This window comes from Cololabis saira, chromosome 15 (genome assembly GCF_033807715.1).
Source record: "Cololabis saira isolate AMF1-May2022 chromosome 15, fColSai1.1, whole genome shotgun sequence".
Classification (NCBI taxonomy): domain Eukaryota; kingdom Metazoa; phylum Chordata; class Actinopteri; order Beloniformes; family Belonidae; genus Cololabis; species Cololabis saira.
The window spans coordinates 42,006,476-42,070,451 of record NC_084601.1 but is presented as its reverse complement, the minus strand read 5'-3'; the positions used below and the strand labels follow the sequence as shown (position 1 = coordinate 42,070,451).

At 42.6% G+C, this 63,976-nt stretch overlaps 2 protein-coding genes and 5 non-coding genes across 10 annotated transcripts; 5 read left to right on the top strand and 2 right to left on the bottom strand.

The window, feature by feature from the left end:
• Window positions 1–4,666: 4,666 nt before the first annotated feature.
• On the top strand, window positions 4,667–21,519 carry LOC133460951 (zinc finger protein OZF-like). The gene is made up of 3 exons (XM_061741665.1): window positions 4,667–4,714; window positions 6,716–6,862; window positions 20,224–21,519. The coding sequence occupies exons 1-3, from the start codon at window positions 4,667–4,669 to the stop codon at window positions 21,331–21,333; spliced, it is 1,305 nt and encodes a 434-aa protein (XP_061597649.1). The 3' UTR covers window positions 21,334–21,519.
• A 5,793-nt stretch (window positions 21,520–27,312) lies between these two features.
• trnaw-cca (transfer RNA tryptophan (anticodon CCA)) lies at window positions 27,313–27,384 on the top strand. The gene has a single exon. It is a non-coding gene; the product is annotated as a tRNA-Trp (tRNA).
• A 341-nt stretch (window positions 27,385–27,725) lies between these two features.
• Window positions 27,726–27,807, top strand: trnas-cga (transfer RNA serine (anticodon CGA)). Its single transcript has one exon. It is a non-coding gene; the product is annotated as a tRNA-Ser (tRNA).
• Window positions 27,808–28,970: 1,163 nt separating this feature from the next.
• trnat-ugu (transfer RNA threonine (anticodon UGU)) lies at window positions 28,971–29,044 on the top strand. The gene has a single exon. It is a non-coding gene; the product is annotated as a tRNA-Thr (tRNA).
• Window positions 29,045–31,342: 2,298 nt separating this feature from the next.
• trnak-uuu (transfer RNA lysine (anticodon UUU)) lies at window positions 31,343–31,415 on the bottom strand. Its single transcript has one exon. It is a non-coding gene; the product is annotated as a tRNA-Lys (tRNA).
• Window positions 31,416–31,842: 427 nt separating this feature from the next.
• trnai-aau (transfer RNA isoleucine (anticodon AAU)) lies at window positions 31,843–31,916 on the bottom strand. Its single transcript has one exon. It is a non-coding gene; the product is annotated as a tRNA-Ile (tRNA).
• A 22,463-nt stretch (window positions 31,917–54,379) lies between these two features.
• Window positions 54,380–63,292, top strand: LOC133460763 (serine/arginine repetitive matrix protein 2-like). 4 transcript variants are annotated; one of them, XM_061741530.1, is made up of 12 exons: window positions 57,303–57,540; window positions 58,144–58,347; window positions 58,856–58,981; window positions 59,082–59,114; window positions 59,228–59,321; window positions 59,634–60,403; window positions 60,551–60,586; window positions 61,224–61,381; window positions 61,470–61,534; window positions 62,070–62,170; window positions 62,469–62,567; window positions 63,126–63,292. In XM_061741530.1, the coding sequence occupies exons 1-11, from the start codon at window positions 57,429–57,431 to the stop codon at window positions 62,564–62,566; spliced, it is 1,797 nt and encodes a 598-aa protein (XP_061597514.1). In that variant the 5' UTR covers window positions 57,303–57,428; the 3' UTR covers window position 62,567; window positions 63,126–63,292. The 4 variants fall into 4 exon arrangements, with proteins under 4 accessions (XP_061597513.1, XP_061597512.1, XP_061597511.1 ...); XM_061741529.1 differs by lacking the exons at window positions 58,856–58,981; window positions 59,082–59,114; window positions 59,228–59,321; ... (5 more) ...; window positions 62,469–62,567; window positions 63,126–63,292 and adding exons at window positions 54,380–54,456; window positions 54,586–54,646; window positions 54,746–54,827; window positions 55,439–55,469 and having other exon boundaries at window positions 55,550–57,540; window positions 58,144–58,274; XM_061741528.1 differs by lacking the exons at window positions 58,856–58,981; window positions 59,082–59,114; window positions 59,228–59,321; ... (5 more) ...; window positions 62,469–62,567; window positions 63,126–63,292 and adding an exon at window positions 55,480–55,766 and having other exon boundaries at window positions 55,800–57,540; window positions 58,144–58,274.
• The last annotated feature ends 684 nt before the right edge of the window (window positions 63,293–63,976 follow it).

Sequence of the window (63,976 nt, the reverse complement as noted above, 5' to 3'; positions counted from 1 at the left end):
GCTTGTTTGATAGTTGTTTGATGCGTTGAAACACATGATGATGTTCGTATTATGTAGGTACATTGTATTGAATTGAATTGAATTGAATGAATGATTGTTTATTTCGTTCAGCAGCAACATCATAAAAAAAGAACAAACATAAACAAAACAGAAAAAATAAATTAAACTATGGCTGAACGAAAAGGGTTTGGCAGAAGCATAGCTTTTAGGCGCCAAACCCTTGTTTACTATTCAAAATTTGACAAACAAACAAAACATATTCTAGTAATACAGTACTTTATAGTACTACAACAATGTATATTAACATATATATCCAGAACTTTACCAAAACTACAAAGTATATTAACATAGGCTATATATCCAAAACTTTACCAAAATTACACAAGAATACACTACTATGATTGTAAACATAATTATATAAATATATCTGCACATGCATACCTTCTTGCATGCATACATACATACAAGCCATAATCACAAGGATTATGTACCCAAATAATCCAAACTACTATTAACTTAACGAGAAAAAAAAATAAAGTAATAAACTATAACATTTTATACTTTTCAAAAGTGCACCATTTAAACTTTTTTTTCAACTGGACAACACTTTTACTATCTTTTATTTCGTCTGGTAAACTATTCCACATTTTTACTCCATAGACTGAAATACACATTGTTTTTAGCGTGGTACGAGCACTTGGTTGTTTAAATTTCCCCTTCCCTCTGAGGTTATACTTTCCGTCCCTTTCCGCAAACATTTTTTGAAGATTTCCTGGAAGTACGTTATTCCTTACTTTGTACATGATTTGAGCAATTTTGCAGTCAACGATGTCTTTGAATTTCATTGACCTGGATTTAAAGGGAACCCTGCATATTAAGACATGTAGGTCTTAAAAGATAAATGTTGGTATCAATTATAACAATGTGATATAAAAAACCTTGTTGATGTCTTCGTTTTTATAAAATTTGAAAATATAGTTTAACATGTAGGTCGCCATTGTTTTTTACGTTCTGGGTAGTACGTCACACGGTGGCACCTGTTAACCCCCGTCCACTGTTCTGACACCCAGAAACAGATGAAAACACAGCTAAACAGGTGACGGCGCACCAGAAACACAGATGAAAACACAGCTGAACATTAAGGTGACGGCGCACCTACAAAAAAGTAAAATTAAATTTAAAAAAAAGTACTGCACCATACAGCATGAACTATAAAAACACCATAAAACTCAGATAGACTAACAGACCACACGTTTCAACTAGCAGATAACCGATGCTACAATAAAAACCCCAGCCAGATCTGGTGTCATTAAATTAAATAAAGATGTTCTTGCCTATTTGAAGCGAAGTCTGCGCCTCCCGTTTCGTCAAAGTCCGGGGCCAGTCCCCTCCTCTGGTCTGTCATCAAACGGTGGACCCAGCACCCGAAGCCGGTTTTAGGGGGGGGCAGGGGTGGGCTATGCTCACCAGCGTCTCCATCCCGGCCAGAGCGGAGAGCGCAGAGCGGAGAGCGCAGAGCGGAGAGCGCAGAGCGGAGAGCGCAGAGCGGAGAGCGGAGAGCGGAGAGCGGGTGGCGGAGCGCTGCGGGCTGTAGAGCCCCGGCTACGCAGGCTACGGCGTAGCCTACGCAGGCTACGGCGTAGCCTACGCCGTCTACGCCGTAAGCTACGCCGTCTACGCAGGAGCCTAATGCACTGGTAAGATGCGCACAACATTGATCATTTTTGCAGATCTCCCGTGCATCACAGAACTTTGATCCAGTTTGCCTGAACCGAGACGTCTTATGGGCTCCCTCGTCAGCCTCCACGGCCGGGAGATGCTGCTCATCTATGTTTTAGATACCTGTCCCAGTTAAACTAATGGGGCTTATCTTCCCAGAGCCACCGTCGTACGTCATCGCCCCCAGAATACATTGCGCAGGTAAAACATGGCGCCTCCCGCAGGTCAAAATATGTAATAAACATTGTAGATTTTTAAAGCAATTAGATTATTTTATGTGTTTCTAACAACATATTTTAGTATAAGAGAACAATTGTGGCTAATTAGGGACTACATGTCTTAATATGCAGGGTTCCCTTTAAGGAACAGTGGGTTGGTATGTTCATAGTACCCTACTTGGTGGACTATTCTGATAGCTCGCTTTTGCATAAGATATAACATTTGAGTGTTGCTTTTGTATGTACAACCCCAGACTTCTGCACAATAAGACAGATATGGCAACACAAGAGTACAGTACAGTGTGTATAATGAATTGTAGTTAAGTATTTGTTTTGTCCTATATAAAATTCCTATTGTTCTTGCAAGTTTCGATCTAATACAACTAACATGAGGTTTCCAGCTCAAATTATGGTCAATGATAACCCCTAAGAATTTATTCTCATAAACTCTCTCTAAACTTATATTATCAATCCTTACTTCCGTGGATCCCTCCAGCTGTTTATCTGATTTACCAAATATCATAAATTTAGTTTTTTTGATGTTCAATGATAATTTGTTTGTATCAAACCATAATTTGAGCTTTTCCAGTTCTACTGAGATAACCTCCAGTAGCTTCTGAAGGTTTCTCCCAGTACAAAAGGCATTTGTGTCATCAGCAAAAACAATATAATCTAATATATTAGAGACATTACAAATATCATTTATATAGAGAATGAATAATTTTGGACCTAAAACAGAGCCTTGCGGTACACCACATGTGATGTCCGCAAGTGAAGATTTGATGTTACCCATCTGAACATACTGTTGTCTCTTTTCAATATAGCTTTTTAACCATTTCAGCCCAACTCCCCTGATCCCATATCTCTCCATTTTCTGTAATAAAATATCATGATCTATTGTATCAAAAGCTTTCTTGAGATCTATGAACACACCAACTGCATACTCCCTATTGTCTATTGCATTTGTTAATTTTTCAACCAATTCCATCAAAGCCATTGATGTTGAATGGTTTGCTCTAAAACCATACTGGCTCTCCATAAGCAACATGTGTTTTTTCTCTAATATTTTTGAGAATTGGGAAAGCAATGATACAGGTCTGTAATTGGTGAAGAGATTTTTTTCACCAGACTTGTAAAGTGGGATAACTTTGGCTAACTTCATTTTTGTGGGAAAGCAGCCCGTTTTGAGAGAAAGATTAAAGATATATGTTAAAGGGTCTGCAATAGTATATATAACTTGTTTAACTAGGGTCATGTCAATTCCATTCCAATCTAATGAAGTTTTGTTCTTGAAATTACTAACAATGTCCATAATTTCGTTACTATCTGTGTCTCTGAGAAAAATTGTTGCTGGGGTTCTTTCATTGAAAAACTGGTCAATGCCCCCCCCCTTGTGGAGGTTTTATATCCCTTGCCAGGTTGGGCCCCACGTTCACAAAGAAGTCGTTAAAGCCTTCCACCACCTCATCATCATTTACAATTTTATCATTATCAATGAAACATTGAGAGACACTCATATTGTGTTTCTTTTTTCTGATAATTGAGTTTAATATGTTCCATGTTCCTCTAATATTATTCTTATTATTTTCAAGCACCTTATTATAATAATCCTTTTTACATTTCCTTATAATATCAGTAAGTTTATTTTTATATTTTTTATATTTAATTTCATTTTCTGAGGTTCTATTCTTAATAAATTGTTTATACAATGTATTCTTTTTACTACAGGCATTCGACAACCCCTTTGTGATCCAGGGCCTCTCCTATAAATATTTATATTGGCATGTGTGTACAAATATATAGAAATACTCAACTGCTACTCAAAATGTATTAACACGTTAATAAATTATTAGTGAATGGGGGTATAGAATTAAATATGTAACACTTCTTCCTACTGCTTTTTGCACATGTAAATTAAGATAGTAAGTGTTAAAAGTATCTTTGTTTTGTTATCTTATTTTCTCTTTAATTGTTGTTTTTTACATGTACAAAATAAAAATAAAACACAAAAATAAATAAAAGTTCTCTAGCTCTTGGTGATGAATATGGTTTGGGTTACAAAATAATCCTGAAGGAAGAAGATGGCATAAAAATAACTGTAGATTAAGTTTTCAAAAACTACGTATGAGTGATGCTGGTGCTCTGTTTGAAACCAGACGGGTCATTGTCTCGGTTTCTTTGTTTCGGGCCATGTGGTCAACTGGAAGACAAAGTGGTCTTACAGTTGATGTTAGACCTCAGAGTTGAAGTTACACCTTTACCATGTTCAACACGTGGCTGCGGCTCAACACTTGCAACATTGTTAGACTCACTAAATAAACTTTAAAGGTTTCAAACAAAAACTTACCTGGTCCTGGTCCTGGTCCTCGTCTTTCTCCTTCTCCATTTGCATTCTTCCAAAATGTTCCAATCTTCAATGTAACGGGAGTTTCTCTGGTCTGAACCAGAGCAGTGGATAAAACAGAGGCGACGCTTCCATAGGACTCCGTTGGAAATCATGGCGGCAGCACTTCCGGGTTATGGAGCCTTTATTTAAAAAACTTTATTAGCAAATGTTGCTCTACAAACCATAGACATATAAACTAGGACGCCCCGTGGAGCTGCTGCGATACATAGATATAAATATATAAAGATATAGATATAAAGACCACCATGTATCGTTAAAAGCTGCTGTTTGACCCGCTCAGGTTTGATATTCCGGGGCTCGAACCCCCGACACACCGAGGATCATGGCGTCCACCGCGGCAGGGAAGCAGCGGATCCCCGAGGTGGCGAAGGTACGAAACCCGGAGCTTAGGGAAGCTAAGCTAAGCTAAGCTAAGCTAAGCTAAGCAGGGTTTGGACAGGGCACGGGTTTTAGTCATGAAGTCTTAGCGTTTTAAACTGTTTCTGTGTCAAACTGGGGCTGGTGTCGGGCTCACATTCATATGAATTGGTGGAATAAGTTCTTATTGATGGATTAATTCAGTTTAATTAGTTTAATCCACACTAGGGTTTCCACCTTTCACAAATAGAAATAAGGGACGCCCTGATTTCAGCAGCGCAGGAGCAAAAAAAAAAGCCCCAAAACTTCTAAACTGCATAAAAATGTGTTTATTTTATATGAAAAAACGAAATGCTTTGATTTAAAGTTCAAAGTGCTTTAATAGCGTTGAACTTTCATGACTGTAGAGACAGAAAAACCATATAGTAACTGAAATATCCTCCTATGTATGTATGTATGTATGTATGTATGTATGTATGTATGTATGTATGTATGTATGTATGTATGTATGTATGTATGTATGTATGTATGTATGTATGTATGTATGTCCACATCAGCCCAGATGTAGAATATACAGGTGAAGAATATGGTGTAAAAGTTAATTTATTTCAATAATTCAACTAGAATATGGTGTAAAAGTTAATTTATTTCAATAATTCAACTAGAATATGGTGTAAAAGTTAATTTATGTCAAACCTTTATTTGTTATAATTTTGATGATGGAATTGTTTATTGATTTCATAAAATATTCTCTAATTTATTTTTTATTTGGGGTTTTCATAAACTGAGCCATAATCACCAAAATTATAACAAATAAAGGCTTGAAATATCTCACTTTGAATGTAGTGGGAAATAATATATTTGTTTCTCCTTTTAGTTAAATTTACTATGAACAACGTTTTGCAATATATTCAAATGTTCCAACCTTCATCTGTATATTATGACATCAATAAATAAGAGCATAATAAATGTCCGTATTGGTTCAATACGGAACGCAACTTTTAATTCCCAACCCCGACCTGGAGGTGAAGCCCGAGTCCTCCCGCTGTCTGGCACACACACGTATATAATAATAATAATAATAATAATACTAATAATAATATATAAAGATCTGGCACAGACGCAGCAGGTCCTGTTGTCCCGCCACAAAGATTTTGCTGGCCTTAATGTTTCCTGTGTTTTATTTAGTTGATTATTGTTAAATTTAGTGTTGATGTGTGTGTGACAGACGGGGCGTTAATGAAAATACGGGACGAATCGCGTCCCGTATTAGTTCAATACGGGACGCAACACTTTTTTCTCTCAAATAAAGGACAATTCCGTATTTTACGGGGCGGGTGGTGACCCTAATCCAGACTTCTGGCAGAGTTTAGTTTAGTTTGGTTAGTTTTTGTTTCAGCAGAACTTTGATCACATCCGGGTTCTTCTGCCTGAAATCTGGAGAAAACATGTTTCAAAGTTGGTGGGGGGGGCACTAATGTGCAGTCAACAGCATAGAAAACATATCAGTCGTCGGTAAACTTGGAGTCAAGACCCCCTAAACCCAGACCAGGACCAGAGAGTTTACTTACTTACTTAAATCTTATTTGAGAGGGACCATGTGCAATTAAAAACATAAATGTAAACATGTGATGCATTGCACCAGAGTTAGCCTTAGGATAATTTGCATCTGCAGTCCCTTGGCACAAATAAATACAGCACAGATAAAAAACCTAAACTTTATTCAAGGATATTATCAAACATCACCCATCAAACATTATTCAAGGACATATAACACATACTGAGGTTGGAGCTGCAGAGATAGCAATAACAATAGCAATAACTGCAGAGATATTTCAGGGTGTTTGTGGTGTTTCAGGTGAAGAACAAAGCTCCTGCAGAGATATTTCAGGGTGTTTGTGGTGTTTCAGGTGAAGAACAAAGCTCCTGCAGAGATATTTCGGGGTGTTTGTGGTGTTTCAGGTGAAGAACAAAGCTCCTGCAGAGATATTTCAGGGTGTTTGTGGTGTTTCAGGTGAAGAACGAAGCTCCTGCCGAGGTGCAGATCACCGCCGAGCAGCTGCTGAGAGAAGCCGAGGAGAGGGAGCTGGAACTTCTGCCGCCCAAGCAGGAGATTACCGTCAAGGAGGAGCTCAACGACTCCAAGCTGAGGAGGAGGAAGGTAAACCTGCTTCCAGGCTCCGTTATCTTGAAACAAACACCACAGTTTAGTGTCTTGACTTCACGCTGAGCTGCTTTCTTGAAGGCCTTTGAGGACCAACATCAGGAAGAATCCAACCGTCATCAGTTAGGGCTCAGTTCTACGTGCAGTTCAGAACGCGTACGCATCGTTGTCGTCACGCGTATCCTGCGTTCATTTGGCGCGTGGACGTGCACGTTCTCAAAAAGACAGTGAACGCGTACGCGACCTGCAGTTCTGGCTGTGGCCGCGAGTGGCGCTGTTCCCGGTCTGATACCAGCTGGACACAAGTGACGACGGAGGTCGCTGGCACCGTTTCCTTTGCCCAGATTCTGCTGCTCTCTGCTGGAGAAAGGTCCCCATGCAGGTTAACTTGCCCAAACTTTCTATCTGAAAACATATTCTCATCTTGATGTTTCCTGCTAATTCATACACAATCTTCACTTTAATCCTTAACTTAGTTTTACACCAGAATGTTTTTTTTTTATTGAAACATAGATACAAACAAACAAGGCACATATCAGAATTACAAACTTTTGCCTTGAGTTGAGCAACATCAGTATTACAAAATATACACTGAGAATCTAATTATTGTACAACATAAAATAAAAATTAAATTAAAAAAAATAAAATAAAAAATAACTCAAGGGCCATCTCATATTAAATCATATCTTTCAAGTAAAGAAAACAGTTTAAGGGCTTTGTTGTCTTTAACAAGACTCAAGGACTTACTCAAGAGCTGAAATTATTATTGTGTGTGTGTGTGTGTGTGTGTGTGTGTGTGTGTGTGTGTGTGTGTGTGTGTGTGTGTGTGTGTGTGTGTGTGTGTGTGTGTGTGTGTGTGTGTGTGTGTGTGTGTGTGTGTGTGTGTGTGTGTGTGTGTGTGTGTGTGTGCTATGGCTTTTATAACTCTATTATAATTAGGGCTGCAACAACAAATCGATAAAATCAATAAAATCGATTATTAAAAGCTTTGGCAATGAATTCCATTATCGATTTGTTGTGTCGCGCGATTATTACGTAACTCACTAAGTCGCAGAGCTGAAGTTGAGTTGAGCGCGGGGCGGAAGTAGAGGAGCTTGTGCTTTGCAGCTCAAAGCAGGTATTTACCCGGACTACATTTAATGCGGCACAGTGCGCTGAAGGAAGAAGAAAGAGGGCGATGATTTGTTTGGTTTTAGTAACATGCCATGCTCAGTCTACAATGGCCCAGATTAGGGCTGCACGATTAATCGTTAAAAAATCGCGATCTCGATTCATGCTTGAACGCGATCTCATTTCCAAATGACGACGATTTAAAAATAAAAAAAAAATTTTTTTTTCGAGTGCTTGTCTATATTCTGTGTCCCCTTCATTAGCTTGGGCTGGGGTGTGACCTGGAGGCGAGAGGGCGCAGGTGCGTCTGTTCTAATATAACCAGTACCAGGATGCGACCCTGAATGTACCAACCATTATTGCACACGGGGGGGTACATTCGCCTTACTTTAATGAGGATCTAAATGTGTGTGTGTGTGTGTGTGTGTGTGTGTGTGTGTGTGTGTGTGTGTTTCTTCTTCCTCTTTCCTCTGTCTTTTCTGCAAAATACTGCTATTGACCTTTTCTATTGTACAGATATATATTCCTTAATGATAATAAAGAAATGATTATTCTGACTAGGGCTGGGCGATATGGCCTTTTATTAATATCTCGATATTTTTAGGCCAGGTCACGATACACGATATATATCTCGATATTTTGCCTTAGCCTTGAATTAACACTTTGATACTACAATCACACTACAATGATAATTCTATATGTCTACATTAAAACATTCTCGTTCATACTGCATTAATATATGCTCATTTTAAACTTTCATGCAACAAGGGGGAATAAGTCAAATTTACCAAAACTGTATTTATTAAACAGTTACTAAGCAGTGAGTGGCAAAAACATAAAAAGTGTCATTTCAAAATAGAAAGTGCACGTTGCATCTCTCTGATTCCCGGTCAAAGAACATCTGCTAAGAACATGTTCTGGTCCCGGTTTTACCAGGATGACCAGGTTTCACCTGGTTTTACCAGGTTTTACCAGGATGAGCTGCTCTGAGCAGGAGGGCCTTTAGAGCAGTGATTCTTAACCATAGGGCCGCGGCCCACACTTGGGCCGCGAGCGCCATCTAGTGGGCAGCGAAAAGAAATCAGTTTTGTACATGTGGGCCGCGGGGGCCGCGGGACTGCATAGCAACTCCCGACCAAATGAGGAGAAGAAGACCCTCAGCTAGCTCTAGGTGTAATAGTAAGAGAAATGGTGTGTATTTATAGAGAAAATCCTTCATTTTGCACAGAGTAGGTTTAGATCCGCCAGGATCAGGGATCGATTACTTGGGTCTGCGCCCAGAGCGAGCGAGCGCGGCGTGATCATTTATCCTGACTCGTCCGCGCGGCCGGGGAGGTCGGTGCCGCTCGGGCAGTGGGCTCCGTCGTTACTGCTGAAGGATTGTACATGTAGATGTGTCTGCTGGACTGGACTGTTGTTCGGGCTCGCAAAAGCATCGGAAAGTGACTCTGCTGCAGCGGCCAGAGAGCTGCGGGTTCTGCCGTCTCAGATGATCAGGCTCGGATGAAATCCGACACGCGCAGTCCTGACAACTTATTAATGTAAATAAAACTTAGTAAGTTACTTAGTAAGTAATTAGCTTGACTCTTACAGAGATGAAAAGCCTAACAGGTGGAAAGGGAAGTTCAACCCGGAATGGACAGATTCATCCTGTTCAGTCTTCACACTGGGACAAAACCAGTGTCTCATACGTTCAGAGAACGTGGCGTTCAAAGTGCAAAAGTGAAACTCCACTGAAACAAAACACAAAGTTTTTCATCAAACATTTTCACTCAAGTCTGAACTGAAGTCACAGAAAATAAGCTGACCATCTTAAACATGTTTGGGTCCACATTTCAGCTGTGAAGCAGCTTTCTCCACAATGAACATAATTAAAACTAAATATCGTTCCAGGTTCATCAATGAGCACCTTCTCATGTGCATGAGAACCTGACACCATCCAGCCCAGATTTAAAGTCCTGGCAGGAGAAGTTAGAGCTCAGTTCTCTCACTGAATGACAGAAAGTGAGGGCATAAGATTATAAGAGGGGAAGAAAGAAAAACTGCAAAACTTTTAAATTGTTAAGATGTGTTTATATTAATTTATTATAAAAATGTGTTGAGACAATTAACAAAGAAAAGGGGAAATTCAAACTGCTGGTAAAGAAATAAAATAAGATAGCATTTGAAAAATAAAATAAAATCTTATTTATTTATTTTATTTTTAAGAGAAAAAAATGTGTAATTGAAGTTACACATGTTAATGGGCAAATATGTACTTTTTTAATATAACAGTCAGATGCAGATGTTGATACAACTATGAGGCTACTTGAATATATATATATATATATATATATATATATATATATATATATATATATATATATATTTATTATGATGTTCTGGACCTTTGCTGCTATACAGTGTTAATATTTAACGGGCCTCGGGCCACTCTGTACTGAAATAATTGGGCCCCAAGGTCAGAAAGGTTAAGAACCCCTGCTTTAGAGCACCTTTATATTAAATTGTAGGTGCAGGGACTGCAATGTTTCATCCTCTCCTCCTTTACTTTGCATCACTTTCACTTATTGTTAGAAATATTACCTCATATAGTCTTGTTTGACTTTGTTTCAATGATAGTGATTGATTTCATGTGGCCACATTTAAGTTTAAGTTTTATGTCTCAGAGAAGGAGAGACGAGACGAGAGAGCGAGAAAAGTCTGTCATTTAACGCCCGCGGCTAAATGCAAAATGCCTGAAAATTTATACTCGAATATGCACGATAGAGTCATTTTGTACATCGCACAGAGTAGAAGCCGAGATACATCGGCTATACTCGATATATCGCCCAGCCCTAATTCTGACAGTCCTAAGGCTAATTTAGGGTGGGGGGGGGGAAAGATAAAATATAATAATAAAATAATAATAACAATAAAAAAGTAATAATAGTGATAATAATATGTCTTCTCTTTTGAATTCCTTGCGCTCTCTCCGCTCTCCTCCTACCTCTATTCCCTTCATTATATGTATCCCCTTTTACTCCAGTTGTTTTTTACTTACGAGATTGGCTTTAAGTGCATTTATATGTAGAATAGTACATTCACAACCTTCATTTTAGCTTCATTAGTACCTTTTTATTTTTTCAACCACTTCCTGCTCTGTGGGATCATCCATAGCTCTTTGTTCTAACCCTTGGGTTTCGTGAAACCCGTCGAACTTCGTTTTCTGGCATTTGTTTTCTTTTCGTTATGTCTTTGAGTGTTCTGTCCCCCATATTTTGAAATATTTTCGGCAACAGCAACTTCATGCATTTTATTTCATACTTTTTTTATGAAGATTTCTCTAATTTCAATACGCGAATACTTCTTCAACAACTCAGCTGTATTATCACTACTACAACTATGCTACTGTTTCCATTACTATATCTTAGCATGCCCTATGTTTGCTAATAATCTTTTGGTGCTTCTCTTCTCTCCAACCACAGTCATTTATATCATCAAACCTCCAATACTAGTATTATACCCAAACGCAGTCCTTCCCGTGTGTGCCTCACTTGCATCCCGCTCCCCTCTACAGAGGCTCCCAACGATATCAATATTGAATATGGGAAAAAATGCCTTAGATATCCAACCTAACATGACGATAGATGGGTTCGCTGAGGGTTTTGAGCTACAACGTCAAGGGTTTACATAACCCAGTGAAAAGGAAGAGAATCCTTAACCAGTAAAAGCAATATAAATGTCAGGTAGCACCCGTTTTTCTCGTCTCATAAATCTGGAAAGAAAAGAGGAGTTAGCAATTCTTATACATAGACTGGTCAACTTTAAACTAGATTCACTTCATAAGGATTCAGAGGGAAGGTATATTTTAATAAATGGCTCCATTGATGGCACAAAAACTTCACTTATGAATGTATACGACCCTGAATTTATTAAGACAATTTTTGATATAACATTGCAATATAGCTCCAGCGTACTTTTGAAAGGGGGTGATTATAATTGTGTGATGTCACAATTTAGGGATAAACAACCCATACCCAAATCCCCTCCCTCTAGAATGAACAAAATCTTAAAACATCTGTCTACAGAGACAGGGATAACAGACGTTTGGAGAAGTAAATATCCTGGCGCTAAAGACTTTACTTTTTTTTCTAATAAACGTCTGTCCTATTCTCGATTAGATTATTTCTTCACCCCTAAAGCTGAAATGCATAGGATAATGGATACAACCATATACCCGATCACTATTTCAGACCACGCACCAATTTCAGTAGATTGGGATATAGGACACAGATTCACAACCAAACAATGGAGGCTAAACGCTTCCCTCCTGAATGACAAGGATTTTGTTACGTTTGTGAATTCTGAGTTAAAAGAATACCTTGAAATAAACACATCACCTGAAACGTCACCTCTTATACTATGGGATTGTGCTAAAGCGTACATGAGGGGCTGTATTATTTCATATGCCAGTGCGAGAAAGAAGAAGACAGAAGCAAAGCGCCAGGAACTAGAGGGAAAAATACGAGGTTTGGAAAGACAGCATAAAAGCACACCCAATTTGGATGTATTAAATACTCTCAGACAAGCAAGAAGAGACCTCAACAACCACCCCTCTGAAAAGATTGAGGGCAACCTGAGGTTCACTAACCAAAAATACTACCAGTCTGGAAACAGAGCCAGTAGATTATTGGCCCTGAGGCTGGGAAAACAACAATCTTCTACTAGACAAAATTCCCGGGAAATTTTGAAGTGCCACGGACTACTGCCGGATGATCGCGGGGCTTATTTGCACCCATGAAGGTCAAGGACTCGATACAGATTCCAATGACACCACCCATGACTCTCTATGTCAAACCATTCAAAAGTTATTACAGAAAATATGTAATAAGCTAATAGAACCGCTAACGGAACCTCTAACGGGATCGCTAACGGGATCGCTAACGGGATCGCTAACGGGATCGCTAACGGGATCGCTAACGGGACCGCTAACCGAGCCGCTAACAACCGCTAACAGAACCGCTAACGGGACCGCTAACGGGATCGCTAACGGGACCGCTAACGGGATCGCTAACGGGACCGCTAACCAAGCCGCTAATGGGATCGCTAACGGGACCGCTAACAACCGCTAACGGAATCGCTAACGGGACCGCTAACAGAACCGCTAACGGGATCGCTAACAACCGCTAATGGGATTGCTAACGGGACCGCTAATGGGATTGCTAACGGGACCGCTAACGGGACCGCTAACGGGGTCGCTAACGGGACCGCTAACTGGACCGCTAACGGGATCGCTAACTGGACCGCTAACGGGATCGCTAACTGGACTGCTAACGGGACCGCTAACGGAATCGCTAACTGAACCGCTAACGGGACCGCTAACGGGGCCGCTAACCGAGCCGCTAACGGGACCGCTAACCGAGCCGCTAACGGGATCGCTAACCGAGCCGCTAACGGGACCGCTAAAGGGATCGCTAACGGGATCGCTAACGGGACCGCTAACGGGGCCGCTAACACCGATAACACTTCCATCCCATAATAAACACCTACCATCCCATAATAACACTTCCATCCCATAATAACACTAACATCCTATAAAAACACCTGACATCCCATAATAACACTAACATCCTATAAAAACACCTGCCATCCCATAATAACACTAACATCCTATAAAAACACCTGCCATCCCATAATAACACTAACATCCTATAAAAACACCTGCCATCCCATAATAACACTAACATCCTATAAAAACACCTGACATCCCATAATAACACTAACATCCTATAAAAACACCTGCCATCCCATAATAACACTAACATCCTATAAAAACACCTGCCATCCCATAATAACACCTATCGTGTGTGTGTGTGTGTGTGTGTGTTCATCTAAGGTCAAAAGGTCAGGGTTCAGATTTCTCCATTTTCCAAGTTAGAGGTCGTTTTCGAATTCGCATACTGTACTACAAGTATACACTGATTTGGGCAAAGTGTAGTAAGTAGTATGCTGTATGTGAACAGAAGGAAATCTGCAGTGTGCGAAAAATACCCGGATGTTGTACTGATCTGGAAAAAAATCCGCAGCATGCTTCAAACCAGCTACCTCGCTTACTTTATCCCAGAATGCAATGCGGCCTCGGCCGGGCAGCGCTTTTTTCTTTTTTTTCTCAAAGCTTTATTGAGAAAACAGCTGCAATCGGACAGTGATGTGATGTGAAGGCAGAAAGGACTAATTGCACCGTGGAGAGGGAGAGGAGGAATATAAATGTAAGTAACTTTAATATATAACCTTTTTAATTCAATTTAGTGTAAGGACAACGATTAAAAATTGTGGGTTTTTAATAGTATGTTAGGTTTTTGTTAGTTATCTTAGCGTGCTTGCTACGTAAATAAAAGTGAACTAAGTGTTATGACAACGTTATATATCGGTAGTTCGTTGTCTTTTCATGAAATAACTACTTTTCGTTGCTGTGTTTTGACAGAGAATTTGTCTGGGAGCTGAAATAAATAGATGCAGAGAGAGGGTTTGGACAAGGAGGAGAAGATGGAGAGGGAAGAATTTTGTTAATAATAAAATGAGATTCAATAGACTGATATGTTCATTTCAATACATTTATTAAAATCCCTTTCCATCCATTATGTCTTTTCATCAATAAATGTGGTTTTACTGCTATTTCAACATTTAAAATAAGATAATCCTTTACTAATCCCACATCGGGGAAATTTGCAAAATATGTCCCGACTGTAATCGAACACGCGTTCGCTGTGCGAAAGTCGCCTACGCACCCGTTGCGCTATAGCTTTGTTTTATCTGCAGATTGTGGTTTTGTCTGAATATAAAGTAAAGCTATCTATTAAAACACGAAGCTTCACTTTATACAAACTAACGTGACAGCTACGACTGTTAGATTTCATCTATTAAACCAACATTTATTTTCCTAAATGATTTATTTCAGCCGGCGACAATTCTCCACAGAGCTGCAGGTTTCTCCCCGGGACGACAGCGTAGTTTGACCCGGCGATCGCGTCTGTTCTCCGGCCGTGAGCTGCTGATGCGGCCGGACCGGCGGCTCTTCTGATCCCCGACACATCGGATCAAATTTCTTAACAGGCGTTATTTGGATAAACTGAGCCCAGGGTGGGGATTTAACGGTTACATTTACTCCTGAAAAGATGTTAAAACGTAATAAAGTGGCATATTAACAGCGCTACAGCTGGAATTACAACAGCTTCTAGTCCAGTGTTTCTCAATCCTGGTCCGCCTGCATGTTTTAAATGCTACTCTGCTTAAGCGCACCGTGATAAAAGTACCTGTGTCATCAACAGAGTTGTGCAGACCTTGGTGACAGCTAATTAGGACCTTTAATTAGAATCAGGTGTGTTGATGCAGGGAAACATCTAAAACATGCAGGACAGTGGTACTCGAGGACCAGGATTGAGAAACACTCTAGTCTGCTTTTAAATCTCATCTTTCGCTGACGTTTTGGTGCGAGATGCATTGTGGGATACACTGTAGCACACTGCTGTGTGAACGGTCTGCTGGAGCAGCGTACTGAATCCTTCATTCAGTAGGCAGTATTCAGTGCATACGTTGCAGTATGTAGCATGTAGTGCGGTAGTGTCTGAATTCGAAAACGGCCATACTATGAAGTCTGTACTGAGTGAGTCATGTGACCAGTTCTGGGTCAGCCTAATCAGTCAACAGCTGAGCTCTGGTTGCTAGGGGCAACAAGAACCTGATACAGAGGGAGCGGGAATGACTCAGCTGGATTTTCGGTTGTGACAAACCTGAAATCACTCCACTTTGCGCTCAAACCGTAGCTCTTAGCAGAAAAACGAAAACATTTTGAGAAACAGAGAACCTACCAGATTATCTAAATGTTATTTTCATACAGATATTCCTTAAAATGTGTTAGTAACGGCAATTCGAAAACAAAAATGAGATTTTTTTTTTAAGAAAATGTTTTTTAACATAAGAGTCAATGAAGAGCGAGACAGGAATATGCGTGTCTGTTGGCTCCCCCGTTAAAATTTTGTGCACACCACGCCTGTCAAAGTCACATTTTATGAATCACAACACCTATGTCTATATTCTGACCAAAAATTATCTGTCTACCTTTTACGGTTTGGCCGTGAGGTCGAGTTACAAATAAAAATTATGATCATTTTTTGAACGTTTCCACACTCTAATGAATTAGAACCGCACTGTAGATTTGACAAAAAAAGTGATTTCCAGTCCTCGCTTGAGGGCTCATATCTTGAAAAGTGTACATCTTAGGAAAAAACAGTTCGGGGTTTGGAGAGAGGGGAGAAGTTTTCCTCCGTTTTGAAGTTTGAATGACGTTTCTACGTGCAAGTATGAGAAAGATATGTGACTCTGAAAAAAGGTGAATTTGGCTTTTTTTTTACCTCCTCCCATCCACAGTGTTACATTCTGCCCCATTCACATACATGGGAAAATCTCCCCATTAGTTTGGAAATTTGGAAATGTTTTTGCACTTCGTGCAAAAACTATTTGTGCCATCGCTCTGAAAATCCACAGGACTGTAGTTAAATTCAGGGCCTACAACTTTCTAAATTGGTTCAGAATTTTTCGAGTAACGGTGTGCGAGTGGTGAGGCCCCAAAGTTCTCGCAATGCGTTCCGGATGGGGCAAAAAGCGCACGTTTGTGCACGTTGCGCAAAAACGTGCACGCCAATCGCTAATAAAAGTCATACCCATCGATTCCCGCTTAAGGCGCACGTTTCTACGTTTTTACTTTTCGCGTTTTCTCAAAGCTGCGGGACTAGTTACGCGCCAAAGTTTTTACGGAAGAATATGAAATAAGCCTGAGCAATATTAAGAGTGCCTCGTGCGCAGCACGAGGCACTCCTCCTCCATTGCGAAGCTCAATGGAGGAGGAGTGCCACGTGGCGCAGCCGTGGCACTAAATATAGTACAAAAACTAAAATCAGTTGAGTTGATATTAACGAAACCAGACGAGATGTCAAACTCTCTCACTCATTTGCAGAATTTTATAAAACTTTGTATAAAAACACAGATACGTTCACAGACAACGACGAACTAAAACGTTTCCTGGAAAACATCAAATTTCCAGAGTTATCAGAAGACTCTGTGAAAGAGTTAGATCGCCCAATTACGGCAGAGGAGCTGCTGCAAGTAATCTCCATACTGAAAAATAATAAAACCCCGAGCCCGGACGGATTCATTAATGAGTTTCATAAGACTTTCAAGGACGTTTTTTCTCCCCTACTACTTAATGCCTATCATCACGCATTACAATGTGGCAGCATGGCCCCTTCTTGGAGAGAAGCAACAATAGTAGTGATACACAAAGAGGGTAAGGACCCGACTAAATGCCAGTCATATAGACCAATGTCACTCTTGAATACAGATATGCATATGTTGACAGCCATCCTAGCTAAACGGGTAAACAACATCATCATTAGTATTATCCACCCTGATCAGACAGGCTTCATTACGGGGAGATGATATGGGGACAACATCCGCAGAAACATAATGACCCACCCGTCGGTGAGGAGACAGGAATTGATGTTGCTATCTCTCAACGCCCAGAAAGCATTCGACCGCGTTTCTTCATTTGGTACAAACTCTGGAGAAATTTAAATTTGGCCCCAATTTCATAAAATGGGTACAAACGTTATATAATGGTCCGCAGGCGGCGGTTAAGGCCAATGGTTTTCTTTCTGATGGATTTACTTTAGAACGGGGCTGCAGACAAGGATGCTCGCTATCGCCACTACTGTTTGCAATCAGCATTTAGCCGCTTGCACAGTTGATCATGGATGACGTCAATATAAAGGGCATTACAATTGCTGAGGAATTTACCAAACCATTTCAGAAGTCCGCTTTGTGGTATATGGGTTTTTATTCAGCCGGCGGTGGGCAGCTCTACACAGACCAAAGTCTGGTTGATATGCCGACCTCGAGTGATGTTGTAACCAGGTTTTTATACAAAAGTTTAACAACAAAAGACAGGAATACACAAATCAGGCGAGAGACAAAAGTAATTTACAGTCGGATGTCATATGTGGCTAAATGTCATTATCAGACATTTGGCATGACTGTCACAGACTTCTAAATTACCCCATAGGGTGTTCTTGTGATTCAAGTCTGTTTGAACCAACTTCCAGGTGTCGGGATCTGCACGGGGGTAGGAAGCTGGAGCTGCCTCAAAGGTGTTGAGTCCAGTTGTCTGTTTGAACCAACTTCCGAGGTGTCGGGATCTGCACGGGGGTAGGAAGCTGGAGCTACCTCAAAGGTCTTGAGTCCAGTTCAAAGCCCTGCAGGGGGCCACGTGTTACAATGCTTCATCACAATCGATGGTGAACAACACAAACTTTCTTTATATGCCGATGATGTGTTACTATATTTGCGAGAACCGGCAACGACCATCCCATATCTAAAATCTCTAATTACGGGTATTTTTCGGGCTATAAAATTAACGTGGACAAAACGATGGCGTTAGACATCAGTAGCAAAATCCCACAGACAGTTAAGACTCAGAGTGAATTTAGATGGCCTGATAATGGCATCAAATATCTTGGGATTTGTATTCCTCTATGCCTGGACAAATTATATGAGACCAACTACAAGAAATTAATACAAACTATTAGTGATGATGACTTACACCGGTGGTCAGCACTCCCTCTTTCTCTCCTGGGTTGAATAGAGGGTATACATTTTTTTTGTGGGGGGGGGGGGGTGTCATTCACTGCCAATCCAGGAAGCAGGAGCACACGGAGACGCACGTCAAGCACTGGAAATCTGCCACAAAAACTACAAACAAAACACAAATCCAACAAAACTGACACGGACCTGACCAAAACACAAGCAGCAATCAACTCGAATCACAATCTGAGCTAAGCTACCGCTAACTAACCCCAAAAACTACTGTGTGTGTGTGTGTGTGTGTGTGTGTGTGTGTGTGTGTGTGTGTGTGTGTGTGTGTGTGTGTGTGTGTGTGTGTGTGTGTGTGTGTGTGTGTGTGTGTGTGTGTGTGTGTGTGTGTGTGTGTGTGTGTGTGTGTGTGTGTGTGTGTGTGTGTGTGTGTCTAAATGTGACCAAATAATAAACCAAACAAAGCTCCACCTCTATCTATCTATCTATCATATAATAGAAAATGGGAGGCTGAGTTAGGCATAGAAGTAACACCGGACTCGTGGTTGGATATTTGTATTGAAGCACACCTGGTAACCAACTCCAATACCTGGAGGGAATTTAAGTGGAAAGTAATATCCAGATTCTTTAGGACACGTCATAGTGGCCAAAATGGGTCAAAAATATTCAAATGTATGTTGGAGGGAATGTGGGGCACACATCGGGAACCACTCTCATATATTCTGGACATGTACCAAATTAAAACCCTTCTGGGTGGAGGTATCTGAAGCATTGAAACGAGTTTTTGATCAGCCTGTCACAGTCGAACCTGTGGTGATGCTGCTGGGAGCTATACCGGAGGGTTTGGGGAGCAGAGCCAAAACATATCTATTGCATATATTACTTACAGCGGCTATAAAATGCATTACTATAAATTGGCTTAAACCAGATCCGCCCACGTATAATTTGTGGGTGGAGAAGGTAAAGGACATCTACCAAATGGAGCAAATTACTTATTCTTTGAGACTGCAATTGGATATATTTTGTTTGAGATGGAGCCCTGCAATTAATGGAGCAGTAGACTCAAACCATTATAATTCGGTAATTCCTGGATTTGCTGTCCTACACTTCCAACCAGACCCACTGGCGGGTTCGGGTTTGCCTTGTCCCTTAATGTAGTTTCTGTCGATGTCCTGTTGTACGTGTGTTTTTGTTTGTATTGTCCGACGCTGCCTTCATGCTGCTACTGTGGGTACTTATGTGTATGGGGATGTGTGTAGGGATTTACTGTGTTTTATTTTTTTATGTATGGAACAGCTGAGTATGTTTTAAAAAAAACAAAAAAAGGAAATAGTTGTGATACGTGGCTATTGTATTTTATATGAAGTTGCATGATAAAAACAGTTTAGTTTAAAAAAAAACAAACATTTGTGTATCTTGTCCTACGCACGTGTGAATTATTCTGTGCATTTGTGAATTGTTCTGTGCATTTGTGGATCGGCGTGTGCATTTGTGAATTTGTCCTATGCATTTGTGAATCGGTCTGTGCATTTGCGAATTATGAGACTGTTCTAGCTCCATACTTGAAACTGAAAAGGCTTTTGATAATGCAGCCAAGATAATGTAAGTCATCTTCTCTGTTACAGAATCATAAAGGAAGACCCAAAAGATACTGCTGTGATGATTGCGAGCAAGTCTTCACTACTTCATCAAACTTGAAGATCCATAAAAAAACTCACAATGGTGATAGACCATACAGCTGTGATCAGTGTGGTGCAGCTTTTACCAAGCGAGGTGATTTGACGAGTCACCGACGTATTCATACTGGAGACAAGCCTTACAGATGCGATCAGTGTGGAGTGGCTTTTGCCCAGCAAGGTGCTCTAACAAGTCACCAACGTATTCACACTGGAGACAAGCCTTACAGGTGTGATCAGTGTGGAGTGGCTTTTGCCCGGCAAGATCATTTGACGAGTCACCAACGTATTCACACTGGAGACAAGCCTTACAGGTGTGATCAGTGTAGAGCGGCTTTTGCCCAGCAAGGTGCCTTAACAAGTCACCAACGTATTCACACTGGAGACAAGCCTTACAGATGCGATCAGTGTGGATCGGCTTTTGCCCGGCTAGGTGATTTGAAGGGTCACCAACGTATTCACACTGGAGACAAGCCCTACAGATGTGATCAGTGTGGAGTGGCTTTTGCTGAGCAAGGTAATTTGACGAGACATCAACGTATTCACACTGGAAACAAGCCTTACAGATGCGATCAGTGTGGAGCGGCTTTTGCCCAGCGAGGTCATTTGACGAGTCACCAACGTATTCACACTGGAGACAAGCCTCACAGATGCGATCAGTGTGGAGTGGCTTTTGCCAAGCAAGGTCATTTGACAAGTCACCAACGTATTCACACTGGAGACAAGCCTTACAGGTGTGATCAGTGTGGAGCGGCTTTTGCCCAACAAGGTGATCTAACGAAACACCGACGGATTCACACTGGAGACAAGCCTTACAGATGCAATCAGTGTGGAAAGGCTTTTGCTGAGCAAGGTAATTTGACAAAACATCAACGTATTCACACTGGAGACAAGCCTTACAGGTGTGATCAGTGTGGAGTGGCTTTTGCCCGTCAAGGTCATTTGACGAGACACCAACGTATTCACACTGGATTCAAGCCTTACAGGTGTGATCAGTGTGGAGCGGCTTTTGCCCGGCAAGGTACTCTAACGAGTCATCAACGTATTCACACTGAATAAAAAGTGTACATTTGTGATATCATTTATTTATTTTTTTTTTAAATATTTTTATCCCATTTTTACCACCCCGTGCTCCTACGTAAGTGACAGTCCTGGGCATTGCCATCCTCTACCAACCCCGGGAGGGCCCTGCACTGAGCTCAGGTCTCCTCCTTAACCTGAGGAGTGAGCAGGCCGCATCTTTTCACCAGACAGGGTGGGGCTTCTCCGGCCGGACGTAGCGCGTGGAAGGATCACGTTATTCCGGCCGGATCCTCCCCCCCATCTGGCGCCATGCAAACTCCACACAGAAAGATCCTTTCGCCAACCCCACTCATGGTGTGGGCACTGAAGTCATGGGAGAACTAACACGCACTTCAGCGCCCACAGCTTCCCCCGGCGGGAATCGAACCCAGGACCTTCTTGTTGTGAGACGGCTGCACTACCAGCTACGTCACCGTGCCCCTAATGATATCATTTATTTTGAGAGTTCAGTTAAAAGGCACCAATTTAGTTATTTTAGTTTGAAAGAAATAATTCTGGTGGTTCGATTGTGGGAAAGATTTTAAATATTTTATTTAAAAAGCAGCAGATTCTTACAGCTGTAAGAGCTGTTCAGTTATAACCAGATTTAGAAAATGAAGTAAAAGAATTCAATTAAAAAGTCTTTATTTTGAACATGATGGTAGTGTAAGTCACAGACATGCTCGAGCATACTTGAACAATGACTGCAACAGATTTTTTTTTGAAGCAGCAGCAGTTTTGACATGTTCAAAAAGAAGTAAGAAGTAAAAAAATGTCTCCTTCCCCTTGAACTCAATACCATGTTTTCACATAGACCCTTGTTGTTAGATGTCAAAAATCTTGATGTATTGAAGTTACACAAATTAATATTAACCATTTGACACAGTGTAAACCTATTGTGGTATACGTGAGTATAAATTTGCGGATACCTGGGTGATCATTGCCATTTGCAGTTACATTTCCCTCTATATAAACACTATTTAAAGTTGTAATATGCAACTTCTGAGAGCTAGCAAGATTTGAAATTGGCGCCTTCTCTAAGCCCCGCCCCCTCCTCCCCCTCCCGTCAGCGCTCCGTCCAAAGCCACGCCCCCACAAACTTTGGGGAACGCGCATTTGGCTGAGACCAGCCTCGAGTTTATGATACCTGACCGCATGGTTTGGAACAAAGGAAACCCCATGGACGCAAAGCTCAACCAGGATTTGCATCTAAGGCCCTGCAGTGATAAGGAACGGCCCCTGATTGGACACAGACCCCAAGCCACAGGGGGGGCCTTGACTTCCTGGGCCAGCTATAAAAGGAAAAGCTCTCTTCTCCTCTGCTCTGTCCGTTTCGCAGCGAGTAGCCGCAAGTTTTCTGAGCCCAAAGAGGAGCTGAACCAGGGACCCTGCAGGTCTCGATGTGAACGCCTTTGGACCGACCTGGAGCTGAAGGAGGCCCAGCTGCTGTGCCCATGTATTCCCCTCATCCACACTGGTCCTCATCTGGACCAGGAGAGAGAGAGAGAGAGAGCAGCTCTTTATCAGGATCCCCTGCTGAGCGTAACTACCCTTTGTTTCATCAAGAAACACTGACCGGCCGGATCAAACCACTTTCTCTTCATTTACAAAGATTCACGTAAGAGGCTGTTCTGTGTCTGGGCAGAGAAACTTAGTAACACATTTTAAAAGTTAGTTTTACGTTGTGAGCCGGACTGGTGATCCCGTCACAACTGTGCTCATTAGTTGAGTGTGTTTGTTTATCTTATTGTTTTCTCCCCTAATTCTGCTCCTACTACCACCCACACCCCCCTTCAGGTAATCTGAAGTTTTGTGTACATGTTTAGTTAGTTGTTGTTTTTGGGTAGTTTAGCCATCAGAATTTATCCGAAGTGTTGTTTTACCATCTTCTGACACTTGTGTAAATAAATTCTGATTAATTTGAATGAGAGAAGTTGTTCGTACTTATTTTAAGCTTATTTGTCACAACTGTTGTTGCAAGGCCGTTGTTCAAACTCCTCCCTTCACTATTATTCTGAAGAATAATCTACCTTGAGACTAATTTTTGCAGTTTAGTTATCTTTTTCCTGATTAAATCAGGTGGTGCCCCATTTTGATTAAGTCATTTTGATAATTCAATTTGATAATCTACTTTATAACTATTAAGGATTGTCCTTCGACATTCATTAATGACTCTTTGATAACTGAACCAGCACCTCCCCTGTGGCACAACATCAATGATATTAGAAATAAATGTATGGCTTTATATAAGTTGTCCTATTGTGGTAGAATAAAATATCATCCAGCACAGAGATGTCGTAGGTGTGAAAAAAAAACCTTGAGAAAAAACAATTTTCCCCTCTTTTTATAGCAGGCAGTTAATGTTTCTTTTTTCCTGTAAAGTTGGACAAGTGTAGGTGAATGACTTTCTTTTTGACAGTTGTGGAACTGCAAAAAAATAAATTTCTGCATGAGAGCCAATGCAAGAAAGAGATGGTCGGCCTTCCTGTCCTGAGCACCAAGAAGAGGACTGGAGTGGTTTTTCAAGTCCAAATAATAACACTGTAAAGTCTCACGTTTCCGTCTAACGTGATAACCGCTACACTAAAGAAACTGACATGCTTTGACCTGCAAAGTCGGCGGGCATAACAAAAAAAATTCTGCTACAAGTCTTGACAGCATGATGGATACTGCACGTTTTCTCCTGGCTGCTCTGAAAGACTCATTCTCTGAGAAATATTTTATCTCTTCCTTTACTTCGAGTGATTTTCCAAGTCCAAATAATGTTATTGCAAAGTCATACATGTTTCTGCCCAGTTTTGAACAGGGGCCCTTTTGCTTGTTAGGAGAACGTGATAACCACTACACTACGGACACTGCCATTCGCTGAAATCAGTGGGCCAAGAGACTCTGATTGCTAAAATGCCCACAGCAAGATGGATACTGCAGGTTTTCTCCTGCATGCTCTGAGAGGCTCATGCTGAGGGACATATTTTATCTCTTGCTTCTCTCTGAACTACGGAAACTGACATTCTTTGAAATCAGTGCGCAAAATTTAAAATTCCATGCAAATAATCTCTGGTTGCCACATTTTCCCGACAGCAAGATGGATGCTGCAGGTTTTCAACTGCCTGCTTTGAAAGACTCATGTTGCGGGACATACCGTGGGGCTAAACAGTATTTAAGTTCTCCCACTTAAAAAGATGAGAGAGGCCTTCAACTATGAGACACAGAATGGGGGGAAAGAATCCAAGAAATCACATTGTAGGATTTTTATTGATTGAATTAATAAATTCCTGGGTAAAACAAATATTTGGTCACCTACAAACAAGCAAGATTTCTGCCTTTCAAAGACCGGTAACTTCTTCTTCAAGAGGCTCCTCTGTCCTCCACTAGTTACCTGCATTAATGGCCCCTGCTTTAACTGGTTATCAGTATTGATAACCAGTAACTAAAGTATTGAAATTTACTTTTGTTATTGATCAAATACTTATTTTAAACTATAAATTGCAAATACATTCTTTAAAAATCAGCCAATGTGATTTTCTGATTTTTTTTTTTTTTTCATTTTGTCTCTCATGGTTGAGATATACCTGTGATGAAAATTACAGATATATCGGTAACCCTTTCTTTTACAGTACAGTAATAACCAGGTAATACCATGGTAATTACACTGTAATTACCTAGTAGTACCTTCTATTTACAAGGTAATTACATGGTAACTACCGGGTAATTTACCCAGTAAGTACTAGGTGATTATTACGTATTTTCTTGTACCATGTAATTATGTGTATTTACTATGTAATTACATGGTAAATACCTGGTTGTTTAAACTAAACATTACTAGGTAATTACAAAGACATTAGATGGGAACTATGAGGGAAATTACAGGTATTTACTAGGTTAATATTGGTAACTACCAGTCAATTTACCATGTATTACTCTGAAATTACATGAATTATTTCTAAGTAAGTAACAGGTAATTACTAAGTATTTTTCTGCAAACTACCAGGGAATTATAACCTATATTTGAGGTAGTTACCAGCTAATTACACTTCAATGACCATGTAGTTACCTTGTATTTACTATACATTTCATGGATAACTACCGGGTATTTACCCATTCATTATTGATTTATGTATTATCAATGGATTGGTGCAGGTACCCCCGAGGGTGTAAATGACTCTATTGACCTTGTAATTAACCTGATAGTTACCATGTTTTACCTGGCAATTGGCAGGTACTTACCTTGTAGTTACTTGCCCAGTAATTCTATTTCCTAAGTATTTACCCAATAAGTACAGAAATTTTTACCTGGCTTTTACTCAGTAATTAAAGTGAAACTGGACTGTAAAAGAAAGCGTGTGTTGTTTCCATAATATTACCTGGTACTTCCTCATTAAGTACAGAAATAATTACCTGATATTTACCCATTAATTAAAGTGAAACTGGACTGTAAAAGAAAGCGTATGTTGTTTCCATAATATTACCTGGTAATTGTAGATTATAATTATACTTATATATTATACCCGGGGGGTAAAAATGATCACAAGAACGGTGAGTAAAGATCCCAGAACCACACGGGGACCTAGTGAATGACCTGCAGAGAGCTGGGACCAGAGTAACAAAGGAACCGTCAGTAACAAATACGCCGCCAGCGACTCAGATCCTGCAGGGCCAGACGTTCCCCCTGCTGAAGCCAGTACAAGTCCAGGCCCGTCTGAAGTTTGCTAGAGAGCATTTGGATGATCCAGAAGAGGATTGGGAGAATGTTATATGGTCAAATGAAACCAAAATAGAACTTTTTGGTGGAAACACAACTTGTCGTGTTTGGAGGAGAAAGAAAGCTGAGTTGCATCCAAAGAACACCAAACCTACCGTGAAGCATGGTGGTGGAAACTGTGAGATTAATCCAAGTTTGTCATTATGAAACTGCCAGAATCAGAATTAGAAAACTGCCTGTTTATCCTCATGACATGCTTTGGAGGTTAAAACTGAAGGTTGCCCTGCTGACTTCTCAGTCTGTCAATGAACCATTGTCAGATGGACACATCTGTCCGAGATTTCCTGTTTTCAAATGCGGCCCAAATTGACCTTTGCTCTGAAAACGATCATATGCTCTGAATAGATGGCAAGTTAGCCACTACCTGAGAGATACCCAGGGGTTTGAACTGTCCTGGGACAACTGTCCCATTGTATTTTTAAGTTTAGCCTGCACACATCTGTTCAAGATCTCAGAGTTCTTGTTTGTCCAGAAGGGGCTCATTTATTGACCCTTCATGTTGTTTCAAGACTTTAAGCTGACTGTTGGTTATCACATGTTAACAGATGACAGCGAAGCCCTTCCTGAGTTTGAGTTGTCCAACAAATACCCCATTGTCAGTTTGAACCATCTGTTCAAATACTCCAACAGAGGTTCTGTTTTTAGTTGACCCCTTGACCCTTTGTGTTTTAAGGATGTCTGTTTGTTTCTTCATACCAAGCCTCTTCAACTGAAAAGTCATGTGTGTGACCATCTGTCTTTTGTCCATTCACTGTTCCAAATATGGTCATTCCTGTCATCCTTGCTGAATAAAAGCGCCAGCTCTGCAGAGAGCCAGTTGTGAGAAGACCTGACGAGTTCTCAGGGGAGGGCCGTGTTGCCCTAAAAGCTCCTCAGGACTTCTCTCCAACCTTCTGCAGAAGGCCTTGAAAATCATTTCTAACAGTCTCTGTGTCTTTTCCTAAGTTATTAATGTAGGGTGATGATTTAGGACAGAACAACAGAAACATCATGTTTTGGGGAGGTTTTTCTGCAAAGGGACCAGGACGACTGATCCGTTATTTGCAAATACATTATTTTAAAATCAGCCAATGTGATTTTCAGATTTTTTTTTTTTCATTTTGTCTCTCATATATACACACACTTACTTTGATCTACTTCAAATCATGTTTCTCTAGTTTTCCCTCTATGATTAGATTTGTGTTAATTAAACAACCTCAGACCGTGTCAGAAAAGGCTCTGTGGCGCAATGGTAGCGCGTCTGACTCCAGATCAGAAGGTCATGTGTTCAACTCACATCAGGGTCATAATGAACTTTCAGTTTTTTTATTTATCCATCCTCACGAGTTCACCAACCAGACAAACTTTAGCTGCAACAGAAAACTTTGATATGAACCTGGAATTGTTCAAGTCTGCATAATCACCTGACTTGATGAAAGGAGGAACAAAAGATAATCTTTCAAAAAAACGAATTTCATTTGTTTATCAGGAGACACAAGGCGAGTTTATTTGTATACCACATTTCATGTACAATTTAAAGTGATTTAATAGCAACATTTAAGATAAAAATATGTGTCAAAGTGAAAATCATCCAGTTTTAAAAAGTCTCTAAATTGTCTGATTCTGCAGATTCACACATATAGGAGTGGTTGTTGTGGCCGAGTGGTTAAGGCGGTGGACTCGAAATCCATTGGGGATTCCCCGCGCAGGTTCAAATCCTGCCAACAACAATTAATATTTGAATGGGGAAAAAAAGCTTGTTAAATCTTGGATGTCTTAACCTCAGACAAAACTGATTTAAAACTCATCCATCAGGGGCCTCATGTACAAAGAGCGCCACTTAGTACGCTTACCACCACTAAAACACGGGTTATCTTTGAAAGTTTCAAATTCAGGTTCTGCCTCTCACCTGGAAATTAGCTGGGATAAGCTCCAGGAGACCCATGTGACCCCTCCAAAGAATATAGTGGTTATAGAGAAAGGACGGATGTTCCATCAAGTCATTTCTGTGAGGTTCTGCTATGAAGGGCATTTCTGAGTTGTTCTGAGTTGTTCAGGTCGTAGTATGGGGGAACATATTTTGGTGCATAAAAGTGGGTTTTACTACTTTATAGTTAGAAACTGTAAAATGATAGTTTGTGTACCCAAATTAGATTAGATTAGATTAGATTAGATTAGATTCAACTTTATTGTCATTGCACATGTCAAAAGTACAGGGCAATGAAATGCAGTTAGCATCCAACCAGACGTGCTTATGCAGTGAAATAAACACAATGCACAGTATATATATATATATATATATATATATATATATATATATATATATATATATATATATATATATATATATATATATATATATATATATATGTATGTGTGTGTATGTGTGTGTATGTGTGTGTATGTACATAGTGCAGATGGATAAATATTGTTATAAGGTGCAGGTCAGACATGAATGAATGATAATATATATTATGAACAGATGAGATGTGACCATATGATTTACACAGATTTCAATTATAGTGTATACATGGGTGATTGCAGTATTTACATGAGAGTAGAAGTATTTACAGCAGTGTGAGGAGGTAGTTGGCAAAAAGTCCAGTGCAATTATATCACGTACCGTTGTGCAGAATAGTGCAAAGAGTCAGTGGGTGCTGGAACACACAAGACCTGCTTTAACTGAACCCATTTCAGGGCAGGTAACCATATATGGTAACTATAAAAGCGTTGTTTCACCTCCTTCATAGCTCTGTTACTTCACATAAAGCCAGGACAGTAGTGGAACAGGTTTGTGAACTAAATATATCCCAGTGAGGTGGAATCAAGCTGCTCCAGAGGAACAACTTTTGTGTCAACAGGGTTTGTATAACAAGCTGAAGACATCGTTGGAGGTTCTGTGGCTTAGTTGGTCAAAGCACCTGTCTTGTAAACAGGAGATCCTGGGTTCAAATCCCAGCAGAGCCTTTAAACTAACAATTAAGTATAACACTCCTGTAATGATAAAAACCACAGACTTTGTGGAAAAATGTATCCAATTTCTGTGTTTTCCACATGGTTGGATAAAGTCTTCACCTTCTCCTCTGTTTGGGAGGAAACTGTTTGTCGACACAAACACTTACAATGTTTCTCAGTGTAGCAAGTGCTTCTTCTAACATTTCCTAAGCAGTAAAAGCAGACTGAACTCTCATGATATTTTAACAGGCCTCATTCATATTGAGATGATAATTGTTGCTCATAAGGGAACAGTCGTTGGCTGACCGTCACTGCCAGGGTTCTTGAGAAAGCTGTAATCCAGTCAGGAGTAGGTACGAAGAGAGAGCTGTTCATTCAAATGTCAATGACAGTTGTCCTTATCAAACCTCTCCAAGTCTATGGTCTCTTTCTAAGAGGATGTTGTAAAGCAATGGATGACATACAACACGTGTCTAACTGAATATACATGCAAACATTCAACCGTTAATGTAGAAGTTGTTGTATAAGGTGAAGGACAAATGGAGGTAAGTAGCTTGGGATTTTGAAGAAAGCATCAACAAACAGTTACTTTCCTGACATCATGACTGCTCACCTGCTCATGTGGCTGGTAAACTGTGACGTCTCCTGCAGCGTTGGTGGTTTAGTGGTCAGCATATCTGCTAGCAGTTGACCTCGGTTCAATTCCAGCCCATGCAGCAAACATGAGAGGGAGTTAAGAGTGAAGTTCTCTCTTTTGGGGGAAACTCAGCAGTCATTATGAACATGAGTTCTAACAGTCAACACCTATGTCTACATGGACAACAATACTCTGATCATAATCAGATAAAAGATGTTTCTCTTTAGCTTGGAGTGGAGATAGCAGCTGGGTTTCAGCTAAACATGCGGTGAAGTAGCAGGAGAATGCTAGAGACAGACAGGTGGGAGGTGGACGGGTCCAGCATCTCCTGGTGCCGGAGGAGACGATGATGGAGCAGTAGAAAAACCATGAATGAGCTGGAAGATGAGACCTCCATCTATCTGGTTCTCCTTCTGCCTGAAGCCTGTTCTTCTTCATCCCTGATCACACATCTCTCACATTGTTCTGCTGCAGCTTGTTCTCCGGCTTCCTCCTCCTTATCTTTAGTCTGGACTTTCACTAGTTTTTGTCCTGACCTCAATAATCTTCTGTCTCCCTCCCTGAAGGCTCTTTTCTTCTGTTTGAGGATTTCCTTCAGGTCACTGGTGATCCAGGGTTTATTGTCGGTAAACACCTTTGTGTTGTGGTGGAGATGATGTTTTCCACACAGAAGGTGATGTAGTCACTCACACACTCAGTCCTGGCACTGATATCATCTACATGTGGCTCAGAGTGAACAAGTCCCACTTTGCTGCCATTAACATTGTTCCGTTATTGTTGTGTCAAATACCAAGTTTCATACTCCAAACCAGCAGAGGGCGACCACACACAGTACTGCTGCTCCCAGGAAGTCACTAATTGGGGCCATGTTCACCTGTGCACAGGAAGGCATGGCAGGAAATGTTTGGTCTGGTCTCGGTTAGCTCCATCTCTCTCCTGGTAACAACTCCTGACCACACACCTGATCCATTGAAAGACGCAACTGGTAGAAAGAACCAGTTTGAATGTGGATGTGATTGGGTTTTTCAGTTTAGTAAATCCAATGCAATTTAAGTTGACTTCATTTGTTTATGTTAATTTAAGCATGCATAGATTATTGAAAGTAGTCAAAATGATGTTACTTTATGTTTAGTTAATATTGATCATTTGAGAAACTATTAAGTTAAGAAATTAACTTTGAGAAGTTAATTTAAATGTTTGAGTGACATATTATTTAGAAATCTTAAAGGAAAAATGTTTACTGATTGTTGTTTAAATTGAGTCTAATTAATGTCTTTTCTGTTTATCTTAAAGGTTATCAACCTACTACTACTACTACTACTCTTCTTTATCCCATTCCATTATTTGATTATCCCCATTTAAACCATCAAACTAAACCCATCTTCAAGAAAATAAAAACTTAGGAGTAAGAAGATTTGAGTTGTCCTTTGCATCCTTCTACAATCGATCGAGCAGTTTGTCAAGTTTGGGCAGAGTTGGGCACAGTTATTGTTTGGAAAAATACAGGTCCCATGGATTAAGAGTCTGATGCTCTGAATCCGAACTACCGAGGTCTTGCAAGAGAGCTTTGTCTCTGTATTTCACCCTTTGTTTTTTATTTAATAGCTTGAGATGGACATTGAAAATAATCTGGTTGTTTCTTAAGAGTTAGAAATTGTGGTCAGCAGTTTATTCACCTGAACAGGGACTTGAAACCTGGACCCTCAGATTAAAAGTCTGATGCTCTACCAGCTGAGATACTCAGGTTATTGTCTGAATATTTAGTTTCTTCTTTTCTTCATATTTTTACAAATATAAGGCATTCGAACGCCTTTACCACTCGGCCACAACAACCTGTCAGAGAACCTGGAGAACCAGAGCATCTAGAGCCTTTTTTATTGTTGGATGATAATTCTTTATCACTGACACATATTTCTATCCTCATTTTTCAAATGTTTTAATGTAAAGCACTTTGAATTGTACATGGAATGTCTATTACAAATAAACTTCCCCTCGCTTTATAAACTTATTACATTCCTTATGTTTAAAAGTCATCTTTATTTCCTCCTTTCGTCAAGGCAGGTGATCCTGCAGACGTGAATAATTCTTGGTCCACGTAAAGTTAACAATGAAACATACGATCTTTAAAATCTGAAACTTTGTAAGATACCCAGAGTGTAACTGGTAACCAGTTTGGCCAGTATGGGGATCGAACTCATGACCTTGGCGTTATTAGCACCACGCTCTGACCTTCTGAGCTAACCAGCCTTCATGGTACATGGTTCTTTTTCGTATATATCTAGGTATGTGTATGCAGTAACGGCTGGTGATAAAACATTTTGGGGGGGTGCACTGGCGAGTGGGGATTAGGGTTAGGATCAGTGTTGTGCTAGTTGCTGAAAAACTTACTTAAACTTACTGATGGGCAAATGCAGATATTACTGGGGTCCTTGACATGTCAGTTTGAGATCTAAATATGTTGTTATATCGTTATTGAATGCACTGTTTTTTTATTTGTTGCATTGATTGACTGAATGTGCCTATATTTTCAACACTGTGTCTAGTTTTATGTTTTACACTATGCAATACGTTTTACACTGTACAATATGTTTTTATACAGAACTTTGTATTTTTTTCTTTATCCTTTTGAAGAAAAAAAAAGTCTTTGACAGATCACCTGTTTTGGCGTAATTGTTACAAGGTGGTGGTGGTGTGTGAGGGGGTATATGACTTCCTTCACCCCTGACACTTCCTCCAGCTCTTCCTCCAGCTCTTCCTCCAGCTCTTCCAGGGGAGTCCGAGGCGTTCCCAGGCCAGCCGAGAGATATAATCTCTCCAGCGTGTCCTGGGTCTTCCCCGGGGTCTCCTCCCGGAGGGACATGCCTGGAACACCTCCCTAGGGAGGAGGGACATGCCTGGAACACCACCCTAGGGAGGCTTCCAGGAGGCATCCGGTACAGGGAGGTACCGGATGCCTTTGATAATACATAAATCAGTAATGAATGGGTAAATACCCGGTAGTTATCCATGAAATGTATAGTAAATACAAGGTAACTACATGGTCATTGAAGTGTAATTAGCTGGTAACTACCTCAAATATAGGTTATAATTACTTGGTACTTTGCAGAAAAATACTTAGTAATTACCTGGTACTTACTTAGAAATAATTCATGTAATTTCAGAGTAATTACATGGTAAATTGACTGGTAGTTACCAATATTAACCTAGTAAATACCTGTAATTTCCCTCATAGTTCCCATCTAATATATTTGTAATTACCTAGTAATGTTTAGTTTAAACAACCAGGTATTTACCATGTAATTACATGGTAAATACACATAATTACATGGTACAAGAAAATACGTAATAATTACCTAGTACTTACTGGGTAAATTACCCGGTAGTTACTATGTAATTACCTTGTAAATAGAAGGTACTACTAGGTAATTACAGTGTAATTACCTGGTTATTACTGTACTGTAAATGAAAGGGTTACCGATATATCTGTAATTTTCATCACAGGTATATTTCAACCATGAGAGAAAAAATCCATCCATCGTCCGCCGCTTTATCCGTTCCCGGGTCGCGGGGGCAGCAGTCTCAGCAGAGATGCCCAGACTTCCTTCACCCCAGACACTTCCTCCAGCTCTTCTTCCAGCTCCTCCAAGGGGAGTCCGAGGCATTCCCCGGCCAGCCGAGAGACATAGTCTCTCCAGCGTGTTCTGGGTCTTCCCCGGGGTCTCCTGCCGGAGGGACATGCCTGGAACACCTCCCTAGGGAGGAGGGACATGCCTGGAACACCTCCCTAGGGAGGCGTCCAGGAGGCATCCGGTACAGATGGCCAAGCCACCTCAGCTGACTCCTCTCAATGTGAAGGAGCATCGGCTCGACTCCGAGCTCCTCCCAGGTGACCAAACTCCTCACCCTATCTCTAAGGGGGGGGGGGCAGCCATCCTGCGGAGGAAACTCATCTCGGCCGCTTGTATCCTTAATCTCGTCCTTTCGGTCACTACCCAAAGTTCATGACCATAGGTGAGGGTAGGTGCGTAGAATGACCGGTAAATTGAGAGCGTCGCCTTTCGACTCAGCTCCTTCTTCACCACGACGGTCCGGTACATTGACCGCATAACTGCGGACGCTACACCGATCCGTCTTTCAATCTCCCACTCCATCTTTCCCTCACTCGTGAACAAGACCCCGAGATACTTAAACTCCTCCACCTGAGGCAGGACTTCTCCACCCACCCGGAGAAGGCACACCACCCTTTCCCGGTGGAGAACCATGGCCTCGGTTTTGGAGGTGCTGATTCTCATCCCTGCCGCGTTGTATAAGTGCATAAGTATTTGATCAATAACAAAAGTTCATCTCAATACTTTTGTTAATGGTTATCAATACTGATAACCAGTTAAAGCAGGTGCCATTAATACAGGTAATTACTGGAGGACAGAGGTAATATTATGGAAATAACACACGCTTTCTTTTACAGTCCAGTTTCACTTTAATTACTGAGTAAAAGCCAGGTAAAAATGTCTGTACTTATTGGGTAAATACTTAGGAAATAGAATTACTGGGCAAGTAACTACAAGGTAATGTTGTGAACCGATCACTCCGGGTTTGTTGATTGAGCTGGAAAAGTTAAAGAAAGACACAAACACTGGCATAATTAAAGAGGGAGATCTAGCTGCAACAGGCTCCGCAGCCTGTTCCTGTCAACCGTCCTGCTAGATCTGCCGCTCTGTGTGTGTGGCTGGTTTATTACTTTAAGAGAAAGGGGGGGATGGCCCAAAGTTTATTGCTGGGGGCCCCCCTTATCTCGTGCCTGGTACAGAAAATGGTTCTTTCAGTGAAACGTCAGAAGAATGCACCTTAGTTTCAACACAGACACATTTAGTTAATCAGCACATGCAGTTTACATATTCAGTTTGGTTTTGAATTTATTTTATCCAACAATCCCCCGTTTTGATCCCTCCTCAGAGATCACTCTGTGTATCTTCTTTCTTCTTTCTTCAGGTGTCAGGGGTAGACCACCCTGACACCCTGTGGACCCGCACCAGGGGATTATTCTGCCCCTATGTTGAGGGCTCATGTTTGATGTCCGCTGCTGCGGCAGATCCAGCCGGATCTGGGGTTCTAATCTTTGTGGGGGTCCGGTGGGCCCACTGCAACCAGTGGCACCACGTGTCACCTCTCCTGTGGAGTCGGATGACGTGGGAGGTCCGTTCTGGGTCCTGTCCACCACGGCTCGAACACTGTCTCTTGATGACTCTCAGGAGAACCACTCTGTCTGTGGGGTCGGTGTCCGTCCGTCCCCGACCTGTTTGGAGTAAGCAGAGACCAAACTACGCAGTTCGGAGAAGTAAGCTTTTTGACCAAGTTGGTATTTATCAGTCTCCTTCAAATAGGGCGCGTTCTGCGGCCCTGGAAACAGTCGTCCAGTCTGTAGTTCGTACGGCGTCAGTCCGTGGCCCGCGTCCACCCATGTCATTTTGGTCTGTTAACAGATTTTTGCCAATTTAGTCTTCATAATTGCATGTCCCATCCGGCGTTTCCCAAACGCCTTCATGATCTCACCTACTTCACAATACTCAACTCCAGATGATTCAATACATTATTTTATAATTTTATACAGATAGGTGTGGAGTAAATATTGTTTCTTTATGAACATTACTGATATCTTTCCCTTTGGGCACTGTATGTACACCCACTTCAACAATCCAGACCTGCAGATTACTCTGTTAAATCCTTTAAGGGTTCAGGGGGTACTTAGGATTGTCCACTCGATTAATTCCTTTGTGGAAAAAATTGCGTTTCTAGGCAAAAAAAGTAATAATCACTAGCTCACACGAAACTACGGCATATTTGCCCCCAAAATACTGGTCGATGATCAAATTAATTATTACAATAAATGAAAAACATATTCCTTCTTGCTATGCTCCTTCGTAGTTCACTGTTAAATGTTAAATAAAGACACATCTTCGCACAGAATAAAGTTGAAAATGATCTGCCCCAGGGAGCTAAACACTGGCATGTCCTCCGGGAATGCCCAGCGAAACAACCCTTCTTGTATCACATAACAACATTCATGAAATTTAAAATCTCCTTAACAATGAGCTCTCTAAGGTGGATATTTGGATCAAGATGAACAAAATCTCTCTTAATATTAAGAAAACAAATTATATATCATTTAGTTTCAATAAAGAACGAATGAATATGGAAAATCTGGCCTTTCAGATCAAAATAAATGATGAAAAAAATAAAGAAAGTAAACTCTACCAAGTTCCTTGGGGTCCTCATTGATGACTGTCTAAACTCTAATTGTCATTGTGAGGGAGCTGGAAATCATCCCCCTCACTAAGGTGATCAACACACTCTTAAACACATATGTGTTCAGTTGGAAAAACTGTTTAATATAGGAAGTTCTTTTTTGTTGTTGTTTTTTGTATTTTTATTTTGGTGACCCTACTAACCACTCTCTCTTTGAGGTCGACTTCCGGGTGGGCGTTTTCTCATGGGTGCATACATGAGCATGCAGCCACAGAACTCCAATTGATGGGATACAGCTGTGGCAATTGACTACCTGGTTGGGCTGTACCAAGTAGACCAGGACCAGAGAGGGGAGGAAGTAGAGGGTTTTGTTGAATTTAGCTTCTGTTGGACATTTATTCAGTTTATTATGTATTTTGTTTAATCTGTGTTATGCAGTATGCATTTGTAGATTGTTTGTGTAAATATTATTTGCAGGATTTATTGGTTAACATATTTAAACTTAGTTGGGTGTGTGTGGGAAATGGTAGAGGCCGTTAGTAGATAGGCCAGGTGTGAGAACAAGTGGGGGGCGAGAGAGAGGGGCGTCAAGTTGGGCTTCACCTTGGCTGCCAGGATCTGCGGCACCTGTAAGCCTGTGCTTTGTTTGCCCTGCTCCATGTAGGAAAGTGTGACTTTGTGCAACAAGTAAAGAAAAAGAGTTCTGGAAAATCCCTGCTGGTCTCATGTCATTGCTCGCTCTACACCTGAATCCCGCAAGGTTTCGTCCTGCCTGTAAGGGTTACCATCTCTAAAACCTTACAGTCATATAGATCACTTGTGCAAAACTAAATATCTAAATATCTAAAAATCTAAACATGTCGGTCTGCTTTTCAACACCTCCTTCCACGTTCTTCTCTTCTCATTCTTTATAAACCTTTGCTTGAACCATTTTTAAATTAATGTAATATTATTTAGTGTAATACTTATCCCAGTTACCTAAAAAATTTGACCTTTTACAAAAAAGAAAAAGATTACTCGTGCCATCTCCTGGACTGAATTTAATTCACCTAATCACCATTTGTTTGCCCACTGTGGTATTCTTTACCTTAAATAACATAACTACTCCCATAATGCTTGTACCATACCATACCATCAATCTCCATTTCCCATCTCAAGGCCACTATTATTGCCAATACTTCTATTCTCTGGGCTGATTGCTCACTTTTCAAAAATGTTATATTTCTTATTTTTCTTATCAAGAGCTGTCATTACAATGTCTACCTCAGTACTGCTGCACCTTTCACTTTTTAATCGTATATATTTTAATACGTGCCACATTGTTTATCTACCGTACATTTGTTAATTACTGTTGCTACTTCTAAATCTGGGTGGTAAGTGAAATAACTGGAGTCAAATTCCTTGCAGGACACTTGCTGATGATTCTTTTACAGAAAGATCTAAATAAAACGGAGATGAGTAATCTGGGGCGGGGAGGACTGCTGCCGACAATAGCAATTGTGTCATCAGAATAAACGCCTTTTCTGCGGCCTTGGCCCAATCTAATTGTGCCGTTCAGTTCCTAACGCCTAGTTGTTTCACCACGTCGTGCAACTATTGGGTGGTGAAGGTGTAGTCAGGTATTACGTTGTCAGTCTTAAAAAGGACATGTCCCCCACAATCAAAGGTGTGGGGTGGTGGAGGATGGAGGAACAGCGTTCTGGAGAGATGTGCACCCCTTTTTGAGACATCAATCTCCCCAGGAATTAAATCCGTCTTCTAGCATATTGTAATTTTTCTTTGGAGGCTTTAAATCCTTAGCCTGATGGCCTGGGCGCAAAGCCAATGACACATGAGGGTAAGCCTCATCCGCCATTTCATACCACCTTAGTCGTGCAGTCGTGAGTGCAGCGGAGGCGACTACGCCTACCGCCGAAACATACATGTGTGTGCACGCAATACTCCAATGGTCCCCCTTTTTCTCTTGGAAGGCCTCATGGTACCATTGGGTGTCATGTCATAAAATAATGTGAGATGTAAAGGGTTGGGGGGAGGAGCGTAAGGACCCAGGGTGTCGATTCGGGGGTGCCACTGTTGATAGACCGTATAAGGGGCTAGGAGTAGCCGGTGTTTCTGGTTCAAAGAAAGTCCAATATATATCTGCGGCCAGATCTGGCTGAGGAGATAAAATGCATTTTCCACTGGATGGTTGATCCACTCTGTGTACCTCCGTCCAGAAAGGTATGCGTCAAACAATCGGATCCACACTGAACAGTCATCCCTAACCCGATTAGTAACTCTCTTCCCATCAGGTTACAGGGAGTGATACGAGGGGGTGATACGAGAAAAAAAAATGTTTCAGGGTTTTCCGTCCGACCCTCATCCTGAGGGGGCGTGTGAATGGTAGAGTCTGTTTTTCTCCAGAGAAGCCAGTCCCCGTCAGTGTCTCTTTGTGGGGCGTGTCATTCCTGGCCCTCTAGGGCAACCCCCTAGTCCATCCCCGGGCCCCCCCCCCCCTCGTCCACCCATCCCTCTGTGTGCGAAATGTAATGTGGGGGATGGGTGGAAAGGTGGTTAATACAATTCGTGTGTATGTAATGCCTAATTACTAACAGTGCATTTTGGCCTGACACCAGCTCATCGACCCCGCGCCTGGCCCCACCGCGAAATGCATTCAAAAGTTCCTCCCTTTTTTTTTTTTTTTTTTTCTTGTTCCTGTTTCACCCGACATGTTTCACCAACATCTCCTTCGAGAAGGGAGTAGCTCACTTTTACGACTGGTCCGTCAGTACCTTTCACTGTGGAATTCTGCTTTCTGCAAACTCTTCCCACTCACAGGACCTTTACATTCTTCTGTTATCTTTGATTTGCGATTTCAGTGCATGGCAGTGTCCGTAGTGTAGTGGTTATCACGTTCTGCTAACACGCGAAAGGGCCCCTGTTCAAAACTGGGCAGAAACATGTATGACTTTGCAATAGCATTATTTGGACTTGGAAAACCACTCCAGTCCTCTACTTGGTGCTCAGGACAGGAAGGCTGACCATCTCTTTCTCATATTGGGTCTCACGCAGAAATGAATTTTGTTGCAGTTGTTGCAGACCAAACGCCAGCTGTTTGAGCTGCGTCGCGCCGTTGGCTTAGAAAAGTGATTCAATATTTCGAGTTGGTGGAGTAAAGACAAATAAACAAGACAGCAACACAGGATGGAGAGGAGATCACTGCTCTGCTTTTCTTGTGATCTCGGTAAAGAAAACAGCGTGATCGGAGATGGTTTGTCGGGCCGTTCAACCAGAGCCGCCGGGAGACTAGAGAGCTCCAAGTCCTGCCGATTCAATTCAATTCAATTTTATTTATATAGCGTCTAATACGACAGATGTTGTCTCTAGATGCTTTCCGGAGATCCAGAACATGAACATAAACATAAACTCCTGAGCAATTATTACATAAACAATGGCAGGTAAAAACTCCCATAGTGGGAGAAAAACCTTAAGCCAAACAGTGGCAAGAAAAACCCCCCTTTAGGAGGAAGAAACCTTGAGCTGGACCAGGCTCATAAGGGGGGGGACCCTCCTGCCGAAGGCCAGACTGGGGGAGTCGGGGACGTCAGCAGCACATAGCAGTCATGTGGAGTGCAGCAAATGATGATGAGAAACAAATGAGATATTTATGTATGTATCATCACCCACTCGCCCCCACTAATGGAGCCTATAATCGGGGACCAGAGAAAGGCAGTTCTGCCGAATGATGTTTAGTGGAGGCAGACATTATCTCATTACTGATATGATTTAACAGAGGATTCCTAAATTGATTCATACAAAGATTGGATTTTTGTTTCCAGTTCATAAGAGCGTTTTTTTCTTTGCGACACATAAGACAGTGAGAACCAAGTGAGCCAGGTTAGATTCTATTTGGATGTCTCCCAGGTGACCGAGTATGCATAGTGTGGGGCACACTGTAATTGAGCCATGTGGATAAATCCTCACATATCTCCATCCAGAACTTCTGTACCGGTGCACAAAAACATGAAGCATGTATATGATTATCAGGGGTGTTCTCTGTACACACTGTGCTGCCTGGACTCTCTGGCCCCCCTCAAACACCGGTCTGTCTCCTATGCCCGTCCAGCCCCCTGGTTCACCTCAGACCTCCGCATTTCTAAGACCACCTGTCGCCGGTTGGAGCAGCTGCACAAAAGAACTGGCCTGACCGTCCACCGGCTGGCTTTTGAAGAGCATGTGAGGTCATACAAGGACGAACTAGCCAGAACCAAGGTGAGGTATTACTCCACCCTCATTGGCTCTCAACAAAATCACCCCAGGACACTGTTCTCCACCATCAATCGCCTGCTCCGCCCCCCTGCCGCCCCCCCTACTACAGAGGACCAGGAGCGCTGCTCCAAGTTTCTGGAGTTCTTCGGTGCTAAGGTGGACACCATTCCCCAGCAACTCCTCACACCTGACCCTCCCTCCCCCGGCGGTTCACTAAGTGGTGCGCCCCTGGAGCTTCCCTGCCCCCCCCCACTGCTCTCTCTCTTCTTTCTCCCCTGTCACCACCGCACTGGTCACCAAACTGGTCACCAAAGCCAAAGCTTCCTCCTGCTCTCTGGACCCCATGCCAACTGCTTTGGTGAAAGCCTGCCTTCCTACCCTCTGTCCCGTCATCACTGACATAATTAACTCCTCCATAGGCTCCGGTACAGTGCCCCCCAGTCTTAAAATCGCCTCCATCACTCCCATTCTGAAAAAGCCTGGTTCGGACCCTGAGGACCTCAATAACTTCCGGCCGATCTCCAACCTTCCTTTCCTCAGTAAGATCCTGGAAAGAGCAGTGGCGGCCCAGCTCCACCAGCATATGTCCAACCATGAGCTCTATGAACCCTTCCAGTCAGCCTACAGAACCCACCACAGTACTGAGACCGCCCTGATCAAAATTACAAATGACCTCCTCACTGCTGCAGACAATGGTAAAATCAGCATCCTCATCCTTCTCGACCTCTGCGCTGCCTTTGATACCATCTCCCACACCATCCTCCTCGAACGCCCGTCTGCTCTCCTTGGTATCTCTGGCTCTGCTTTATCTTGGTTCCAATCTTACCTCACCAACAGAACTCAGTTTGTCACCATCCTTGGCTCCTCCTCCCACCCTGCCCCAGTCAACCATGGTGTCCCCCAAGGCTCTGTGCTCGGTCCAACCCTCTTCACCACCTACCTGCTCCCCCTTGGCCAGATCATACGCCATTATGGTCTCAGTTTTCACTGCTACGCTGACGATACCCAGCTCCATCTCAGCACCTCACCATCCTCCCAGCTCCCCCCACAGTCTTTGGTTAACTGCCTCTCAGCCATAAAATCTTGGATGACAACTAACTTCCTCAAACTGAACAGCAATAAGACGGAGCTCATGGTTGTGGCCCCAAAGTCAATGCTCCGGAAGGTTGGAGATCTGCTCATCCGGGTGGACGGCTGCACCATCACACCATCCTCCGAGGTCCGTAATCTGGGCGTCATCTTGGACTCCACCCTCTCCTTCCAGTCACACATCAAGTCGGTCACCAAATCTGCCTTCTATCACCTCAGAATCATCGCACGTCTCCGTCCCTCACTCTCTGACTCTGTGGCAGAAACACTAATCCATGTTTTCATCACCTCCCGACTGGATTACTGTAATGGAGTCCTGTCTGGGGTTCCAAGTAAAACCCTGGACAGGCTCCAGTACGTGCAGAATTCAGTTGCCAGGGTTCTCACCCACACCAAGCCCTGGCAGCACATCACCCCCACCCTCATCCACCTCCACTGGCTACCTGTTAAGTTCCGCATTCGGTACAAACTCCTCCTACTCACCTACAAAGCCCTTCACACTCAGGCCCCCCAGTACCTGTCTGACCTCCTTCATCACTGTAAGGCGACTATCTTTCAAAACAATTAGTCGCTGAGAGAGTACTGGCTGAGATCTGTCCGACACGCTGAATCCAAGAAACCGACATGAAACAGATGTATTCTTTGGTTATTTATTTGTGGGTCTCCAGTTAAACCTTTTCACTTTCAAATGTCTGATGGTGGATTGCATTCAATGGATGTTCTACTATATTACAATGCTTATATTTCGTATATTTTGTATCCTATATTGCGTAGCCTATATTGCGGTCAACAGAAATTATCAGCTCCTCTCTCTGACAAACAAAACCTGATCCACTGCAGGTGCAGGTGATCTTAATCAGTCACCCACTCTGCCCCAGTGACACACCCACACACAGACACGCCTCCACAGACACACCTCCACACAGACACACCTCCACAGACACACCTCCACACAGACACCCACTATATGGTGAGACAATACATCCCTGCTCCTACATTCCGGCCCCTAATTATTATAACAGAATAATTACAGCACAAAACAATTCATGTAGGATACATACAAATGATCAGTGTTTTTTTTTTTTTTAAATCAGTACAGTTCAAAATCCAGTCTGACTTCAATGTCCGACTTTCCATGACCTTCTGATGTCTCCTGGCCAGAGGTTAGTCATATCCGGAACAAGCAAAAATCAAAAAGTAATCCATCAGGAAGAAAAAACACAAAGTCCGTGAAAAATAAAGTAATCTCCGGAAAAAGCGAAAATCAAAAAGTAATCCATCAGGAAGAAAAAACACAAAGTCCGTGAAAAATAAAGTCATCTCCAGAAAAAGCAAAAATCAAAAAGTAATCCATCAGGAAGAAAAACACACGAAGTCTATGAGAAATCCTTCAGGACTACCCAGCTTCCTGAAGAAGACAAACCTTTGTGACAGGCCTATCGAGACAGCTTGTCTTGGTCTTGATCTTGACTTGTCGTACAAGTCCTCTTTTGTCTTGTACCGCCTCGACAACTCTCCCCATGATCCACGAGTTACGGGGTGCAGAGTCATCAACAATGAGTACGATGTCATCAGGAATAAAGTTTCGCTTGACTTTGTTCCACTTTTGACGTTCCTGAAGTTGTGGCAGGTATTCTTTCGTCCATCTTTTCCAAAACAAATTGGACATGTATTGCACTTGCTTCCATCTTCGGACAGCGTAGACATCGTCCTTTACAAATACACCAGGTGGTAAAGATGGTTGACCTTTGAGGAGCAGAAGATGGTTAGGACTCAGAGCCTCAAGGTCATTAGGGTCCAAGGAGGCCTTCGTTATGGGTCTGCTATTGAGAATAGCTTCTACCTCACACAGCACCGTGTGGAGACCTTCGTCGTCAAGCCTTTGTACTCTCAAAATAGAGTTGAGGACCTTTCTGACAGAGCGAATTAGTCTCTCCCAAGCTCCTCCATAGTGGGAACCAGTTGGAGGATTGAAGGTCCACTTAATCCCTCTCTGCAGGAGTTCTTCATGAATCTGAGACTGATTCCATTGGTCAATATGTCTCTTCAACTCTCGGTCAGCGCCCACAAAGTTCGTACCATTGTCTGAACAGAGTTCTTTGACTTGGCCCCGTCTTGCTATAAACCGACGTAAGGCGTTGATGAAAGAATCCGTATCCATTGATGCTGCTACTTCAATATGGACAGCTCTCAAAGCTAGACAGGTGAATATAACTCCGTATCTTTTCACTTGAGATCTTCCACGTCTTACATCAAACGGACCAAAACAATCTACTCCCACTGAAGTGAATGGTGGTTCATCTGGACGTACTCTGTTGAGTGGCAAATCTGACATTTGTTGGCTGGCCGGACGTCCCTGTATCCGTCGGCACACAACACATTTCGCCAAGATCTTTCTTATAGCCACGTCGGCCCCAGTAATCCAATACTTTTGGCGTAGTCTTGCCAGCATGTGGGTTCTACCACAGTGGCCGACTTCCTGGTGGACATGTCTTAGAATGATGTCAGAGATGTGCAAATCTTTGGTCAATATGACTGGATGCTTCGACTCTTCAGGCATGGCTGCCCTACTGAGCCGTCCACCAACCCTCAAGACACCATCATCAAACACTGGATTCAACTTATATATTTGGCTTGTACGTTTCACACTCTGTCCCTTTTGGAGCCTGGAAAGTTCCTCTGGGAATCTTTTTCTCTGATAGAACCCAATGATCTTCAACTCAGCCTCCTTCAGTTCCTCCACAGTGAGAAAAATGTGGAATGAGTGCTTGACACTCTGCAGCTCTTTCTTCAAAATATCTTTGTGCTTGTTGTCATCATGCCTTGTGTGTTCCAGTGCTGCGTTACATTCTTTTCTTTTTCTTGAAAGACCTAGGAGTAGGTTCTTGAATCGTACGACCCAACCCACCACCCTTTTCAGATGGTTCCATGACGAGACACAATCAGCAAACTGAGACAATGAGTCACTCTCTTTCTCAGCCCAGGTTGCGTTTGCCAAGGTGATTGTTTTGACTTCAGGATCTGCTTGTCCTGAAAGCTCTTCCATACTGTCTGGAATTGCAGGCCACTGCTCCTCCGGCAGCAGAAGAAATTGTGGGCCAGATATCCACTTTGTATCTTTGAGGAATGACTCCACTCCAAGTCCTCTGGAAGCAAGGTCAGCAGGGTTGCATGAGGTGCTCACATACCTCCACTGAGCTGCACAAGATGTTTTACGGATCTCAGAGACTCTGTTAGAGACAAATACTCGAAATCTGGAGGTCTCGTTGTTGATATACTTCAGCACTGAGGTACTGTCCGTCCAGAAAACAGAGTCTAGCAGTGGCATCTGCAACTCCTTTCTCCACACTCTATCCATGCGTGCTGCAACCACTGCTGCTGTGAGTTCCAGTCTGGGGATGGTAATCGGCTTCAAGGGAGCCACCCTTGCCTTTCCCATGATAAGGACACTGCAAGACTGTGCGCTGTTGTTTTGCATCAGCAGGTACGTGACTGTCCCGTAACCCACCTCACTTGCATCTGCAAAATGGTGCAATTGAGCAGAAGTCACAGCCCCAAAGTTCACAGGCTTAAAACATCTGCAGACCTTGAAGTCCTCCAGTAGGTGGAGATCCTGCACCCACTTCGTCCATTCTGTTGCAGTGGGTTCAGGTATGACGTCGTCCCACCCAAGGCCTTTCCTGCACAGCTCTTGCAAGATCAACTTAGCCTTTAACACCACTGGCACCAGCACCCCAAGTGGGTCGTAGACTGAACTGACCATAGACAGAATCCCTCTACGAGTTAAAGGTCTATCCTGAATCATGATCTTGAACTTAAATGCATCGGATTCCACACACCACTGCACGCCCAACACTCGTTCGACAGGGAGTGTGTCATAGTCCAAGTCCAGCTCTTTCACTTCTTTTGCTCTCTCTTCTTCAGGTATAGCAGCGAGCACATTCCGACTGTTGCTTATCCATTTCTTGAGCTGAAAGCCGCCTCTGAGACAAATGGCTCGAAGGTCACGATAGAGAGCTACAGCCTGAGACTCAGAGGGCACTGAAGCGAGACAGTCGTCAACATAGAAGCTATGCATAATGGTATCCACCGCCTGCTGACTGAAGGAATCTCTGTGATCCTCTGCACACTTCCGAAGAGCAAAGTTAGCGCAACTTGGAGATGAAGTTGCTCCAAAGAGATGGACTAGCATCCTGTATTCTTCCATGGGTTGAGAAATGTCCCCACCAGGCCACCAGAGGAACCTTAGCAGGTTGGAATCTTCTGATGGCACATGCACCTGATGGTACATGGCCTCAATGTCTGCCATCAAAACAACAGGCTCCTTCCTGAACCTGGTTATAACCCCGATCAATGAGCTGGTGAGATCAGGTCCTTGCAACAACTCTGTGTTCAATGATTTCCCTCGGAAAGATGCTGCACAGTCGAACACCACTCTGATCTTCTTCTTCTTTGGATGGTATACACCGTGGTGCGGAATGTACCAAACCTTTCCCTGACTGTATACCAGATCCTCAGCAGGCACCCTTTCAGCATACCCACAAGCAATGACATTACGCATGAAGGCAACGTAGTCTGCATGAAATGTGTCATCTTTCTGGAACCTCCTCTTCAGCATCAGGGCACGCTGCTCAGCTACCTTGCGATTGTCAGGCATGCACACGTCCCTGTTCCTTAAAGGTAAAGCAATGGTGTAATGGCCATCTACCATCTGGACTGAGCTTTGCACCATTTCCATGAACTGACAATCTTCCCTTGAAGGACCCAGTTGTTCTTCCTGGCTGCATTCAGGGAAGTCCATTTGAAACTGTTGCTTCCACAGCTCATCCAATTTCACAGCTGAGATACGATTAGCAGTGACGCTAGATTGACCACAGCCTGCTCCACCAACACACAATGGTCCGTTAACAGTCCAGCCCAATATGGTCTGAATTGCATATGGTCCCCCATCTTCACTTGGAATCACTTTTATGGGTTCCAGAGCTCTTGGAGCATTCAACCCGATCAAAAGCTCGACATCTGATTCAATTTCAGGAAGATTTACTCCATGCAGATATGGCCATTTCAACAGATCCTGTTGTTGAGGTATGTTGCTCCTGCTGACAGGCATCCTCTTCTGTGTGAAAACATCTGCCAAATCGCAGTAGAGGCCACTCTCTAGGCCAGCTACCTCCAAGTCAGATACAAGACAGCTTGCCACCACCTTTTCCTGGCCCATAGTGCGTAGGAGAATCTTTGTTGCTCTTCCTGTGATGTTCAGCCTATCCATCAGACTTGTCGTACAAAACGATGCTGAACTACCTTGGTCCAAAAAGGCATAAGTCTGGACAATTTTGTGACCCCTCTTTGACTTAACCTTGACTGGAACGATGGAGAGTTTACAGTCCGGCTCACCGGCCCCGGTGAGGCCACTAGTTTGCACTTCCACCACAGCACTGCCAACTGCTGTGTTCTTATCAGCTGTAATGGCTTGACTCTTCTCTTCTTCTTTGCCTTTTGGGTGAATATGAAGCAGGCTAGGATGCCTGGCCCCACATACTTTGCATGACAACCGCCTCCTACAGTCCTTCGACATGTGCCCTGTGCACAAGCAGCCGAAGCAAATCCCATGGTCTTTGATGAAGGCGAGTTTGTCATTATGCACTTTCTTTCCCAATAGAGAGCACAACTCCAGTGTGTGTTCACCCTTGCAGTAGAGACAAGCCCTTTTGTGCAGTGAGCCTCCTTCATTCCTTTTATGGGCCTTTCCATCCACAGAAGTGGCTGTAGTTGCAAAACTACTTCCTTTCTCACGTATGTTACGCTGAAACTTTTCTTTGCTGCTGCCTTTGCTTTGTACTGTTCTTGTGACATCTTGTATGTTTCCAAATATAGGATCAGCTGCAATTTTTACGTGACGTTCAATGAAATCCACAATGTCGGGAAATGTGGCTCTGCGATGTTGTCTTTCTTGAATATCACACGCTGCCGTCCTCCAGTTGTCTCTTAGTTTGTATGGCAACTTCATTATTATTTTTAGCATATTTGCAGGCATGTTGAGTTCTGACATGTACTGTATTTCATCCATGGCATTACAGCATCCTCTCAGGAAGAGTCCATAAGCTTGGAATGCCTTTATGTCCTCAGCTTTGATTATTGGCCATGAGAGTGCTTTGTCCAGATAAGCTGAAGAGATCTTCAGCTCATTTCCAAAATGCTGTCCCAGCAAGGCTTTTGCCTTGATGTAGCCTCTGTCTGCAGGCATTTGTTGGCAGCTTCTAACAAGCTCTCGTGGCTGCCCTCTGGTGTATTGCACCAGGAAGTAGAGGCAGTCACTTGCATCACTTGTCTTTTGCTCAATATTTTGTTCAAAGGATCTCATGAAGGTGTTGAACATTAGAGGATCGCCATCAAACACTTGAATCTCTCTGTTTGGCAAAGATGACAGCCTCTGTTGTTGGACCAGCATAGCAGTTATGTCATTTTGCCGTGCCATTATGGACACCATGTTGTTATCAGCACTAGCAGGAAGGTGTGAGCCTCCAGACTGAGATGTGGAAATGTCAGGTGCAGCACTATAAGCCATTTTGAACTTGGTTGATGTCTGCTGGCGTATTTGAGGTTCATCAGGTTTAGTTAAATGAGAATGGAGAGCACTGGCTGAGGTTGGGTGTTTCCGTGTTGAAGCAGAAGGCACAAATGAATCAGCATGAACGTTAAGAGCAGCATGGGCACCTACATCTGTTCTATCAGTATAGGTTTGCACAGCATCAGATTTGCGACATATGCTGCCTCTCACACTGCTTCCTGAAGCTCTCAGGACATCCACTTTAGCCTTTGATGCAGCTATCTCCATTTCAAGATTCAATCTTTCCTTCCTTTTTCTAAGCTCCTCCTCCATCTGCTCCAGGTCATGCTTGTCCTGAAGCAATCTTTGACGAGCAAGAAGAGCAGCCATGTCAGCTTCAGCTTTAACACGTGCAGCGCTAGTAGAAGTGCTTGAAGTCCGAGTACTGCTTGTTGTAGATTTCGAACCATGCTGCTTGCCAATGTTTGAAATGCTGTCGCTTGGCTTGATTTCATCAGGTCTTATTCCAAGTACGGCAGCTTGATCCGAGATAATTTCTTTATGAGGCTCATTCACTTCAAGCATTGGAAGATTTTCCCACTCCTTCCCATTGAGCAGTGGCTCATCCACTTCCTGGCTTGGAGGTCCATCCATTTCCTCATTGCTCCTCTGTCTTGAGACCAAATTGTCATTTTCAGAGAGCCAGTGTTCCACATCCTCAATAAAGCCATTGTTGTAGTTGCTGATGCTTGCAAACCACTGATTTTGTCTTATCTGCTCATCCAGGGGTATTAAATCCATCAGTTCTGAATGCAATGATGTTACATGATGATGTAGAGGCCTCATAACACCTAGCTGAATTTGCACTTGTGTGACGTTATCTTCATCTTCCATGAGCTGTTTCAAAGCATTGATAACACCCTTCATTTTGTTCAGTCTGGTTTTGCGTTCCTTCTGAAGCTTTTCAATTTTACCCGCCAGGGCCTTTTCAGTGAGCTTAACAATCCTTTTTCCATTTTCAGCATCAACAGCACCTCTTACAGCAGAACTAACATTTGATCCACTCATATTGGCATCAACCAGCAGCAGCAGCAATGCAGTGAAACTTCAGCGAGCTTCCTCTATGATCTTCAACAATCAAAACATTGAAATGGAAACTTTTCATCCAAGACAGAGCAATCCAATATTGCATCCACATGAATAGAAATTTGTCAATCATCCACTTTTTCCACCATTTTCATTTCCATAGACCAAGCAATCCACTATTGTCTCCACATGACAGTTGAACATCACTGAAACGCGTCAATTATCCACTTCCTTCTTCGCCACTTTAATGTCCACAACAAATGATCCACGTTCACTCAGCAGAAATGCAACACGTGAGAGACGGTCAGCGGCATCAATGAGGAATCACAGCATCCATATCCATCCAATATTGCAGCGCAAGTTTCAAACTGCGTCCAAACAAGAACCAGCTCACAGCATGAACAAACTGCATTGGTTACACATACCGTGTTTGCTGCGTTGCGATCCGTCCGTTCATTCATTCAGTTTTTTTTTTTTTACTCACGAGTGACTCCAATGTGGCTGCGTGCTCAGACTTTTGAGTGGACTTATCCAGTGTGGCATCAGAAGAAACTGAAAGGCTCCAGGCGTGGAAATCCGTGGCCGATTTTCTGTTGACAATGTAAGGCGACTATCTTTCAAAACAATTAGTCGCTGAGAGAGTACTGGCTGAGATCTGTCCGACACGCTGAATCCAAGAAACCGACATGAAACAGATGTATTCTTTGGTTATTTATTTGTGGGTCTCCAGTTAAACCTTTTCACTTTCAAATGTCTGATGGTGGATTGCATTCAATGGATGTTCTACTATATTACAATGCTTATATTTCGTATATTTTGTATCCTATATTGCGTAGCCTATATTGCGGTCAACAGAAATTATCAGCTCCTCTCTCTGACAAACAAAACCTGATCCACTGCAGGTGCAGGTGATCTTAATCAGTCACCCACTCTGCCCCAGTGACACACCCACACACAGACACGCCTCCACAGACACACCTCCACACAGACACACCTCCACAGACACACCTCCACACAGACACCCACTATATGGTGAGACAATACATCCCTGCTCCTACAATCACCACACTCCCTCCCGGAACCTGCAGTCTTCAGACGCTGGTCTGCTCTCCATCCCCCGGACCAGACTGAAGACGTTTGGGGACAGAGCCTTCAGTGTTGCTGCCCCCACCCTTTGGAACTCTCTCCCTGCTGTAATCCGTGACTCCCCTTCTCTGGACAGTTTTAAAACACAACTCAAAACCCACCTTTTCACCCTGGCTTTTCCCCATTAGTGCCCCCCCCCCCTGTCGTTTTGTCCCGATGGTGTTTTGTTTCGTTTGTTCTTCCTTGGTTTTCCTTTTTCAAGGCACCCCTTGAAAAGGCCTATGATCTGTTAAGCGACCTTGGGTTCTTTGAAAGGCGCTATATAAATGCAAGTTATTATTATTATTATTATTATTATTATTATTACTGAAAAATAGTAACTAGTTACCGTTATTAGTTACTTCTGTATATAAATATATAAGTGGAGGAAAAAAAGTATTTAGTCAGACCACCGGTTGTGCAAGTTCTCCCACTTAAAGGTATCATCCCTGATTTTGGAGAGCTAGCAAGATTTGAAAGTTGCACCTCTAAGCCCCGCCCCCTCCTCCCCCTCCTGTCAGCGCTCCGTCCAAAGCCCCGCCCCCTCCTCTAGGCCCCGCCCCCTCCTCCCCCTCCCATCAGCGCTCTGTCCAAAGCCCCGCCCCCTCATCTAAGCCCCGCCCCCTCCTCCCCCTCCCGTCAGCGCTCCGTCCAAAGCCCCGCCCCCTCCTCTAGGCCCCGCCCCCTCCTCCCCCTCCCATCAGCGCTCTGTCCAAAGCCCCGCCCCCTCATCTAAGCCCCGCCCCCTCCTCCCCCTCCCGTCAGCGCTCCGTCCAAAGCCACGCCCCCGCAAACTTTGGGGAACGCGCATTTGCAGGAGTCGAGTTTTCCAGGACATTTTGGACAGCACCTTTTCAACAAAACTACCCCATGCATCATTCACCTGTAAGCGAGGCCAGTTTTAGGGGGGGGCAGTGGGGGGCTGTGTCCACGCAATCAAATGTCCTTTATTTATCATTTTATTTTTTTATAAATATTAAAAATCACAGAATATGTGTACCGTTTCTGATTGGGTGGGCACTGCGCATCATTTTTAGACACAGCAATGAATGCATACCGCAAAAGTTGTGTCTCGGCGGAGGGACCCGACGTCCCAGCAAAATGAGACAACAGAGAAGTTCAGAACAGCAGACAGAGCACACACTGAAGGCTGATTTATGGTTCCGCGTTACACCAACGCAGAATGATGCGCGTCGCCACGTACCCTACGCCGTAGGCTATGGCATACCCTACGGCGTAGCCGCAGCGCACCGCCACCCGCTCTCCACTCTCCGCCCTCGCCGGGATGGTTATTATATATTCTGCTTCCCTGAGGTTTATTACAAATTGTAAACCATTGACACATCACTGTGAGTTATTCTCTCGGGTAGGATGGTCTTCTCTGGCCACCCGAAGGCTCAGTCATTGGTAAACTTTTATATATAAGGCAATGCTTGGTCTGCTGCCTTCTTACATCTGCTCTTTGATGTTACAGAGAAGTCTTGCTACGTTCACAATGTAACCTCGAGGATGATCTGATAAACAGGGGCTCAATTACGAGGCCAAGACGGTCAGCGTGGGTCAATCTGCCATTTATTTAACATGTCTAAAACTCTAAAATACCACAGTTGATGAAGAAAAATAAGATAGACAGACACATCACGGCTGGGGAGCCAACCACTCATTGCCTAGGACACTCCCAGCAAACATTGGAGGTCCAGGTGACGTGCAGATCTGGTCTATATTTGGTCGGTCCGTCGAAGACCATTTCTAGACGTCCATCCGACGTGCAATTCCTTGACGTCTAAATATGAACGTCCATACGACGTGCAATTCCTTGACGTCTAAATATGAACGTCCATACGACGTGCAATTCATTGACGTCTAAATATGAACGTCCATACGACGTGCAATTCCTTGACGTCTAAATATGAACGTCCATACGACGTGCAATTTATTGACGTCTAAATATGAACGTCCATACGACGTGCAATTCCTTATCCTTATATATTATTCTTTGTTATAGTGGCTAAATTATGCGTTTCTGTCGCGCAAGGTACTGTTTTTTACTGTCAGTTTGTAAAAGCACGTTTTTAACGCTGTTTTAAGAAGAAACAGGCGATATTTAAAGGTTCTCCCATTTCGTCAACCACAGGGGATTCCCTGGGCGTCCCCTCTACGTCATTGAGTGACGAGGGGGGGATCCTGATCACGTGCCTGATCGACGTCTAAATATGAACGTCCATACGACGTGCAATTCCTTGACGTCTAAATATGAACGTCCATACGACGTCAATATGCAGTTCAATTATAACCTCTGGTTGGGTAATTTTTTGTGACGTCATGCAGACGTCTAAAACAGGTGCAAGAAATTTGTTTGACTAAAGAAGAATGCACACGTGGACAAAATTGTTGGTACCCCACAGTTAAAGAAGGAAAACCCCTAAATTCTCACTGAAATCACTTGAAACCAAAAGTAACAATAAATAAAAATGTATTGAAAATTAAATAATCAAAATCAGCCATTACTTTTGAATTGTTGATTAACATAATTATTTAAAAAAACAAACTAATGAAATAGAGCTGGACAAAAATGATATACCCATAACTTAATATTTTGTTGCACAACCTTTTGAGGCAATCAATGCACAATTTCTGTATTTGTCAATGAGCGTTCTGCAGCTGTCAACAGGTTTGGCCCACTCCTCGTGAGCAAACTCAGTTGTCTCAGGTTTGATGGGTGTCTTAAATGGCATGTTTCAGCTCCTTCCACAGATGTTCAATGGGATTCAGATCTGGGCTCATGGAAGGAACTTTAGAATAGTCCAACGCTTTTCTCTCAGCCATTCTTGGGTGTTTTTGGCTGTGTGTTTTGGATCGTTGTCCTGTTGGAAGATCCATGACTGAGACCAAGCTTTCTGACACTAGCACATTTCTCTCCAGAATGCCTTGATAGTCTTCAGATTTCATTTTACCTTGCACACAAAGACACCCTGTGCCAGATGCAGCAAAGCAGCCCCAAAACATTACTGAGCCTCCTCCATGTTTCACCGTAGGGACAGTGTTCTTTTCTTCATATGCTTGGTTTTTGAGTCTATGAACATAGAGTTGATGTGCCATAAAAAAGCGAGACTGGAAATTGCAAAAATGCATGTTGACAAGCCACAAAGCTTCTGGGAGAATGTCCTTTGGATGAGACCAAACTGGAGCTTTTTGGTTTCCCTACAGTGAAACATGGAGGAGGCTCAGTAATGTTTTGAGGCTGCTTTGCTGCATCTATACAAATACAGAAATTGTTTAATTGCATTGATTGCCTCAAAAGGTTGTGCAACAAAATATTAAGTTATATCATTTTTGTCCAGCCCTATTTAATTAGTTTGTTTTTTTAAATAATTATGTTAATCAACAATTCAAAAGTAATGGCTGATTTTGATTATTTAATTTTCAATACATTTTTATTTATTGTTACTTTTGGTTTCAAGTGATTTCAGTGAGAATTAGGGGTTTTCCTTCTTTAACTGAGGGTACCAACAATTTTGTCCACGTGTGTATATCTTGTATTGTTTATGATTGAAGAAATGATTAACAACATGTAGAACGGTATTAATCAGAATCAGAATCAGAAAGGGGGTTTATTGCCAAGTTTGTTGAAGGAATTTGTTGTGGTGATTGGTGCAATACAGTAAAAATTAAAAAGTAAAAATAAAAATAAAAATAAAAAAAATATAAAAGCAAACAAGTATATGGAGGAGATAGAATAAAAGTAAAATGTATAAACAGAATAAACAGAAATGTACAATATGAGGATTCAAAAGTGCCGAATATGAATCTTTACAAAAAGTGACGTAGGATGACAGATGACAGATAAAATGTATAAACAGAAATGAACAATATAGACAAAAATGTACAATATGGGGTTTTTAAAGTGAATTAATGAATATAATTATAATGGTTGTTGTTTAACATAAAATCAACCAGAATAGCTAGCTAGTGTAACAGAGTTTTGTGGTTGAAAATCACAGCCAATCACCTTTTAGTTTACTGAGGTATTGTGAAAGCCCGTTTGCCAACCGCCAATAAAATCAAAAGAAGAAGAAGAAGAAGAAGAAAGCCCATTGGTTGGCCCACTGCGCATAAATACTGACTGTGACGTCAGCAACAGCGCCAGTGATAGCGATCGTTTTCACGGTAGGTACCCGAAGCACAGCGTTAAAGTAAATCTGTAAAAATAACATAATTCAATGACACAGCTATCATGATAGTATGTCTGACTAGATTTAAGTAAGAGGCGATTGCATTGCTCTCACTTTGATGTGCTAAATTGGTTAATTTTGTCAGTGTTTATAGTTAGCTTCTTTAGCTCCTCAGCTAAGCTAACGGTAACTCTTCCATTGAGGGCCCATGTGACCAGTGTCTCGCGAGAGTTTTTCACACGAGGCTGCGGAAAGCATTTGTGAGGCGTGTATTTAGGTAAGAAAATATCCTTATAACTCAGAGTAAATATGAAAATCGTTACCTGTGGCGGTAGATGGGAGTGTGATTAGACTAACAGACTGAGGTTAATGGATGATGATTTTGTGTTCTGGCTGATTCCTGTAGATCCACAAAGAATTGCGTGTCTGTTGACGAGCTGAGGCCCGACACTAAACAGCAGTGCAGCGTAAGTGCTGATAGAGTACACTGGAAGATAAGTTCATATGAAAATTTTTATTTTTACACACCTTCAACTGTACATTTTATGTTTCTGTCAAACTTATAGGGGAGATTAAAGGCTGTCGAGTGGCGTTTGACTTCCTGCTGTGCGTGTCTTTGGCGTGCAGGTGGCACACTGGAGTGAGAGAGTGAGTTCATGATTTACTAATGAACCTTTTATTTCAAGCTCATTTAGAATTGTTGTAATAATATAATGTGTATTTCTCTGTGACATAATGCACAGGAATGTAAAGTTATTTTGAGTTGTGTGGTTTAACAGATGTTTTATTTCCTTATTTTCCTTCCTTAGTCTACACTGCTTGGATATGTTTAGTGTAAGCTACTGTTGTCTAGAGATACCTACAGCTAGTAGTGAGAGTTCATTAGGTTGAGTTATCGGCAGTACTGGAGTTGATTTACTGCTGATGTGCATTAAGAACAGAAACAAGAAAGAATATGTTTTTTTTTTTTGTTTTACTACTGATAACCTGAAAGCCTTAAAATCACAAAAATTAATGCTGTGCTCCCCGAGTGCAGTCGGGGAATAAAGACCCATACAAATAATTTTGCTCTGTCCGGTTCCATCATTTAGCACCAGGCCACATATATATGTCGGTTATTGTACCATATCACAGAAATGCACTAGTGTGTGCGTGTGTGTGTGTGTCTTCACACATGCGGGCAGGTGTGTGCACGAGCATTTCTACTTTGACACTTTTACAAGGAAACTTTCTAAAACTGTTCTTTGCCTTTCTTTCAGGTCGATTGAATTTCAGAAAAACACAGCCGAGGTAGGTACGACTAATGCCCCGTCTTTTTTTTCTTTAGGGGTTACATGAAGAAGCTAATTTGTGCATGTCTACATTTGCAGATGACTCACAGAGTGCAAAAATGGCGAAAACTCAAAAGAAACCTAGAGCAACTTCTCAGACGTTCAGACAGTAGCGATCAGGATAGTGCTAGCGAGAATCCAAGGCCTGCTAGTGTATCTGGTGACGGCGACCGTGACAGTGTTAGTGCACCTGGGACACCAGACCGCGACAGTGTTAGTGCACCTGGGACACCAGACCGCGACAGTGTTAGTGCACCTGGGACACCAGACCGCGACAGTGTTAGTGCACCTGGGACACCAGACCGCATCGACTTTGAGACTGATTTTGACTGCACTGACTCTGAATCGGAATCAATGATTGCTGACCCTGAAGTGACGAGCAGCTTTGAGGAAGAACTAAGACAGTGGGCACTGGAACACAAGTTGACACACAGAGCAATCAATGGGTTATTGCCAATATTAAGGAAGCAAGGCCACCTATTGCCATTGGATTGCCGAACACTCCTCGGTACACCACAGACTAGTTCGACAGAACCAAAATGTGGAGGCCAGTATAAGTATTACGGACTGGAGAAGGGCATCCGTAGTTGCCTGAGACATCTGGAGGGGCAGGATGTGCACCTCAGTGTAAACATTGATGGTATACCACTATTTAAAAGTAGTGGAGTGCAGTGCTGGCCGATACTGGGGAAATGTGGCAAATTTGATCCATTCATTATTGCCATTTTCAGTGGCACAAAGAAACCTAGCCCTCCTGAGGAGTATCTCCGAGACTTCCTGACAGAGTATGCTCACCTCAAACAAGATGGTATAACTTTTGAAGGCCACACTTACTCTGTCACCATTGACTCTTTGATCTGTGATGCGCCAGCCAGGGCATTTCTGAAATGCATCAAGGGTCACACTTCATATGAGAGCTGTGAAAGATGCATCACCAGGGGTATCCGCGTTGATGGAAGAATAGTTTTCACTGGTGATGAAAGCACTTCCCGTACAGATGATGGTTTCTCAAAAGGGGAATATTTTAAGAACCATCAGCAAGGACGCAGCCCCTTCATTACTGCCGGAGTGCCTTGCGTTACCTCTTTCGTCTTGGACTACATGCACATGGTCTGCTTGGGTGTGGTGAGACGGATGTTGGTGTACTTGACACGGGGCCCGAAAATCTGCCGGTTATCAGCAAGACAAAAAGAAACAATTTCTGAGAAACTGGTTGCTCTGAGGGGCAAGATGCCCAGCGATTTTGCCCGACAGCCCCGAGCTTTACACGAGCTTGACAGATGGAAAGCAACTGAACTAAGGCAGTTTTTGCTCTACACTGGACCTGTCGTGCTGAAAAACGTGTTGTCCCTGGAACTGTACCAACATTTCGTGTCTTTCACTGTGGCCATGTCGATACTGCTGGAGTCCGATGACAGGATCCGCCAGCGTTATCTTCAGTATGCCCAAGACCTGCTCAAGCACTTTGTCAGGACCAGTGCTCGGCTCTATGGTGAAACATTCCCAGTGTACAATGTACATGGATTAACGCATCTCCACGAAGATGTCCGTCACTTCCAGTGCTCCTTAAATGAGGTGTCATGTTTCCCCTTTGAAAATTACCTCCAGAAAATCAAGAAGCATGTCAGGAGTGGAAAAAGTCCTCTGGAACAGGTGACGAGGCGTCTGGCGGAACTGGAACACTCGGGCGTGAACATGAGCGCTACAAAGCCTAGAAAATTTGCTTCCATCAAAACGAAAGACTGTTGTTTTCTTTTGAAAGATCAGCAATTTGCCTTCATTCGACAGCAAAATGCAGATGGTTCTTTTGAATGCGAAATCCTGCACCAGCGTCACACGTCACCATTTTTTAGCCAACCATGCAGCTCTGGATTGCTTGATATAGTGTGCACAGCAAACGGACAGGTCAGAATGAGAAATGCACAGTTGCTCGAGCGGGACCTGTACCGGAAGGTGGCCTGCCTACCCCGAGAAGCTGGTGGATTTGTCCTCATGCCCCTCCGTCACTCGCTGGAGCATTATTATTGAAGGTTAATCTTTTTATTCTGTTATCTAGAACCTAATAGAGATCACCTTTTCCGTTTTTTCCACCCGTTTCTCGATGACTACCTGCATTCAATTCCCTTCATTTCAACATAACTATAAACCACTGTTCTTCCCTCACCTGTTTCCATAACTGGCTTCGCCCTCATCCGTTTCCTGCACGCGCATCTGCCAACTCTATTGTTTTGTCCTAAAACCCTCCAATGTAGTCAATTGTGGTCCTGTTATCTCCTTATTAGATTAATTTGAGTAGTCATCTAACATTCTAATCATCCAACATTACAATTTGTGTTTTTGGTATGTCCTGCTGTGTTTCTCAATGTGTCCAAGAGTCCATTTGGATTCTTTGTTTGGGTTTTTTAAACCCATTGATGCCTGAACCTTAAAATGGCTGCCGTTCAAATGGAAAAACGAAAAGACTGAAGAGTCAAGGAGGCGACCCCGTCCTCCCTTCGCCAATCTTTTTGTTTTTCCATGGCCTGCATCAGGCGTCAATGGGTTAATTCAAATAATTTTGAGAACCACTGTTCATGTACTACTCTGTGAATTTGGATGATAATCTAACTGCAAATGTGTTCTGCCCTTTCCAGTCATGTATGTGAGGGCTGTGTGGAAGGAGGGTGACAGAGAGGAGGAAGGCGTGGTCCCACAGAACTGGGTGGATGAAGGGGAAAAGGTAGTTCGGTGGCCTTCAAGGTTTAGTGTCACTAAAACAGAGAAGGCGATAAGGGATCGGGTGGAGCCAGAGGAGGACTGGCTCGTCTTCCCCTTATTAAAGATTAAGATGACATCCGGTAAGTTTGGTTGTGGCTGGTTCTGTTAAGGAGATAAAGGTTAACTTCTGCCAAATTCGACATGCAGTTGTAATGCTCACGCTACCCTGGACTTGTCAGTACCTGAGATTTTTTTTTTTCTTCAGCCTTTTCTGAGATCCTGGTCATTGTAATGAGGGCAGAGTATATTCACACTTAAAAAAAAAAAAGGTTATGCAACATCAGCAGACAACTAGCAAACAATGATGCCTTTTGGGATGATATTTGGACTAGGCCTATGTTCAAAAGGTTTAATGTAAACAAAGTCTGCCCCCATAAGAATAGCTCAGATCTCAAAGGGCTGAGTCGAAAAATACAGCATCACCGAGTACTGACAAGTCATGGGTTGCGTGAGCATTACATCATATTGAAATCGGCAGAAGTTCTTCTTTAAGCTTGTGTGTAGCTAGCTGTAATAAATAAATAGGATCTAGAATAGATGAATGACTTTTCACAGATTGTTAATGATGTTTTGGTTTGTGAATCGTAGCCAAGCGCAGAGAATGCGCAATATACAACCTCACGAGCCTGGCTGAGGATGAAGAGGAAGACGATGAGAGACCGGCTAAAAAGAGGCCACGGAAGAAAAAAAATATTCCAGACTTCCTTGAAAATGGTATGCATTTCATTCTCAACATTCGTACAATATAGATGATTGTTAATCTGACAGTGGCCCTCAAATTTTATACTTGTAATTAACATTGTTATATTTACAGATACTTCTGAATCCGACGAGGAAAGCAACAGAGGTATTATCATCTATGATGATTTTATAAAATGGTTCTGGAATGAAGCATTATACATTTTTTACGATGTTTCTGTTTTGCATGGGTATTTGTAAATAATTGTGTATCGCTAATAGGTCCAACCCTGTCAAGCTTTCCGGAGCCTCCGGCCAAGGTTTCTCCCCTTCGTCATTCAATCTTTACTGAACATCCAGAAAGGGGTGTTTCCAGGTATGCTTAATGACATGTTTGTGCCTTTTTAATACAGTTGAGTAACTTGCCTAATACATTGCGATCAGGGCTCTAAATTAACTTTTTTCATCACCAGTCAAAATGGCTAGTAGATCCTACTAGCCAAACACACATTCAGTAATGGGTCAAAGTGGCTAGTAAGTTGCTCTTTAACACCAGCCAAACTGGAATTTTACCAGCATTTGGCCGCTTGGCGTTAATTTAGAGCACTGAATGCAATATTAAGTGACTCCAATGACACTTGGTCCAACAATGGATGCATCCCTCTCAGAAAAAGTAATGTCGTTATAGGTCCAGGTCTTGCTCCACCAGAGGCCTGTCCAGGTCTCCCAACCCCACTCCGTCCAGCTCGGCCACGTCTCACTCTGCCAGACGCCCGTCCAGCACTCCCTCGACCAGACGCCCGTTCAGGTCTCCCAACCCCACTCCCTCCAGCAGCTCGGCCACGTCTCCCTCCGCCAGACGCCCTTCCACGTCTCAATCCACGAGACGCCCCTCATGGTCTCCCTCCCCCAGACGCCCCTCATGGTCTCCCTCCCACAGACGCCCGTCCGGGTCTCCCTCCCACAGACGCCCGTCCGGGTCTCCCTCCCACAGACGCCCGTCCGGGTCTCCCTCCCACAGACGCCCGTCCGGGTCTCCCTCCCACAGACGCCCGTCCGGGTCTCCCTCCCACAGACGCCCGTCCGGGTCTCCCTCCCACAGACGCCCGTCCGGGTCTCCCTCCCACAGACGCCCGTCCGGGTCTCCCTCCCACAGACGCCCGTCCGGGTCTCCCTCCCACAGACGCCGGTCCGGGTCTCCCTCCCACAGACGCCGGTCCGGGTCTCCCTCCCACAGACGCCGGTCCGGGTCTTCCTCCCACAGACGCCGGTCCGGGTCTCCCTCCCACAGACGCCGGTCCGGGTCTTCCTCCCACAGACGCCGGTCCGGGTCTTCCTCCCACAGACGCCGGTCCGGGTCTTCCTCCCACAGACGCCGGTCCGGGTCTTCCTCCCACAGACGCCGGTCCAGGTCTCCCTCTCCCAGGCGCCCGTCCAAGTCTGGCTACGCCAGATATGGTGAGTTTAATTTAATAAAAGCGCTGTGCAATAAAGTATTTTGTACTAATGCATGCCTGATTGTCTGATTAAAATTACTCTTTTGTAGCCCAAGTCTGTTCAGTTTGTCCATGGTCAATTTCTAACTCCGCATTTCTGCGTTTTCAGATGTTAAAACCTGGACCTTCCCCTTGCCTCAGGAGGGTAAGTCTTGTTTTATTGATTGAACCTCCCTGGCCATTGATTCATCTCTCCTTACACAAACTTTCTGTTATTTAAAGGAATATGTTTGCCTATATGTTTTCAATATGCCCCACTCCAGACAAAAATGTATTTACTTGGTGCTCTCTAGTTCTACAGGAAGCTCTCTAAATGTGTACCTCAGTGACATCACTGCCATTCATATGCATGCTAGTGATGTCACTGAGGTACATGTTTAGAGAGCTCCCTGTGGAACTAGAGAGCACCAAATTAATCCATTTTACTATTTTCATCTTGAGTGGGGCATATTGAAATCATACAAACATTAAAAAGTGGTGAAATATTCCTTTAACCCATTGACAACTGGAAACATCATTTGTGTGTAGTTAACCCATTGATGCCTAAGCCTCAAAATGGCCGCCATACAACTGGAAAAACTAAAAGACTGGTGAAGACCCCCTCGCGCATGCCGGCAGGAGGACTGGGTCACCTCCTTGACTGTCTTCACCAGTCTTTTCGTTTTTCCATGGCCGGCACCAGGCATCAATGGGTTAACATTTAATTATCTTTTTTGAGTCTTATTCAAATCTCAATAATCTGGCGATTGTTTCTAATCGTAATAATCTTGGGATTGTTTCAGTATTTCAAAAAAAAGTTCTAAGCCTGCTGCTTCAGATTCGCGACCAACATTCTGCACCAACATCTGCCCTGGTTGGGAACATCGTCAGGATGGAGACGATGGAGCAATTTGAAGAGGAGGAAGTGCAGCTAATGGACCCCAGTAATTTTGAACGCATGGTGGGTTTTGCAAATCTGAAAATGTGTCTAGTCAATAGGGTTGAAGTGAAAAGGTATTGCTGAGCACTTATGATGCATATTCCAACAGGTGCAGTGTCTGGCCAGAGTGGGAGGAAGGGACGCAAAGGAATGTGTCAGAAAAGTCCTTGACAGGTGTGTTTATGCTGATAGCTGGTAAACATTTTGCACACTGAACTGATCTATATACCTGCTTCCTAACCTTTGGGCTACAACTGCCAGCTACACAGCAGTATTGTCAGCTATGTATTTCAAATTGTTATTAGCAGAGTAAACTATACTAGACAGAACTTGAAGGATATAATTGGCATTATGCCACGAGTAGTTCCATCCACGATATACACACAGGAACTATTTTCTCTTTGAAATGAGGGCTAATAGTGATATTTTTACTGAAGTTGTATAATTAATCTATTGCATAAAAGCAAAAGAACACAAGGTCGTGTGATATCAGCATGGCTGTGATTGTCTGCAGTACTCGTCCTTCAGCCACAATATTGCACTCCCTCATGTTCTATTGCTTAAATATAAGTCATTGTTAGCCTCAGTGTAATGGTTAGGGAGTAGATCTGCAGATTGTTAAACTGCATGTTCAAAATATGCCGTCTAAGTCTGTTAGCCAAAAGGTGGAATGACTTGTGTTCCTAACCGTTTTGTTTTTTTGCTGAAGGCTGTTCACGAACGCTCTTATGGCCCAATTTAACATGATGGGCAAGGGCCAGAAGGAGAAAAGGGCACTAAAGGGCACAAAGCTCTTCAAGGCAATACAAGGTAAGTCCATATCTATCTAATAATGCAGCAAATCTGTCTGTAGTGTGTCCTCTTTGTCTGCCTTCATCTTTGTCTGGAATGCTTGTGTTTGTTTGTGGAATGTCTTACACCAGGCAGTGTCGGTGCACCTGACCTAACATTCGGTTGTAAAGAGAAATGGTGTCTAACCTTTGATTCATTCTCCCATGCTGACTGCGACTCTTTCTACACTTTCCTGCTCTAAGGACTTTTTAGCTATAATGTCGACCCTTTCATTTGATGGCAGATTTCTTAATGTCACTGTCTTCTACTCTTGCAGAAGGAGTAATGAGGTTCGACAAGGCGGCAACGGAGGACCTTATCAGGCAGACCACCGCTGACCACCTAAAACATGCGCCGCAGAGACGCAAGCAGTGAGGTGAGGTAATCCTAGATTCTGACAACAAATTCTGCACTGAGACTGCGCTCTCACTCTCTCACACACACACACACACACAGGTGTATGTTTACAGTACATCGGGCAGCCCATTGCCATACAGCTTGGAAAGGAGTCATCCTCGCCTGTCCTGCATGCTATGTATATATACACAGAGAGCTTTTGTATTTGAGGATCATTTCTATTGAGTCCTTGGCTGTTACAGGGTTGTAGTGTTGCGTTTTTGTGTTTTTATTGTGTTGGAATGATAAATGTTACTAAAACTATGTAACATCTTGATTTTACTGATTGTTACCTTTTTTTTTTTTTTTTTTTTTTTGTGTTCTCCATTTAAAATGGGAAAGTTTTGAATATATTATTGTAATGCTTTGGAAGAAAAATTCTACTGAATGTTCAGTAGCTGTGGTAGTGCTGTAGTATTGCTCTACTCTAACAGCAGTGTGGTAATCAGTGCCAACTGGTGACACCTGGGCGCGGTGTCTACCAGTGTATAAATCCAAGCCGGTTATTCATACTCTCTCTCTCTTCCTTCACTTGCAGGCACCTCGTCGATGTGGCAGTTTCCGTTTATCCTGTTTCCTGTTTTGCATCCTACAACACACATCTCCACTCTCCACACACACAACATGCACCTCATGCTTACTTTACTGACATCCACATCCCATGTTTTCTTTTTTTTATTAATAAACATATTTTTTTATTCCTTATCATGGTGTGTCTCCCTCCTTGTCATGGCTGTAAGAGCCAGGCTGTGACAGTTACTATTTGAATTTTACTTTGTATTGCATGCTCTGTTTTAAAAATGTTCCTATTTTATTGCTCTCTAAAAACCAGTGAATTTTGATTATACTGAATTGTGATTTCATTTGAAAATGCAGTCAATATAATTGTCATGAAATGCTATTTTGTATTGTTTGCATACATGGAGCATCAAGGAACTTCAGTCTGGTATGGGTGAGATTGTCGCATTTGTCTGAAGATCGGCTTTGTTTACTGTTCAAGTCTTGCTTTTCAAGAACTCTCTTAAAATGCCACCATTGCTGGGTGTTAAACTGTGTTTAACTATTTGCTTTGAAAATCGTCAATCTTAATTTAACCAGCCTATGGGTAAGAGGTGACCTGTTTGTCTATGGTGATCTCGTTTAGCAAATGGAGTTTTGGGTAGAATACATTAAAAGGACTCCTCAAATGTAGAACCATAATTTGCCCATTATCTACTCACCCTCATGTCTATGAATGCCCTGAAACACTTTGAAATTTCCAAACACAATTTCAGATTCAGGGAACAGCAGCTGATTTTCATATGGAAACTACATTGTAGTTAGTTGCCATATCCAAACAGCTGCTGTCCCCGGAATCTGAAATTGTGTTTTGGAAATTGTGTTTTAGGG

Bases quoted from the DNA above. Each gene is read 5' to 3' on its own strand.
- LOC133460763 (XM_061741527.1), top strand. From the start codon at position 55,514: ATGAAGAAGCTAATTTGTGCATGTCTACATTTGCAGATGACTCACAGA.
- LOC133460951 (XM_061741665.1), top strand. From the start codon at position 4,667: ATGGCGTCCACCGCGGCAGGGAAGCAGCGGATCCCCGAGGTGGCGAAG. The intron at 4,715-6,715 runs GTACGAAACCCG...GTGGTGTTTCAG, and splicing joins GGATCCCCGAGGTGGCGAAG to GTGAAGAACGAAGCTCCTGC. The intron at 6,863-20,223 runs GTAAACCTGCTT...TCTCTGTTACAG, and splicing joins CCAAGCTGAGGAGGAGGAAG to AATCATAAAGGAAGACCCAA.